We start from the raw sequence: 57,215 nt of genomic DNA, 5'->3' as shown, positions 1-57,215 counted from the left end.
GTAACCTTCTTTTACTTTCTTCATAAAAAGTGGTTGTAGCTTCCTTAACTGAAAGATTTTTTTCTGATTGTACCTTTCCGTTTCCCCCATTATTAATATTATTATCCCACTAACTTGCACTAATCTGGTCGTTATTGTTCCTCTTTTTTCTCTTTTACTCTCCTTACGTTCTTTTTTTCTCTTCCCATTCTCATTGTTTTGTGTGGCGCATATATATTTGGTGCTCTCTTGTACCAATATTTATGTGTTCAGATAAATAAATAAGTGAGGTACTCCTATTGTTACGCCAATGAAGTCGGACGACAAGACCCCTAGAATATGTCCAAATACAATTTCCTTCCATTTGGTCTAAGTCGTTCTCCAGCCATATTTCAGGAAGTTATGAATAAAGTAGTTAGTGATCTTGGTGTTGAAGTTTATCAAGATGATCCCCTTGTTCATGGCTCCGACAAGGTAGTTCATGACCAGAGACTTATCGCTTTATTGCGTCGTTCAATTGAGAAGAATATTACAGTGAATCCAAATAAGTGTTCATTTTGTGTATCTAGTTTTGAATGCTTTGGATACCCAGTTGATGGTAATGGCTTTAGACCAGATATGAAACGACCAGCCACACTGACAAATGCACCATATCCAAAAAATCTTACGGAACTACGTTCACTAATGGGTGCTCTTCAATAGTATTCCCGTTTCATTCCTAATTTTTCTTGTCGTGCAAAATGTTTATTTAATATTTTGACATCCAATTCATTCAAATGAGGTGAGAAACATGAGTCATACTTACGAAGTCTGCTAAAGTTTCTTCAAAGTGATGCTGTTCTTCGAACTTACTCCCCTAGTGTACATTCTGTGCTTATCACTGATGCATCACCTGCGGGTATTGGCGCAGTTTTGTATTTCACGCGAACTTACTGATGTTGAACAAGGTTATTCACAGACTCAGAAAGAAGCATTAGCTGTGTTATGGGTTGTTAAAAGACTCCATAAGTATTTGTTCGGAACGAAATTCACTATTGTTACTAATCATGAAGCTCTAAAGTTTATTGATCGTCTTGAAAAGTCATTTAGCACATTCCTCCGCTGCTATGAGTCAGCGATGTAGTATTGCTCTGAGTGCCTATGACTATACGATCCAGCACAGAAGTACCAAACAAATTCAGCAAGTTGACTACATTTCGTGACATTCATTACAGGATAGACCTGTTAATACTTTAGATGTTTGTTAGGGCACCTCTACCAGTGAGACGTCCAGATCTCATTAGAGGAATTCGTAGATGCTTCGGATGTATACTCAGTGCTATACCGAAAGGTTGGAATGGTGATCTGAAACATAGATTTCCTGTCTATGATTTCAAAGCGGGATGAGCTATCCACTACTCCTGGCGGTATTTTGTGTTTAAGTGTTCGTGTCGTTTTTCCTCCTTTGAAGATATTCATGGTGGTCATTTAGGTGTTGAGAAAATGAAGTACTTGGGAAGTCTCACATGTTGATGGCCAGAGATAAATGCAGATATATGTCGTACGGTAAACAATTGTGACAAGTGTCATCAGTCCAAAAATCAGCATTTGAATCGGACTTAATTGCCATTATCGTCTGAGGCCTGGCAGAAATTTCATGCAGAATATTGTGGTCCATTTCTTGGCAATTACTATGCACTCGTAGTCATTGATTCTTTTTCAAAGTGTCCTGAATTTTTTTCACAACTTCACCAAATTCCGACTTCACAATCCAAGCATTAAGAAAGGTGTTTAGTCGAGAAGGAGTTTCCATGGTGCCAGTGACTGATAATGGCTCTCATTTTGCTGCATATGCAGTCACTACCTGGTTGAATGGTATAGGGTGCAAACATCTGTTTACTGCTCCCAGACATCCTTGTTTTAATGGTCCGGCACAAAATTTTGTCAGGGCATTGAAAACTGCTATTGACTTCATTGCCGCCTCAACATTTAATGAGCTGGAGAGGAGAGTGGATAACTTTCTGCTGTAATATAGAAATGCCAGACATTCTGTGACGAAAGAGACTCCATAAAAGCTATTAAAAGGAAGAATTCTTCGATCGAATATGAGATGTTTGGAGTCTGCAGAAGTTACATATTATCGTGGAAATGATCTTAAACCATCCACAGGGATTGTGCTGAAGAATTTAGGGAAATCTATGGTGCGAATTCTAGATATCAATGACTTGAGTACACACAATCGACATGTTGATCAAATACGATTTCAGGAACCAGGTGAGTCTCTTCCGATTTCGGCTGTTAATTCTGATACTAATGAGTACATTCTAGATAATACAGAGTCTTTATTCAATACACTGTCCGAAAGACACAAGATGAACTTGAGGAGAAGACGTAAAATTGATTACAGACATCCAGACTCTAATTAAGGCTGTGGCGGATGTGGTGTTTGAATAAACTAGTAATTCCTTTGTACTTGTTGAATGCTTGATTCCGAATTCCGAATACAGTGCATTCATTCATGCTTATCTAGTACTTTTTGGTCCACTTGCGTTATTTCTGGGATTCCCAGTTCATAGTATAATTCAAATACCCCTAATTATCATACACATGTCATCAACTCCATTTTTTAGCATGCTTGCCGGAATACCATCCAGTCCATCAGTGTGGGAGTGTTTCAGCGTACTAATTGACTTAGAGATACTTTGTACATTGAAGTCCATACTAGTTATTCCACGTGGAGGTACTGGGATTGATTCTGAATCATTTAGTGATTTTTCGTTAGTTAATGAGAAACAAAGGTGTTCACTAAAAAGTTCCTTAACAAGTTTAGGATAAATATGTTCCCTCTCGATTTAGAACGTTTAAGTTTATTTTGAAGGAGTGTCCTGAGTGCAGAGGAGTTGTTGTCAAGTCCGACAGAACGTTTTTCCTATGCGACCGCTTTTTGTGTACTTATTGCCTCTGTTCGGACAAGTATTTCTGTAATCGTTACTAAAGAGGAAAAGTCATTAAAGTTGTGGAATCAAGTACAATGTCTTTGAAGACGTCTTCTTGTATTGATCGGTATATACAGATCTTTAGAGAACTTAGGTCTCCAGTAGTTTATTGGTGCAATTTTGTTGATGATACTTCTGGTATAGTGATAAAATATATTGGTTAGTGTATCGGAATTGTTTGCAGTTGAGAAAGTTCCCCAATCAGTGCTTCTTAGGTAATTGTGGAAGTTATTCTAATCAACCTTGCGATAGTTTCTACCAAGTGTTACGGTTCTACGTCTACCGGTTGTAATTTTTGTATTAAGGCTACATATGACAGTGTTATGATCACTACCTGGAAACGTTTTTCCAATATACACAGTATCGAGGGTGAGACCACTGGTAGAGAATAACTCCAAGAAATTTGATGTCTGACAGGGCTATTGACATACTGAGTCCACTGTTCAAGCTCTAGACATTGAATAAATTATTCATAACGTTTCGGGGCCTTGACTGGAGACCAAGAAATTTCAGAAATGTTGAAGTTCAGAAAGCTAAACATTCAGACAGAGTACTGGTAGCAGGTGAATTCAATACCCAGGTGGGTAGCTTAAACAAAACAGAAAGACATTTAGGTGGGTATTTCGGTATTCCGGCACAGCGAACAGACATTGATGACCGTCTGCTGCAACTGTGCTTAAACGATCATTAATCTTTGACAAGCACTAATTTAAGATAATAAGGGGAGACGTCGTCTAACGTGGAGAACCCCTGTAACATACCAATGATGGACTCAAATAGATCGTATTGCCATCAGTTATCGTTGGGGAGGCTCGATAGAAAACTGTTACTCGTTCTCGAATACAGGTTTGTTCTAATACGAGCACGCATTTGCTTGAGCCTCACTGGATGCAGAAAAGCCACACTAAAAAGAACAATTAGAACTGAATTGAGTAGCGAGAAAACCATAAGTAGGTTCCAGGAACAACTGAGGTCACACTTAGGTAGTTCTGAAAACGAGGCTGACCCAGATGTTGCTAGGAAAGATAAACAAGCAGTTGTGGAAACAGCAGTGACATCTATTAATGATGTAAACCACAGGGTTACAAAGAACTAAGGTTTATTGCACTGATGGATTCTCGTAAACTCACCCCATAAGGCTCTGAACACGATAAAGAGCCAAAACAAATCAGACCTAGGTAAACCTAAAGTCTAAGGAACGACGTGAGCAGTGGTGGACAATGAAAGAAAAAGATATAGAAAAGGCAGTGACTGTAAGTAACACCAGCGAGTGAAGTAGTCGAACGCGTTGACAACTTCACTTATCTTGGAAGCTTGATCAGCCATAATGGGCTATTGTCTGACGAAATCTCAGCACGGACTCAAGAAGCTCGTTTGCTTTTTGCCAACTTACGTCGCCTATGGCAAAGACGAGATAACCGTCTATCAATTAAGGAACGAGTATATTGCTCAGCAGTTCGTTCTGTTTTACTTTACGACTGCGAAATGTGGCCACTAAGAGTAGAAGATATTCGTAAGCTACTCATATTTGGCCACAGATGTCTTAGAAATATTGCTCGCATCTGCTGGGATCACCAGGTTAGTAATAGTGAGGTTAGACGTGGATTATTAGGGAATGATATTAATGCAGTAGATGAGGTTGTGAACCTTCATCGACTGCGACGGTTGGGTCACGTGTTACGTATGCCCGAATACCGATTACCACGAAGTGCAATGCTCACCGGTGTTCAGTATGGTTGGAAGAAAGTTAGGGGCTGCCAAACTAAAACGTGGCATCAGTGCTTGAAGTCACTAACTTCTAGTCTGAGCCATGTTGGTAGATGCAGACTACTTGGTTGGTGTCCGCGTGACTATCGTAACCAATGGTTGGAGACTCTTGGTGACATGGCTCAGAATCGATCACAGTGGCGTCGGTGTATACACTCACTGTCTTCCCTGAAACTATGAGATTAAAATCGCTTTATATCCTTCTTTCTACGAAATAATTCTTTCTTCCTGTACTATATCCTTATTGCAATCTTTCTCTTATATATTACCACCTCTGAATTAACTACTTTTATGAATCCGGTGTCTATCTTGTTGTGTTAATGAGGTATGGCAACTTGGACCGATGCATGTATGTGCCTGGTCCTACGTCGTAACTGTCTGACTGACTGACTAGGCATTTTGAAGTCACCACAAATAAGCTTGCCTGTGAATGGAAGGGATGATGTTAGTGTGAATGCCTTCGATAATGCTGCTGTTTCACCTATAGTTGCGTTAGGTTGACATTGAACACAGTCGAACAGCAAGGTAACGGAATTCAATGGCTTTAGGACAGTCCATACCGAATCATTCAGTTTGTTTAGTTCAGGCATATCACATAATAGTAAGTTTAGGCTAGAGAGCGTAAATAAGGCACCCTCCACATCGTCTTTTCAATCTTACTCACAGTCCATAACTTGTAACTGCCTGATAAGCCTGTTAAATGGTACTTATAGAAATACTGTTTTCCAACAGGTTGAGAAACACAGAGGGTTGTGTGAGCTACGACATATATTCAAAAAAAAGCTTAAATGAGCCTAACATCACAAAAAGGGGGAGGGGGAGTTACTGACCATCAAACATTGATGATGAGGGCGATGACTTCAATCCACCCATGTTTGTGGGGCAGAACATTTCGTATATATCAGGCCCTTTATGATTGAGAACGAGTCTGTGGAGATTGGCCTGACAAGCTTATTTTGTAAATAGTTTTCAATGTTATTTTTATTTATTTTGTCAACCTTCCACTGTATGTATATTTAACACTAAATGACTGTAACTGTTGTTTTAGTAAATGAACACACTTTCCGTTGTGGTACTGACATAGCGTGACATATTCTTGCTGGCTAGCAAATACACTACTACTCACACACTCCTCGTTCTATCTTCGTTTGTGATTGAGTTAACTGAAGTCTAAATCAAATACTATCATTATTTATAGACTGTAATTGGAGTATATATCATTCTACGTTGGATTATATCACTGGAGAGTTCATCAACCTGCTCAGAATCACCAAGCATTTATAATTGTGGATTTACAATACCGGACCCAATCAGAACACGCAACATTTGTTCAATTTAAGTAACGTCCCAAATTTTTATTGTATCTGTAACAATTAACTGTATATATTAATATGACCATTGATCTTTAGGAACTTTGTTTATACTTTTCGCGTTCATATCTGTCTGGTCCACCACAAGTCAATCAATCCGTGATATAGATTGTCTTCCTACGCTCACTACTCAGGCTCATACTTCCAATTTTATGCTGGACTAGCTATTCTACTAAGACGACCTGTAACATGCTAACTCGGACTTTTACACTAGGATTGTGTGGTTGGCATTTGATGGACGAAAAAAAATGAAAAAAGAAGATAATTAGACAGTAAAAGATATATTCACTTGATATTGTTTCACTTGAATCTTCCCATTGAAGTAAAACAATACCAAATGAATTAAACTCCACTCCACTGCACAAGCAAGTGACCATCAGGACTCAGTAGCTAAGTGGATAACGCGATGGCGTTTGAAGCGAAAGGTAGTGAGTTCGAGTCCTAGAGTGAACATCAACTCTGCGATTCAGATAAATCCAGCCAACGAGTCCCAAACAGGACGAAACGCGCGTCCTAGATACCACTGCTAGCTACTATCCATCTTTAGTAAAAGATATAGTTATTGATATTATTAACACTTCACCCTCTATATGCACACTATCTTCTAACAAACAACTTTCCTTGTACCAACATCGAGTTCCCTTCATGTGAGCTTACTCCAACTCGTTAAACATCACAACTCATCGCTCTTTATTACTACATTCTCTTATCTGGAGCCTCTGATTTAATTTCACTCTAACAAGAGATCATATGAATTTAATCTAATTTATTATACCTCTGTCTGTTCCACTGCAAAATGTTGATGAAAGCTTGGCGTTCATATCCAAGTGCCTTGCTGTATTCTGTTTCTGTTTTTTCTTCAGAATCTTGCTCTGACGGCATAGCTATGGAACTTCCGACATCTTGAACAGACTTGACATATGCGTCTCCTCAAGGCCACAGTTTACGGCAAGCGCTCTGCGAGTATACATTATAACAACTGTGAACTTAATAAGTTGGGGAGCCTGCTGTGTGCTGATAAATGCTGTAATTTTTAGATCATACCTGCAAAAATGGCGTGTACCTGCTCATGTAGAAATATATTATTATCACTTCTATATAGGAAATAGTTATCAAGAGATATATTAGGTTGAGAACATTACTGTTAGTTCATGCTCCAGATATCATTATAAGTGATGGTTGATATATGGATACAAACAGGGCTAAATCCGTCTTTTCATTGCAGATTAAACCAATGGTCTACTAAGTTAAAATGGGTGAAAGTATCTCGAATAAAGTTGTCGTTACCCTCGCGGATGTGATATGTGTTTAAAGTGAGGAATTGAATTTTCTTCATTAGGTCGGTATTTTGGTAGCTAGAGTTAGTGGGTGATGTATGAAATAAGCTAGGGAAGTTGATTGAGGAGTTAACCCAGGAGGAAAGGGTGGGAGTACTCTCTGCTGGAAACTGTACAGAAGAAGCAAGTTCTGCATGTCGCTTGAAATGGGTTGGGCTATATGCTTCATTAGAGGTGTCACTGTGGGTCGTATTCCAAAAAACCCTTGTACAAACTCACTGTGAAGTGTACTGTTACTTGAAAGATAGTCTTGATGGTTAAGCTCGTAGCATCTGTTATAGCTGTTTACTTTAGTGTGAGCGTGAGGAGGGTCTGCTGCACGTAACCGGAAGCGGTTACAACTGTCATCATACATAGAAGCCGTTTTAATGTGGTGGGTTGGTTCTAAAGGTTGTGGAAAGTTTTCTTTCTGAGAGTAATTACAGTTGTGATCCTGGAGAATGTAGATAGGGTGTAGGGCAAGAAACCTATTATTATTAGTATTCTCAAACTACCTCAGCAATGTATATACCATGGAAACACCCTTCTCGTCAGTCCATACAGATCCCCCTACATATATGTAGTGGCATTGGGCTCTAATCTAACAACCATCAAAGCTGATTACGAGACATTTGGGGAAATAGATGTTCAACATTTAACGCGGAGAAAAACCGAACGATGGAGAAGGCGGGAACAATGAACTGAATTAATTTGAGTTGATCGAATGGCGTTGCTCGGCCTTGCAGGCGTGGTTCCTGTTGAATGTTACCTTATATCCTTTATTCATATTAAATATATTATTCTATCTCCAGCCTTAGTTTGTTCTTCATCATACATTGATGGTTATTACGATGCGATTAGTTGATGTAGATAATGACGTGACTTCCACGTAAGACCTTGTAGATTAGGCAGTTGCAACATCACAAATGTTCAATTTGAGGATTAAGTCCATTATTAGAGCGGTACTAATATCATAGTAGACCATAATTCTACACACACACTGGACAGCGTGACCATTAAACGATTCGATGTCTTTTGTCTGCTAAATAAGCTTTACACAGGCAAATCCACAGGACCCAATGAACAGCATCCTAGATCACTGTATGAATTAGCTAACTTTGTTGCATATCCATTAAGTATATGCTTTCAACCTAACCGTGACCCAGTGCTGTTTACCAAAAGACTGTAAGATCGCTATAGTAAGTCCTGTCTAAAAAACAGGTACGAAACATAAACCCGAGAATTACCGACCCGTTAGCTTAACTACTGTGGTTGTGAAAATTTTTGAAAAGATTATTCGGAAGGAGCTGTTTAAGTATCTCGATGAAAAGCGGATCCTTTCAGAAAAGCAGCATGGTTTTGGAATAGATTATTTCTGCCTCCCTAACTTGGTGGTGGCTCGTGAAAGCTGATGCGCTCTTAAAGACCAAACGTTACCTGTAGACTTAACTTACATTTACTTCAGCAAAGTGTTTGACAATGTTCCGCACAACCGGCTGTTATATAAGTTAAGAAATGTCGGGGTTGGAGGCAATCCATTGATGTGAATAAAAGACTTCAACAAAGAGTACGAGTGAATTTCAAGTTGTTTAGCTGGGAAACTGTGATTATTGGAGTGCCCCAGGGTGCAATTTCGGGGCCAGTGTTATTCCTCTTATATGTAAATGACTTTCTTCGTCTACTGTTATCATCGGTCTTGCTATATGCTGATGACATCAAGATATGGAGAGCGATAAAAAGTAAAGGTGATAGCTTGGAGCTCCAAAATAACCTGGAGAAATGATCTGAACGGTCTCAAACTTGACAGTTGCCGATAATTACTTCCAAGTGTATTGTGACACATATTGGTCATCAAAGTACAGATACATACATGATGAATAATACTGAGCTACTTGTTGTCCTGAAACACAATGACTTATGAGTCATCGTTAGCTAAGACTTAAAGAATATTGCATACAGCCCTGTAGTAGCCACCAAAGGTTTTAGAACCTTATGGTCAATGTGTAGTGCCTTTAGCCATGTCGGTGCTAAAACATTTCTGACTTTGTGCATAGTAGTCGTGTGTCCTAAACTTGAGTACTGCATACAAGCGGCTAGCCTTGGCCAAAAAAAGACAGTGAGTTTTTGGAAAAAGCCCAGAGAACAGCAACTAAGCTGATTCCTGGAATAACGAAGCTCCGGTTTGATGCTCAACCAGCCAAGCTAAACCTATCCGCGTTGTCATATCGAAGAATCGGAAGTAAATTGGTTACGGTTTTCAAATTTTAAGGATTCCCTTTCTAAAAATTAAAACAGCACATGTAAGCAAATAATTGTTTTCAGTTAGATCGTCATCAGGCTTTACTTTAATATACATGAATATCTATACGAAAATGTCAAACCATTCAAGTCATTTTCAGTCAATAATCACAATGAAATAGAATACGTCACCGCACATAATAAGTAAAAGTACAAGTTAATCGTAGGAAGACAGGTATACTGATAGTGTTAAGAACAATAAAATACGATAATAAAAGTCTTATCAAACGTGGGTAAATAGACCTAAAACAATCGCCACAATACATTAAAACCATTACGTAATAAGAACTGCGTAAATAATTAGATCGTGAAGAATACGAAAGGAAAGAGGCGGAAAATTACAAACAAGTACCGGATGTGAAAACAGTGCTAATGATAACAAAAATAAAAACGTCATTTGTTAAGTTATATTCGGCCTTAAAAGAAATAGGGGGTCACGGATTTCTTCTGTACACATATATTGGTGCTAAATGTACGAATTCCAATGACTTCAACTTTCTGGAGTCGAAAAGCGATGTTCACTGAAACGAAGGATACGTTACTTGGGTTGACCTCCTCAATGTGCATTTACAAATTCAGCTGCTCCTGTGGAGATAACTATATCGTGCGTACTACCAGGCAACGTACCCAACGAATGAGTGGGCATCTACCAACATGGTTTATGAAGGGTCAGACAAAAGTAACGCGCAACTCTATCTTGGCATATTTAATTGGTAGCGGTCATAATGTAGATAAACCGGAATCATTTCAAGTGATCTATCGTATACCTTCATCATTCGTCGACGGAGTTAGTTCCCGTCTCCTACAATATGTTGTAATTTATAGATCATGCCTGCGAAAATAGCGTGTACCTGCCATTGCAGAAATATATTATATTATTACTACTATCAACATTTTAACAGCATTCATGAATTTGTCAGAAGAGAGGACGAACAATGGCGGTCGCAACGTGTATATGGTGGTTCATAAGGGGCCATTGGTAGAAGCGATCAAATCTTTACGCATAACAAACATGGTAAAGTGAATAACATAGGCACCTGTGAAGTTTAAACTCCCTTAATGAATGTCAACGATATTAACATCGCAACGTATGAGGAAACATGAGCCGTATTAAAAAGTCTCCAAAACTAATCCCTAAGTACACTGATTAGAAAGCTGAATTAAATCTAAGAGATATGTTCGTTAGCCAAAATGGACTATAGTAATTGTTATTCTTGTATAATATGAATAAATCCTATACGCAACACCTACAAATAATTTTATTATTATCGTACGCGTCACGGATATTGCTGAGTCGTCTTCCGAGAACTACAACAGAGCCTACAGAGGCCCTAAAGGAGTCGAAGGGTCCCAGCCAATCAAAACTTCATAGAGCTTTCTAAAAAGTCAACGTGGCGTGCTACTATTGGTCAGTAGCATAACATGTCTCCTAGCGGATTGACCGGAATATAATGTTGATTTAACAAATGCTAATATCTAAAAATACCTGTGTTTTTTTCTGTACAAGAACGAACCTTTGGAGTGAAATGCTTCTCGCATATTTTGTGCCTTTTCTCTCGTGTTCAGGTTGGTGTGTAGTTCTGGCTTGGGGATTACGAGAATAGCTTAGAAATCGAATATAGCGTTCAAGTAGCAAGAATTATCAGATATAACCAACAATGTTTACAGTAACGTTCGTCCATTCATGTGTAAGTTACCATTAAAATAACTTGCATTCACTTTCCAGACTCGACACATTATACTTTTCCGCCTGTTTACCACACAGATCAACGAACAACTTTCTTTATTCTTTATTTCTACGTTCCTTGTCATTAATTCACATTTCCCGCTTCTAATCTTCTTTTCCTTATTACCATGCTATGTACAAATATCACTGCCTTCTTACCACAGTTACCGAGTCACTAATATTAACGTTGGGTATGCCATGTTAATTCCATTTATTGCTATCATCACTTGATTTCATTATCCTAACATCTTATTTAGTATTGTGAATACTACAATATTCTCGTATACTGTGTTGTTCAGTGAAGCAACATTTTTTACTCTAAACCGATACACAGCAAACCTTTGCCACTGTCATCAGTATCCATCTTTACCTGACTCTTCGTTTCAGATATCACTGATATTTCATGCACGCACAATTACAACATACATCATAAAATATATTGTTTATATTATTATTTCCACAAGTAGCCTTTGGGTTAAGTATGTCATGTAACAACGTTTAATATGACTCACTTCCAACTTTAATTTCTTAGACCCCTCTGCTCTTTTACTGCTTCTCAATTATTTTGGAACACTGATATAATCACTGACATCCATTTTTAAGAAGAATCTTTGTTGTAGCATCGTGTTGTATTATGACGAAATTCTATGAGCGTCGTGCTTGATTATTTGAGCGTGCTCCTACCACCTGGATATTACAGCAAGTTACCTCTTGCGTTCGTTTCCCATATCAAATGTCCATTCATCGCATAAAACGTTCATGACCTATCGCTTAACAAAGTATATCGCGGTGGTTGGCAATATGTATTAAAAAATAAACGTTAATCAGATGTCGATTTCTGGATACAAATTGTTAGCTGCCGATAACTCGTTGACACGGTTGATTATCTTCAAATTATACTAAGTCTAAACGTGTATCATAATATTGGTGTAATCTTAATTCAAGAAAAATTGTTAGATAATTTGAACAATGACTTTAATATTACTACATGGTTTCAACATTCATCGTCAGGATCGATCAAAAAGATAAAAGTGAGGTGATGTTGTAGTTGCATTCGTAAGTATAAGCTGATTTCCATCTAGTTTTTAATGTTATCGGCCGTTCAACTTTAAGATGACGTACATAACATTTGAACAAATACAATCATATTTTTGTTACCAACATTTACGTGAATCCAGACTGTAGTTCACCTGCATTACCTGGTTTGTTGGTGGATTATGATGGTTAGAATTATTCAAATAATTATGCTAACTAAAAATTCCTAGAACTGTGCGATTAAAGCCAGACAGACCTAAATAAACACTATTGTGCTCCAGCCTTTAGGCTCATTAACACCTCGGTTCTTGCCTTCATTCGTCAACGAGAAACAACTTGATCAAGTTTATGACATCGCGACGCAAGGTTATTTTCATGATATGAGAGACAAAATACAAAAGCAATAACGAGGAAAACTAGATTATATGTATACAGATTTATTGTTATATATATTTACTTCTGTTCTATATGCGTAGTATTTTGATTTTGACGAAATGCTGGAATTATTTAAACTGCATTCACAGGGATTACTTCAAATATAATTTTCACATATAATGACTTCTCTATACTCGGCGCCCAATTTTGTCAAACTATTCGTTGTAATATTGACGAATATTCGCATAAAGAAGAGTTTTATCTCTATTTTATTTGGAAATGATGACAGTAAATAATTGAGATTTGTGGCTTATTAAGCGATGATTCACTGTTAATGGTTTCATAACTGATCCGTCTAAACGTTAAACCCTTAAATTTAGCCTAATACATGAACAGAACTTAAACACCCCTTTGGAATCCCACAAAGTTTGGACTATTGGAGAATCTGTAATGAAAAGTGCTGAAAGTCGTTTTTTTAATGTAATTTTTTCCTTTTGTTTCACTTTACCTTCTCATATTTTATTGATGTCGGAGAATTTTTTCCATTCGATTTATTATGTAGAGAGACCACATGTTTTTGGAACTACCCAAAATTTATTTTAATGATTTGTCACTTCCTGCATATTACCCATTATTCCTTACCGTTCTTTATTACCCCTTCTAAGAATTTTGTGAATAAAGTTTGCTGTCTTTTACCTCCGAGGTTTTTCTTTCGTCCGTTATTGGAGCACAATCGATCTATCAATGGATCTACTTGTAACTTACGACCCTAAAAAACAACAGAACCAATTCAGACACTAATATTTATTCGCAAATCACATGTAAGCAAGTAATCGTTATGATACTATTCATAACAATTACAAAACAAACTTCAAGTTTTAAGTTTCTGGAGCAATAACTTGCAAATACCAAACCAAAGATACAAACAAACAAGTGCACCCAAAACGCAGTGAACTCATTATTATTCGGTGAAACAGTTTTTAATCGGTTGGATACTTTCAGTTTTCATGTAACGATGTTGTGGAGTGTTAAAGACAATCAATACGGTGTGGCGATTCTTTTGATTTCACTTCGTATACGGTTGTGTATAGTACCTTAAAATATCGCAAACTCCTGGCATGTGTTATTTTATCAGATGCAAGTCATCCACTACGTTCACCTTTTTCGCCCTGTATATCTTCTGATAGAACGAGATACCAATATACCAGAATTCATTCAGGCATGTAGAGGTATAAAAGTTCTGAATTACCGTATCTAGGATATATATGATGTGACGAACAGGCCTTAAGTGCTAACCAAGTCATTAACTTGTGTTTGCAAACATATCATCAACCAAAATTCATACAAATTTCTATCTTATCTAGAAATCCTTGATACGTGCGGAGAAATTATTTACTTTGTTCGTATAAATACATATACTCAGTTATAGATTTTTTGATTTGTAAGAGAGACTCGTTGGGACGCTTTTTGCTGAGAATTCATTAGTGTGCTTAATATATAATATTGAATGAAGCCATTATTAATAAATTTTGTTTACTGTTCGTTTATCTGTTGTCTTTCATCTTGAATGGCTGAGAACCTTTGACATGTATCTGGCTTTCAAATTCCTATATGGCATGTAGCTAGCTCGTGGTGTTTCCGTGGATTTTTGTGTAGTATCGTGATATTTCACGAAATCGTTAGAAATAAGCAATGGAGTTATTGATCGCAAACATATTTTATTTTCATCGCACAAAAGCTTGTTTAAGTATTTTTTATGGTATATTACTGCATTAAGTGGTAGCATGACAGTACTTTCAGAGTGGTGATTTGCTGATGAATATTAAGATTTATTTATTTATGACAGAAGGCTTACGGCCTGTGCTGGTATTTTTCTGCTAATTTTATGATTGTCTTGTCTTCTCTTGAATGTGTCCATTGAAAGGGATGGTAGCACTTTTTCGGGTGAAGAATTCCAAGAGTAGATGACTCGGTGTAAAAACACCTATGTCACGTGTATTTTGTTCGTACTTTTCTTTTGTACTCTTCTGGTATATCCCTTTAATTGTTTTGGTGTGATGAGAATAAAAAGAAGATATATCATGTCCAAAATCACTAACGAGAATTCTGTACATTGGAATCAGATCTGTGGTAGAACAGAGTAAAGATATTCGCCTTCTCAAGATGCTCTTGGTGAGATAAACATGGAAGTTGTGGAATTGCACGAATAGCTGTCCTATGTACTTTTGTAAGGATATCTGAGTCACCTTTTAGGCAGGATTATGTGGTCTGAACACAGTCGTCGGGTAGGAATTTCACTGTTATAAACATGTTATAATCTAACTAGATGAACTTTTGCTTTTATGGAGTTCTAAACACATTAGCTGAGACTTCGACTCAGTTGGCCGTGGTATTATGATCATGACTCACTGTCACCGCAAGATCCTTTTGAGACCGGTTTTCAGCAATACCTCTTTTCATATGCTGTACCTGATTACTTATATATCCCTAAAGTTCGTTTAGACACACTTGGCTGCACTGATAATCATCAGCCATTTTTAGACCAGCTGGCCAGAATGCCTGAGTCTTCCTAGAGTACATATGCATTTGCGTCTTCTGGTACTTCTCACTGGACCTTTACATAATGAGCGTATAATTGCATCGAGGACCGAACTATACTTGGAAGTTCACTAACATACAGTATAAGAATGAATAACCTAAGTACTGGTTTTCAGGAGAGACATTCGGGATTTATTCTCAGTTTCTTTCTACGACCCACCAAACCTCGATCTTTTCTAGGATAGTACCGGATTGTTTTAAATTTCCCAGTTACAGAAGCCGTTTACTTTTAGTGTCTTATCGAATGATTTACCGAAACCTACGTGGACAACGTCTACTGATTTTTTTATCGTCTAGAGCCTCTGTCCATAGCTCTCTTGTTATAAAACGAGGTTTGTCGTGCGAGATGATCTCTTTCTGAAACAATGCTGTTAGCTGTTTAGTAGTTTTTTGGTTTCCACGAATGTCATTGTGGCTTCTTTGATTATTCCTCCTAGTATTTTAACGGAGACGAGGCTGACAGGTAGGTAGTTTAATGGAAGTTGTCTCGACCCTGCTTCAAGTATTTGAGTGACAATTTCATCCTTCCAGTCCTTAAGTAGCTCACTTTGACAAAGTGACATATTGTATATCGTAGTCAGTGGTCAGTGGTGTATTAATATTGGCTTACGATTGATAAAGAGTTCGAACATTTTAGAGCTGAAAGTATCATTGTAGGTAATATTATTTTATGTAGTCAGGCTGTTCGAGGCTATTTTATGCTTTTCCGTAATGAGCAGATAAAAAAGACTAGCAGATTATACAGTTTTTAGCGTAGGAAATTGTTTTTTGTTCGTGACCGTATTTTCTATTCCAAGAACTGATGTCGAACCAGTTAACTACACAGTTCTTTGTTTCAACCTGCAGTCAAAATTAAAAACTCCATATCGGCTTGTATATGTAGACCATTCTCTAAAAGTTTGATTGGAGGAAAAATACCTTCGTGATTAGTCCGTAAGTTTTGATGGATTTTACAAACTTCGAGGTAAAGAAGTTGTCAGATATCATTCGTTCTTATATTTGGATGTCCGCGAAATCTTACTTAGCTCAAATTTTGAAGCCTGTGCTGACTATTGTTTATACCTTACATAAAACTGAAAGCAAATTAAGCATATGTGCTCACCGATTCTACAGAACAATTAACAGAATGTCAGGATTACAGGCAGCAGGTTTTGTGATAAACACGATAGCGATTTAATCCTAATTGAAACGAATATGGAGACACAAACTATTCTTCAAAAATTTTTGTTTCAATGTACAATCTGATATTTAACACATCATTTTTACCACTACGGCAATGATGGTAAATATGACATTTGTTGTTACAAGTGTTAACAAGGTAGTACTACATCGATAACGTCAGTAAACTGTGATTGAGTGTTCACATTAATAGCCTTCTAAGAATCGTTAACTTAGTTCCGCGTGGAACGCTGATGCCAGCTACGTGTTAATAGACACCTTGAAGAAGATTACGCTTTGTGATGAGTTTTTGTTATATTGTTATCTTCATACTGGATGACTCAAAATAGGTGAACTAATTAAGAACTAGAGTACCTAAGTCCTTTAATATATATGTAAGTGCTTGAATTAAACTTGCATGTACGACAGTAATAAACAACGAGTTTAGATTATCAATGTGCGAACATAAATGGACTGCTGACATATTAGTATTCGAATAACACCACAACTAAACATCTCTTTTGATTTTATTAAATTGATACTGGGATTCAGAATCATCTGAAGTTATACTACGAACGAAATAACGAACTTAACCATAGTAATGTACTTGACCGTTGTCTTGCCCAATAAGATATTACGTACGAAAATGAGAATGTACTCGTGCTCACTTATTATCTCTGTATCAAATACCATTGGTTCTTTGACAGCAGTGCTTTAAAATTTATTCCTATGCATATCGTTTGATTACATGGTAGGTTAGTTCTTATTCTATATAAAGGAATTCTTTGGAACCATGTTATAAATTACCACCTTCGATCGCCTCATATAATAAGACAAATGTGTCAATTGCCGTTGCTTGAAAAACATTTCACAATACTCTGGGTATTGTGAAACGAATGCCCACCTTTTTATGTGACAGATTACGGTGAATAGACTGATTTTCTTGAGAATGCCTATCAACACTCTAGATAAAATTATGTGTTTCCTTGTTTAATGAAGGCGTTAACAATTCATTATTAGGTTATTCTTGGCATTAAAAGTCTAAATGGTAGGCAGAAGAGCATTACGCATTACGGAGTAGATGTACTACATATAAGTCCTCGGAGCAATAAGCTATTCAAATAATGTTAACATTGAGTAGCATGGATGTGACTAATTTCTATGTGTAGCTTCAGCACGCACTGCAAGCTAGTTTCATGTAGTATCACATAAACCTATCTCAGACATCCATACCCGTTAGAAATACCGGTCTACCTACCCGTCTTTTTAACAATATGAAAATATTTTGGGATTACTGGATATATTACTAGGACATTCGAATGCAGAAGGTACATTCGACTGCACATCACTGTGTAATATGTTCTACGTATTCGTATAACCAAGGTAGACACATGTTTTGTAAATAACATGAATTTTCTGTGCAACTGTGTTGTCCTGGAGTCGTCAACTGCACGTCACCATTACCAGGATATGTGAACCTGAAATTAGGTTGATCTTAGAATATATGTGCTGACTGTATGTGCTAAAATTAAGTTTCTTCCATATCGGTCGGCTAACCGGAGGAACAGAAGTATTTTAGTGGTCCACTGATCTGACTCCCATATGATCGGAAGGTGATGTCAACGAAATATTCATGGTGGCTACCCTCGTATATGATTATCGACCTAATTTGCGCTAGAGAACACTGTAATGCAATAATTTAAATAGGAAACTGGATTTTGGACGTGTTTACTTTATATACACGTTTGTCCCCACAAAAAATGGGAGAAGTCAAGCGGCGAAGCAGACCTGAGGAGGAGAACATACCATTTCGTCATATTATTGATTAAAAGCATCGCTACATGGCAAAACAAACGGTGCACAGTGTAAAAAGGAAGGAGGTCCTGGATTAAGTAAGAAGCGAGAGACAAAAAAATACAAATGCACATTTGCGCATAAGAGTAGGAATACAATCACATAAAGGTAACACATATATGTGTTTCTAAGGTCACGAATTTTCATGAAATGAGTAATTATCACAGAGGCAAAATGATCTAAAGCCACATGTTGAGTGATTCATTAAGGTCTGTTCAAAAACTAGAATGAAACATGTAAGTGTATATTACCACTGGAAACTACGGTATAATGATAGTGAAGAGGAATTCTGACTAGTGTTGCAACTGCTCTTCTGACTTTATTACGGATTTTTTGGTAGTGAGGAGATTTGATCAACCTTATTACTATTTAACCATGATAACAGTTAGGAATAATACCAATACACATGGTGTTGTCAAAATGTTTTTGGATATGTGACGATAGTGATATTGTAATGAATTTCGTATGAACATGTTATATTCATTATTCGAACACGAGGAAAATCGTTTGAGATTCACTGTTCTGGAGTGCAACATATCATTTAGTCATCTTCGCATTTATGAGTTCGTGAGGCATACAAGCTCATTACATGTAGTGAGTTTGGCATAAGTTAATGATAGAGTTGCTTGAAAGTGGGTTATTATAAGCTGTTGAAATCGATGGAGCTCATACACTAAAAATATGGGCGGCGTGACTTCGTACAGTGTTTTCAGCCCAATAAATCTTCTGAAAATGTTAAACGGTGAATGTTACCCATCTGACTATCAGGAAAAACGTAAGTTTAACCAAAGGAGAAACAACGATCAACCCATTTTCATGACAACAGTAAATACTTTGTCAATGTCGGGGTAAGTATGGCATTGATGTAACGACGAAAAGTGTAGCATATGTAACAGTCAAGGAACCAAAATTTACATGTTCAGTCCAAATTAGATTCTTCTGCATGGCTTACTAAGCGTTTTTGAGTAACTAATCTTAAATCACATCAAAACATAATCTCTATGCCCTATTTGAACAGTTCTAACTTAGGAAGGATAACGGATCATATCAAATAGCACAGCCTGTGCTATACATTCAGCGGTTTTTCTAGCACAAGATAACATGATTGGAATCAACAGGAGTGTTATCACAAAATGCTATTAAATGTCTATCTGCAAGGATTCCAGTTACCTTTCCAAGTACAGCCAAAGGTCAACAGTAATCAGCTGAACAAAGTTATAACCTTGAGTTTATTTAAACATAGCCTTACTGACAACAAGTAACGGTGAAATTAAGTAACAAGGGCAAATCTTTAACCGAAGTGAATCATTGAATGCAAACACAAGGAAAACTGATGAACACAAAATGTGGCTAGAAGAAGCCTGGGTAAAATTTAAAACACAAGGCGGATAAAAGAACAGATAAATAACGATACTGTTCATTTAATCATTATAAAGGGATTTTCTGGCGTGTTCTTTTTTCACGTGACCCACTAAAATCCCTCCGGATGCTTAAAGACAACTCTGTATTCATTTAGTCATGGCTCTACACGCTAGCTAGCACATGTCAGTGAGATACACATAAGTTACAACAGTACTCCTGTTCAATTGTAACTCTAGCTCAGTTATTAGTCTGTCTCCGAAATAAAAAAATTTCGCACATCTCTTCTAATAACTTCTTCCTTCATCCCCATCACTATTCCTACAAGACATCCTCATTGTCCTTTGCAACAAAAGCGTCTATTTTCGTTATAGTAGGTACAACATTAGTTTGAGAGAAACGGTTTACAATCCTTTGATTATTCTTACGGTATTGATTGAGGATAAGCCAATGAAAACAGGTGTTTCTGTTTCAGATGCCTATCACAGTTGATGGTTTATAATTAGCACATTTTAATGTTTCAGAAATGTCAGCAATTTGATATAGTTTGTAGAATATAAGTGAGTTTGAGTTACTTGACATGTCAGTTCACTTACCATGAAGTTTAACAGTGGACTATGGAGTCTCTATTATTAGCACTCGTATGGCTAACAATTACGATTTGCTCTAGTTATAACAATGGGGTGTAATAGTAGTCTCTGAATGATGCACAGACGTTCTACGATCCCCTTATCAGCTATGGTTTTGACTGTATCGAACGTCCGCTTAAACTACTAATGTAATTGATGAATTCATATACCCCAAAAAATACAACAATAACAAATAAGATGGGTTGAGCAAAAAATGATCGTGGCAGTTGAAATGAATGTCAAATTCCAATGGTATAAAAATAATAAATCACAAACGTATTTGTAAGCTAGGTTAACATACTGTAGGGCCAGTGAAATTCCACTGAGCTCTAGCTAAATCATCCTGCAGTTGGGTCACTGATTATCGAACAAATCATCGATCCTCGTCAAGGTCAAGGACAACCAACGTGCATCAGTTAATCGTATGCCATGGACTGACTCGTGCGGCGGTCGTCTTACTTTCGCTTGTATCTACCTTAACTAATATATTTCTTTAGTAACGTCCACTGTGTTGTGCAGTCTTCAAAGCATCTATAGTACGTTGATATGGCATTGGGGTAGTCCACGTAAGGTGCTGACCACGAGGTGTGACTTTGTCGTTAGCCGGTTCGTCACACCATTCCAGTCTAACTCGATTAGGCCTCCAGTTATTTTGACATAGACCATCTACGTTGGTAATCTACAATACATTCAAATTTTGATGCTCTTGAGGATTAGATGGAAAGGTTCGAAATCTGGACTATGACCAAGGAAGATTTTGACGATGTTAATATTGTGACTCATTTCCTTACATTCATCAGTAAAGAAGCGTGCAGCTCAATAAAATCTCTGGGATTTCTGGAAGTGCTTACTTCAATTCCTCATGTAACTCAAGTAGTTACTTCTAGACCATGTAAAATATACAAATTTCGAATGCAATAAAAGCGGAAGAATTCATAAAACGATTCATCATGGCATCAAAAATTCCACTACATTACTATATCATCCCAATCCAATGCGCATTCATGGTTATGCAGACAATTCATTGTGAAGTTGCGATGCGGATCACGAAGATGGGCACAAGTTTGGTCAATATTTGTCCTATGGCAAGTTTCACTAGTTTAGTTCATGTGTATCTCGTAATTTTAAATGCTTTGAATGTGGTAAGATTGAACACATTCAGTCAGTTTGTAATACTACTGTTTGTTACTCTGCAAGTAATGCTCAACTTTGAAATTCTGATCCTATTAGGCTGAATGTTCCAAGTACACCATATCTGATCAGATTCATAATATTATTTTAACCACATATGCGTTGTTCTCATGATTCATGTATTTCCAGTGAAATTGATTACAAATATGTAGGAGATATGTCTACTGCACCAAATCCTGATCTCTGATATTATTGTATCATATAAGGTTTGTCTTAATGATTTATATATTTCTGGTGAAATTTCTTACAAGTCTGAGGAAAATATGTTGAACGAATCAAATCATGATAATCCAAATAGTCTTAATCATCGCGACACGGTTTATTGTAAATAACTCTTGAATTTGCGTGATGTCGTTAAATTTGTTTTTTCATTAATTTCATATAAATCTAGATAACTATTCACTCCATGCTTACATTACCTTACAGCCTATTTTTCTTCAAACTGATTAGTCACTATGTTTGCTGTTGGTAAAAATTTTAGAATCTTATTTCTGTGCAGCACTTGAATGCTATGAATGGTTGTTAATGTGTTATAATGGCTAACTGTAACTATAACTAATACGTTATTGATATCGATTAAGCCAGTAAGCTGAGTGAGAATACTAATCCATATTGAAATAAAATGATTCACTTGAGCATTAATCAAAGAAATAATAAGGCGATGTATTAACACAGAAAAAAATCCATAAAGTAATGGTGAATATATTAGAATTAACAACTGGCTGCGTTCCCTCAGTTCGTCTTATAAATAATAAATTCAGATCTAGGTTGGTGCTAGTCCACATATCCCAGCCAGTAGAATAATGTACCTAGTCCAATATTGTAGGCTTGCCATGATGTAATTATCTAACCTACATGACCTTACGTTTGAGCCACGCAAATCTGTTCAGTGACTCGTCACATCCTGACATTCTGAAATGTTTTTAATAGCCTTTGAGGAATGCACATAGGCTGAGGATAGAATAAAGTATTTGATATCAAGACCGAAAGCTTACATATAGTGGCCACACCTCCATGTTCTAGTAATCTTGTCTTAATTAAATGTCACCGAGTTTACCGTTTCTAATCTTCTCCAAGTGTTCAAAGGTTAGTGCAACATATTCATTTACCGTATGTTCGACGTCAATGACCGTTCAGTTATGAACCGATGCTACTAAAATTCACTTGAAACTAGATACACTTCGAATACGTTTAAGGCATTATAACCCGTAAGGAAAACTTCGCGACGCTCCTAGATTCACGCGTCAAATTGTACATTTGAGAAAAAGATATTCTATGTGTGATTCAATAATACTTGAAGAACGGAACAAACAAGCCATCTTGATGGTCATAGTCGAACTAATAACTTCAGAAATATTCAGAGAAACAGCAATGTTAATCTAGAAAAGACATATTCTACATGAGCAACAAAATTTAACGAAATAATTAGAGAGATTTGATCGCTTAGTTTGTAAATTGGGCCAGAAGCGCTGCATCGAGTCTTCTCTTTAAGAGCTTTTAGGGGATTGGCGGAACCGCCTCATTCGGCAGCTAATTCTATGAATGGACTATTCCTAGAGAAATGACTTGCTAATAGTCCAATTTGCTATGTTTTGAGCCTAACTTCTAAGTTTTGACTCAAGGATTTGTGTTGTAACTGAGCTAAGTACTTATCGCTGGGCTATGGCAAAGGCATCGACTGCTAACCAAATCATTCGAAATTCATACTGCTGAATGTCAGACAGTTCATAATTTCCCATCAAGGATAAGGACGAACAACGCTAACTAATCGGTTGAACGTCATGAACAGGTGCATGTGGTAGCGGTGGAGCTCTGTTTTATTGTACATAATTTTAATAATATATTTTCGCGATAACGCTGTTTGTGCTAATGCAATCATCAAAGTAGCCTTAGAACCCCCATGCAACAAAAGGTTAATTGGATATTAAGTGAGATGCTTGACTTAGGTGTAATTTGGAAAGTAAAGTCACTCCCGTCCAACTGAAGTAAGTCCCCAGCAGTCGACATAGATCACCTACCCCGGTGATTGACATTTTAGAGAATGAACAATAGTGCTCAGTACGCTAATAGTCATTGAGTGGCCCATTTGTTTCACTAACAGAAATTTTGTATCTTAAGGAGCTCTCCATACTATTTGTATTTAGGCCTCCGAAGTGTTCTCATTTTTTCACCCTTTGGGACGCTCCAGAGTATTTCAGTCGTTTTGGAGTTAACAAGGAAACATTATCTTTTCATAATCAAGATCATGCCCAATAAAACTTCCGGAAATTAAGTAGAAATCTCCACCGGTAAGTTAAGTAAGAATGAGCTTAAAAGTTATCAGTTCAAGGTTTCCTCTAAAAGCTTGTTTACACATAGCTTGGAACAAGATCATACCCAACCCAATAACAAATAGAGTAATATCTACAGCCAGGTATTCACACAATAAGACGGAACATAAGTCTTGTATTAGTAACGGAATAATCAAGAAGTAGTTAATTAACAAAGAATCTGAATCCAGCAATATAGGATCGCAGTATGGAACATTGAAAGATTAAAACAAAAATGAAGAACAATTTAGAGTAAACAATAAATGTAATAGCAATTTTTCGGAAAGGTGACTGGGTCACGAGGGCCTATATATAATTGCCTATATCTCAAATCCCTATCAAATGTATTCAATAGGGAATCGATCAGCCGCTCGGCGCAATTTCCAACTGATAACTGCACGTATGTTCGTTGTTTTGTTCAGTGTTGTCTCACTTGATACTTAACGATGCCTCCATTACGCAAAATGATAGCGAAAATACAAGTTGAATTCAAAGGCAAAAAAGTATCAGCTGAAAAGACAGATTTCTCACTGTTGCCTCTTCATTCTCGTGTATGTATATGTGCCGGCGAGACTATAATTTCTGGACGAACCAATCAGATATAAGGTAACAGGTCACGAATTTGGGCGCGGAATTCAACCATACCTTTGAGTTAATAGAATTTTAGAATTATAGCTGATGTCAGTTCGTGATGAAAACCCTAAATCTAATTTTTAACTATTCTGATTGCTTTATAACCCTTATTTAGTCCTAATTAGTGGTTGTTCACTCTCAAGGTCACTTCAGCGTCGCTCCGCGAGCTCACAATTTTGGGCAAAATTTGACCCATTTTGGGGAAATTTCGGGGAAGCCGCTGTAGTAAACTGTGGGAAAATGGCACAAAAAACCCAAAAATTTCCTCAAACTTTGGGGATTTTCCCCGAAGTTGGGAGCTTGGGTCAAAGACCGTCCATAAATTATAGTCTCACCTATGTGCCCAATTTCAAGTTTGGAGAAACTTTCGGAGGATGCGACCAAAACCCTCGAAGTTTGGCTTGCCTTTGGCTTTTACCGAAAACTGCAGAATATTCTGCGGGAAATTCACTAAACGGTCGGGTTTCCCTCAAATATTTTGCCAGTTTGTAGAAAACTACGAATTTTTAAGGGATTTTGGGGAAAGCCATAAAAGTCCCCTATAATCATGAAGCTGATCTTAAGTTCATTTGCATCAGAAGGTTCTATGCAAAGATTTAGGCAGCTTTTTGTTAGTGAGTGTGTATATATGTACTTCAACCTAATTGCACTCAAGTTGACATAAATCCCCATACTCATATAACATATTAGTTAGTCCAGCTTATACACTTGTTTTCATTCACCGTTTAGATGCCTAATCCACCTGTTTGCTACTACTATCAAGCTGGTTGTTGTAGAAACGGGAACGAATGCACCTTTACACACCCGAAGATACGTTGTCGTACTTTTGCCTCTGATGGTTGGTGTCCTTATGGATACAACTGTCGTTTTTGGCATGATCCGTCTGTGAAACTAGGCGTTGTCAACATAATCAAAAAGCCGTGCCAATTCTATGCAAATAATCAATGTAAATATGGTGATAAGTGCAATTTCTCCCATGATATTAATGCTCAAAACAATAGTGGGATTACATTGGAAGAATATCGAGCCACAAAAACGGTGACAGGCGTGCACATTAATATCGAAGCTCAGGAGTCTACAACTACCGAAATGTCACACGGCAAACAGGATGGTATTTCCGACGCATCACTTACGTCAGTTGTAAAATCTAATCTAATCACAACTTCGTCATCTACATGCCTTAACAAAAATAATCGTAGCTGTGTAAGACCGCCCTTCCAGAAATATGCTTCTGTAAACGCGATTGATTTTCAAGGAGCTTCAAAGGCTGAAATTTGTGATCTTAATCATTCTGAGCTGAAACGCCTAAAGAAACAATTTCCTCCAGACAAATTACGTGAAGTAGAATCAAATGAGAACTATCATATGTTTTGTGTCAGATTCTCCTCCACAGATCCCGACTGGGTTAGTCATTTTGTTGGTAAATGTAAATCAAACTTTACTGGTCACAGCAATAAATACTTTAGTTATTTCAGATTTGGGATTATCTTGACATTTCGACTCGCTTGGTCAAGAATGTCCCGAAATCTCGTGCTTACGACTACACGGTTATCCGTACAGTTGGGCCAAGAAATCTTGTCTTTTGTCTCAAAAGGTTTAGATAAATGGATACATGTAATAATACACGCCGAGCATCTTATATACTTGTAGGGGTACTGGGGTGTCTGCCTATTTCGGAAATTACTACATGGCTTAAACTTGCGAATCTTTGACTTGTCCCACCATCGAAAGTCAATTTTAGGACTGTGTTTTAAAATATACTCCATGATAGTCACAAATAAAAGCGTAACTACAAGACTAAGTAAATTACTGTTGTAGACAAGTATAACTTAGAATATTGTTTCTAGTACTAATAAGAGTAATTTTTAAGAAGCGAAATACTGTCCAATATAAAGATAAGAGCTCCTCTCTTTTTATTTAAACCAAAGCATACTTCAATCCGATAAAATCGGAAATCTTACAATCTCTATCTTGAAAGTTAACATATTCTATCTCTTATTTCGCATTAATTACTCAAGGTAATATCACAGTTGTTTTATACATTTCCTGAGTACTGCTGTATACAATATGTGCGATCTATGCGTCTTCCTGACTACCTCATTTTTACTTTCAGAATATATTGTTACTGTCGCCTCACTATTTACTAAGTATATCTTATAAAATTTGTTTTTTACTTTGAGATTTTATCTGTTAGAGTTTTCAAAGAAACTTCTCAGTATGCTAACTTTATCGAATGAATAGTATAAAACGACTCTGTATTTCTAAGATCAGAGTGATAAGTATGCTATAAAAATACTAAGTAGTTGGCACGTGAAATTCTTTCACATTTGTAGTTAGAAAAATGTTGGGCTATCTTTATTATAGAACACCTCTAGCATCTGATATATTTTACGGCGAATGGGGTTTATAACGGAATTTTATGTGAGGTAAATGATCCCTCCCCCAACTAGTTATGCGAATGAAACGACTATAGTTAGTTCCGGACAAATCTATCCGTTATTAAATTTAGTAATACAGTTTAAATCAAGTATTGTAAATTGTAGGAAGTGGCACTTAAAAAATGTGCACGGAGAACTATCTTTTCTGAAAGTCGATATGACAGCACTCAAAAATTTGTCAATATCATTGCTTTTTTGTCTTTGGCTGATCAAATGAATTATCTATGAAAGAGTTCAGCCGGTGCACATGATCTAAACTTTCACTTTAACCGATGCAAAAAATGGTCAATAATTTATTGTATTGGATGTAGAATATTTTATGACTTTGTAAATGTAGTTTGCTTTCTGTTTAAATTTGCCTCGTGGTCAACTGACGGTTATTCACAAAACCCAGTTTCTGACATAAGCCTCTGAATAAATAGATCTCAAGAGACTGCACAGTTGGTTGGGAAAAAAACTTCGTTTTTGCTGAATAAGATAACACTTATGTACATATACGTACATGAAGATGATCGTAACTAAAAACCCTTTGAAACATTTTCGAATTCGGCCTGTAAGATTAAGACCTGACTGTCAGCGTCAGTTTACATCCGTCATATAATCTACATACTTTGAAACTGTTTGCAGCCTGTTGATTGCAATCACTACAGTTTAGAATTACGAACCTCCATGTAGTATGCTTGTTTGAATCTGTATTAGAAAATGTTGCACTTTAGATTGATAAATAAATTCACCTGAATGTATACTAATGTGGTTGTGTACGTACGTTTTCATAGTCAAAGCACCGGCTACAGGCAACCACCGATTCTTTATTCCTAATCTAGATGGTTAATAATTTGAATCATTTGCCACTTACGAATTTACCTACTCGGCTTCAAGTTACTTATTTTAAAGGCTAGTGATACTATCTGGCTATTCAAACAAAAACCGTTTAAGTAGGGTTCAAACTTGTGGTCTTGTCTCCGGAAACCAAACAGTTCGATGAAGCCACTACTTTGTAATTCTACGTTCTATAGTTCGAGTTCCTTTTGTTGTGACTTCCTCTTGAGGGTCGTCCACGTAAAATGTGACCTGACATAATAGCTTACCATGACATCTGATATAATACTGTTTCTACTCGTCTTCTAGGTCTACGATGTTCGTGAGATAGTGTTGAATATTCTCATCCCACAAATGTATCCCAAGGAACAACTTCAAATTTCAGTGGTAATGCAAGAACATTTACCAGTGATCTTAGTTGAGTAAGTACTTATCTCTCTTTTTCAGTAATTTGCATCATTTCTAGTGACCGTATGCATTTAAATCCATCCATATATTGTTTTTACGCAGCCATTTGAATAAAGCAATCGGTTCTTGGGTTAGATGTAAGCACCAATGTATGGAACGAATGAATCGTCTAGAGCTATACTTGCGTCCTCTCCTTTTGTGGCTTGATCGTAACTTGGAAGAATTATTCACTGAAGGATTACGTAAAGTAAGTTGATTTTTATGTTAATTACGGAACAGATGTTACTTTGCGTAGTTGTTTCCGATTTTCTTTCCTTATTCAAGCGCGCATACTTTTCTAATTGGAGATAAGTTATGTTGAAAATCTGACGCTCATGATCTACTCAACTCATTGTTGTATGTTATTACTTGTTAACATCACCTTGATAATAGTGTTATCAAAAAATCACGGGTTTTGTCCTGTTAATTTCTAACAGTTCGTTTGTTATTTTGTTTGAAAATTAAACGTTAGACTAACTTTTAAATTGTTTATAAAAACGTTTGATTATCTATTAAGTTAAACGAAAGAATCTGCAGGGCGTTAACTTAGTAGCACACAAAACCAAACCAATAACTTCAAATGCCTTAGCCGACATACTGGCAGCATGAAATCAAACTGCGTATATTAATTCACGAAACGTGTGATCAGTATCCACAACTCACGATAACCAAGTATGTGAATTAGGTCAAATGATAAGATGTATAGCAAATTTATATTCGTGATCAAAGAAGTAGTAACAAACAGATAATCAGTCAGTCAGTTACAACATAGGACCAGGCGCATATGTACATCGGTCCAAGTTTCCATACCACATTAGCACAAAAAGATGAACACCGGATTCATAAAAGTAGTTAATTCAGAGGTGGTAATATATAAGAGAAAGATTGCAATAAGGATATAGTACAGGAAGAAAGAATTATTTCGTAGAAAGAAGGATATAAAGCGATTTTAATCTCATTTTAAGGGAAGACAGGGAGTGTATACACCTACGCCATTGTGATCGATTCTGAGCCATGTCACCAAGAGTCTCCAACCATTGGTTACGATAGTCACGCGGACCCCAACTATGTAGTCTGCATCTACCAACATGGCTCAGACCAGAAGTTAGTGACTTCAAGCACTGATGCCACGTTTTAGTTTGGCCACCCCTAACTTTCTTCCAACCATCCCGAACACCAGTTAGCATTGCACTTCGTGGTAATCGGTATTCGGGCATACGTAACACGTGGCCCAACCGTCGCAGTCGATGAAGATTCACAACCTCATCTACTGCATTAATATCATTCCCTAATAATCCACGTCTAACCTCACTATTACTAACCTGGTGATCCCAGCAGATGCGAGCAATATTTCTAAGACATCTGTGGTCAAATACTAGTAGCTTACGAATATCTTCTACTCTTAGTGGCCACGTTCCGCAGTCGTAAAGTAAAACGGAACGAACTGCTGAGCAATATACTCGTTCCTTAATTGATAGACGGTTATCTCGTCTTTGCCCGACCGTTGTTGCTACCTTGACATGGTGGTCGGGCTTGCCTATCGTGATGAAGCAACCGAGCTATACTGTCCTACCATGTCAGACAGGTCGGTTAAATAGCGGTAAGACTAAAAGCAGCAACTCAAGGTCTGAGGGCGAAGTCGTACTGCTGACTGTAGAGGGGTGTGACAGCAGTAAGGTGTTTCCTTCAGACAACCAGCATCTGCAGCGATGCTGCCTTCCCACAAAGAGGGGTGGGGTTAGAAAAGGTCGACCCTAAAAATGTCACACCTCACCTTACCTCACGGATTTCCGTCTCCGGCGGTAAGGCCCTTTGAAGAACGGAGCTAACACATTAAAAACCTTCCACGAGAAGGCCGTGCGCGACCGGCCTCAAGCAGTTGTCCCTTGGGCTCTGCGGTCACGCTCCCAGGTCGTTAAGACCAACACTAATCGAATTTCCTTTTGAAGTTCCCCAAGAAATATCCTTCCACGGTGTGGGCAGCCGGGAAGTGATATCAGACCTCATACCCGTAACAGCACACGAGACCAAGCTGGTCACATTCAAATCCTTCCTACACCTCCTAATACCTCTCGTATCTCCATGACTAACCCTCCTCACGTCTCTTTATCATCTCGCACCGCTAGGGCAAACGATTGAAGTACGTGGAACGCTATTCCTGGTCTCCTGAAACCACGCTCTAAACTACACGTAGGAGCTTTTAACGTTCGAACACTGTGTCAAATAGGACAGCAGGCTTCCTTAGCTAGGACTTTAGAATCCCGCGCCATCGATGTGTGCTGCGTCTCCGAAACGCGCATACAGGGTCCGAGTAGCGTCATTCATTTGACCTCACCATGCCAAAATAAAGAACCGATTCGATTCACAATTCGTGTATCTGGAAGCCGTGATTCTGCTTCCCGTGGCCTCGCCGGTGTAGGTATAACATTGAGTCCTAGGGCAGAACTAGCTCCCTTAGAGTGGATCCCAGTAGACAGTCGTTTGTGCGCTGTCCGACTGAACGGAACAGTAAGGATCCGAAAAGATAGGGACATTCGTCGTTGCCTATTCGTCGTCTCTGCCTATTCTCCCACTGACTGCAGCTCAGATGATGTAAAAGATGAGTTTTACAGAAAGCTTTCGGACCTTCTCCGAAAAGCTAAGCGCTCGGATGTAGTAATAGTGGCCGGTGACTTTACTGCTCAAGTAGGTAAACTAAGCGATAGGGAAAGACACCTAGGTGGATCTTATGGTGTCGTGGCTCAAAGAACAGATAATGGCGACCGTCTGTTGCAGCTATGCTCAGATAACCGCCTGTTCCTTGCAAATACTAACTTTAAGCATAAGGAAAAACATCTTTTAACATGGAGACCTAATTCGTCCCAACGTTGGACCCAAATAGATCACATCGCTATCAGCCACCGATGGAGGGGCTCGTTAGAAGACTGTCGCTCATTCTGGAGCACATGCTTAGATTCAGATCATGTTCTGGTACGAGCGCGTATTTGCCTGCATCTTACTGGACGTAGGAAAGACTCTGCAAGGAAACCTCTTAGGGGCCTACTTAATGATAGTCAAGCTAAGAATATATTTCAGGAACAACTAGGAAAACAGTTAGGCAGCCATGTATGTGATGCCCACCCCGAGGCAGTATGGAACGATATCCGAAAAGCTGTGGAAACAGCAGTGATATCTGCTAGTAAGGTAAACCACAAGGTTAGAGAAAAACACTGGATCTCAGCAGCATCTATCGCACTGATAGGTGCTCGGAAACTCATTCCACCTGGCTCTGAACATAATGAGGAACGGAGTCAGCTTAAGCGCCAGCTGACAAGAAGTCTACGCAATGATCGTGAACAGTGGTGGGTAGCGAAAGCAAGAGAGATGGAAAAGGCAGCGACGATAGGTAATAGCAGAAAATTATTCAGACTTGTTAAGGAAACCTACTGTTAGCGAAACACTCTCAGAGAAAGATGGATATATTATACATTCTCAATCCAGGAGATTGGATCGATGGGCAGAACACTTTAGGGATCAGTTCAACTGGCCTTCAGCCACACTTCGGTTTCCCACGATCTCTAGTCAACCTGAATGGCAAGTTAATGTAGGTCCTCCGACTTTTTACGAAGTTGAAAAAGCCATAGGAAATCTGGAGCGAGGGAGAGCAGCAGGTCTTGACAGGTTTACCCGTGAGGTTTTTAAGGATGGTGGTTCAGTATTAGCAGTGAGATTAGGTAGAATTTGGGAACTGGACGTAATCCCATCTGACTGGTCTCAATCACTGATTGTGCCCGTCTATAAGAAAGGACAAAAGTCCTCGTGTGACAATCACAGAGGAATCAGTTTGACTAATCTAGTGTCTAAAATATTAGCCTCAATAATACTTCGACGCCTAATCAAAGCCCGTGAAGAGCAGATTAGAGAAAACCAGGCCGGTTTTCGACCTGGACGTGGTTGTATAGACCACATATTCACGCTACGTCAGGTCCTAGAAAATAGACGCACATTCAGACGCCCCACAATGGTAGTATTTCTCGACCTTAAGGCAGCATTCGACTCTGTCGATCGTAAGGTTCTATGGCAGTGTTTGTCACTGAAAGGAGTACCAAAGAAGTACATTAACCTTGTAAAGGCTCTCTACTCGAACACAACTGGTAGAGTGAGAGCTTATGGCGAACTGTCATCAGAATTGATTACCTCAAGTGGTGTTCGTCAGGGCTGTCCACTCTCCCCATTCTTGTTCAACTTTGTGGTCGACGTACTTTTAGAGATAACACTTTCCTCATCTAAATTTCCAGGGGTTGAACTTTTATCGGTAGGTTCACTTGTTGACTTAGCATATGCAGATGACATAGTTTTATTTGGTGAAGACGCTGGCAAAATGCAGTCTTCTGACCACTCTAAGCAACAATGCAAGCATGTTCGGGATGCGATTCTCCTGCTCGAAATGCAAAATGTTGCTTCAGGATTGGGTGGCATTGACACCCGAACTAATGATAGGGAGTGAAGTAATTGAGCGTGTCGATCGCTTCACTTATCTTGGAAGTCTCATCAGCCCTTGTGGTCTGGTGTGTGACGAAATCTCAGCACGGATACAGAAGTCTCGACTAGCTTTTGCCAACTTGCGTCATTTATGGCGTAGGCGAGATATCCGTCTATCAACCAAAGGACGTGTTTACTGCGCAGCAGTTCGTCCCGTCCTACTTTATGGCAGTGAAACGTGGCCAGTAAGAGTAGAGGATATCCGTAGGCTACTAGTATTTGATCATAGGTGTCTTCGAAATATTGCTCGTATATCATGGGACCATCTAGTAAGTAACACAGTTGTTAGGACACGGGCACTAGGTAAGGATGGCAAATCGATTGTTGAAGTGGTGAAACTTCATCAGTTGAGATGGCTGGGGCATGTGTTACGTATGCCCAACGACCGACTGCCACGACGTGCGATGTTCAATGGTATAGGAGTAGGTTGGAAGAAAGCTAGGGGCGGCCAAACCAAAACATGGCACAAGTCCATGAAGTCACTGACAAGTGGACTGAGTCATGTTGGTAGGTGTAGACTACGTGGTTGGGGACCGCGAGATGATAGCAACCGATGGTTAGAGACCTTGAATGACATGGCTCAACATCGTTTGCAATGGCGCAGGTGCATCCACTCTCTGTGTTCTCCCGAATTCTAATCTTCTGAATTCTTCATGTCTCTTTCTTTCTTCTCTTTCCAAATTTATTTCACTGGATTATACTCTTTAAATAACATCTTCAAACCCTAATTTTTCTGATTACAGCTTATAATTTTACTACATCTAGCACTACGGGATTTGAATCGACCACTGCATCTTTGTGCTAATGTGGTGTGGCAACTCGAACTGATGTATGTACGTACGAAGTTCTACGTTGTTACTGACTGACTGACTGACTCACTGGATTATACTCCTTGAATAACATCTTCAAACCCTAATTTTTCTGATTACAGCTTATAATTTACTACATCTAACACTACGGGATTTGAATCGACAACTGCATCTCTGTGCTAATGTGGTGTGGCAACTCGAACTGATGTACGTACGTACGAAGTTCTACGTTGTTACTGACTGACTGACTGACTCACTGGATTATACTCCTTGAATAACATCTTCAAACCCTAATTTTTCTGATTACAGCTTATAATTTACTACATCTAACACTACGGGATTTGAATCGACCACTGCATCTTTGTGCTAATGTGGTGTGGCAACTCGAACTGGTGTACGTACGTACGAAGTTCTACGTTGTTACTGACTGACTGACTTGCTTCGTAATGCAGTTTGATGATTTGCTCAATGTGTGTCCTATCCACTTCCAGTGTCTTTTCCTAATTTCCTGTCCTGGTAACCGGTTTGTTTTCTCCTATAGTATACTGTTGCTGATGGTATCCGGTCAACAGATACTGAGTATCTTGCGTAGATAATTGTTTATAAGTACTTGTACTTATTTGGTGATAATTCCAGTAGTTTTCCAAGTCTCAGCTCCGTACAATAGAACTGTCTCGATACTCGTATTGAAAATTCTGACTTTGATGTTGGTTGACAGTTGTTTTGAGTTCCATATGTTCTTCAACTGTAGGAATGCGATCCTTGCTTTCCCAATCCTCACCTTTACGTCTGCATCAGATCAGGGACGTGAAAGATTCCAATTCTTCCAGAGTTTCTCCATCAAGTGTGATTGGATAGGTGTTCTCCGTGTTGTATTTGAGAATCTTGCTTTTTCCCTTGTGTATGTTGAAGTATACTGATTTAGAAACTGTTACTACACTAGTTGGCTTGACCCGCCTTTGTTGATGTGTTTGGGATAGAAGGACCATGTCATCTGCGAATTCCAGATCATCTAGTTGCATTCAACCTGTTCATTTTATTCCGTGCTTCCTGTCAAATGTCGAGGTCTTCATAATCCGGTCAACCACCAGATGAAAGAGAAAGAGGGGAGCAGGCAGTTTTGTCTGACTGCAGTTTTCACTTGAAATGCGTCTGTCAGCTGTCCTCCATACACCACTTTGCAGTGTCGTCTGTCGTACGAGTTCCGTATGACGTTGAAGATATCAGGTACTCCATAGTGTTGAAGAAGGTTCCATAATGTTCTCGTATCCACTCTGTCAAATGCTTTCTCATAATCAAGGAAGTTGATGTATAGTGACGAGTTCCATTCAACTGGGTTTGTCTGTGCACGACCAATCCTTACGGAATCTAGCCTGTTGATCTCGAAGCTGGATGTCTACTGAATCTTTCATCCAGTTCAACAACTGTTGAAATTTTTTCCTGTTACCGATGGTAGTGTGATGCCTCTGTAGCCCAGTTCTCACATTTGCTCAGATCTCCTTTCTTTGGCATCTTGATGAGATATCCTTCTTTCCAATCAGTCGGCACTTGTTCTTCCTCCCAAATCTTCCTGAATGGGGTGTGAAGCATGTTTGCAGTTACCTCTATGTCCGGTTTTAGTGCTTCAGCTGTTATGTTGTCATGTCCTGTTACTTTCCCACTCTTGATTTGTCTAATAGACATCCTGATTCCTTCGATCGTTGGTGGAGTGACATCTATAAGAAGGTCTGTGTGTGCTGCTTTGATGTCCAGCAGATCCAATGGAGCTGGTCTTTTCAAGAGTTCGTCAGTGTTCTACCTAACTGTTCCTCTGTTCCTGAATTTCATTGATTAGCTTGCCTTCTTTGTCCTTGACCGGTCTCTCTGGTTTACTATATTTCCCTGTAGTTTCTTCGTTGTTATATACTCGTTTCATATTTCCTTTTCTTGCAGTTTTTTCCTCTATCGTTGCTCAGTTTTCCACGTATTTCTGCTTGTTGGCTTTAAAGTTCTTCACTTGCTTGTTTGCTTCAGCATATTCAGCTTGTGCCTTAACTTTCTCTGCACTTCTTCGGCTATTGTTAATTTCTGTCTTCTTGTTCTTCCTTTCTTGAATCTTGTCCATGGTTCCCATAGAGACCCATTCCCTATGACGATGCTTGTTGCGACCCAGAACCTCCTGACACGTTGAAGCTAGTGCTCCTTTGATCCCTTTCCTGTTGTCCTCCATCATAGTTTCTTTTCCTTTAAGTAGATCTTGTAAGGCTTGCAACCTGTTGGTGACAGCTGTCTTGAATTCGTTGAGTTTGTTATTAAACCTTTGTAATGCTGCTTGTCCGATTGTCTAGTGCTTCTCTAGCTTCAGTTTCATTTTGGCAACCACCTGGTGTTGATCTGAATCTATGTCATCTCTTCTCTTGTTCCTCACGTCTTCCATTGACCTTCTGAATTTTTTACTGATGTAAATATTGTCTATCTGGTTTCCCGTGGTGTGATTTGGTGAAATTCATGTAGCTTTGTGTAGGTGTTTGTGTGGGAATATAGTGCCGCCTGTGACCAGTTTATTGAAGACACATAGCTTCGCAAATCTTTCACAATTTTTGTTTCTCTCTCCCAGTACATGTCGTCCCATGATATCTTCACATCCAGCGTTGTCTGTTCCGACTTTGACACTTAGATCTCCCATTACGATGGTGAGATCCTTTCTTGGGCACATCTCTATGATTGATTGCAGACTCCCACAGAACTGATCCTTATTGTCATCGTTGCTATCATTATTGGGTGCATAACAACGGATAACACTCATTGTAATTCCCTCCTTTTGTTTTGAAGGATGCTTTGATGATCGTTGGTCATTTTATAAGTACATTTCGTGCTTCTTTGGACAGTATCAGAGGAACTCCCTGAGTGTGTGGAGTATTTTCCTCTTCTTGACTAGAGTGCCGCAGCGTTTCTCCCAAATTTATCCTTCGCTGTTCAGCTTGGGTCCCATGGGTTTCTCTGATTCCGAGCACCACCAAGTTCTATCTCCTCATTTTCGTTGCTATTTGACTGGTCGTTCCAGTCTCCAACATTGCCCGGACGTTCCATGTACCTATAAAAATTGTTGCTCTGGTTGTAAGAGGGACATCAACCCCGTGACTTTCGAAGAATCTCAGCTTTCATCATGAAGCGTCAGAAATCTTTCAACTCACAGGACAGGGATTTAATGGTTTAAGTTATTTAGTGTGGTTAGCGTTTTTTCAACAAGGTTCTTTTCTATGGGATTTAGTTGCCGACCACACCTTTACCCAGTCTTGAGACCGGCAGTAAGCCTGTAGCGGACGAGAACACAGGTGAGGACAATCGAATTTATTTTTTAACACAAAATTACAGGACTTAGTAAAATCCGAGAACCATACAGTAAATACTTAGTGTCAATCAATTGTCTCAGACGTCACTGTTCCCTCGTTTCCACAGCAATCATTCTCTGTTCTCGTTCTCTTTTCTTCGATCTTCTTAACCTGCTGCCAGATATTTCACTTTCGATTCATGATACATACTACTTATATCTATCGACATCATTAGCACACACACCAGCCCTAGAAGAGCTACAGGCGGAGTTTGGTTTATATTTAGCAATAAATAAAAAACGAAAATTGTTTTTACTGTCGTTCCACCATTTAATCCTAATTGCTTTATCAATGTAATAAAGAAACGTCATTAAAGTGTTACTCCGTGTTTTTTTACGTATTGGCAAATTTAAATTGCTAATAATGATATCATTTTTCAAATGCTCAAATTTTTTTCAAATCAGTAAGTCAGTGACCATACGTTAACCACCAACTGACAGATTAGTAGTCTGGAAGCTTGCAAGTGCGATTCTACCCACACGTTGTGGTGATGCATAAAATGGACGTATTTATTTTACTGCATACAAATTATTCTAGTTATATACAGAGGTGTTTCATGAAAGTGTCGCTTGTTGCATTTAAATCCAACTAATTTAACCGGTGTAATAGGTTTAGCTGTTCTTGTTTCATACAGTCCCATGAGCTATTTTGTTATGCTTTGTGTCTATGTTCTACAGTTATGCTCATATGTAGATTCTGTAGTGTTAGTGGTGTACAAACATCGTTCGCAGAATCTTATTTTGTAACAAAATATTACTTTGTCATAAATAGCTTGCAGTATAATGTATTATACTAGGTAGGTATCATTACCAGGGTTCAACTTGATAATTTCGAATAAATTGGTCGCAGATAGTATTCTTGTTTTGTTCCTTTGTACTATTTAAACTTGATTAATATTGATTTTGTTATTTATTTTCTGAAGAAATGGCTTACAGTAAGTCACGAAACATCAGAAAATTTAATTTTTCTACTCATCGTGATATTACAAATATATTTATTTATTTATATCATACTAGGTATTTATTTCCTTAAAATTTCATATAAATGTGCAGATTCTTTTATTTTTTATTGAATAATCATAACTGATTTAACTATTTCTTTTTATTTTCTCAAGTATAAAGCGTTTATAGAAAATGGAAATTTGGATCCAGACTTATCTTCATTGTTAACTAAAAATAATGCTGATGTTATTTCTCACTGCCAGTCAAGTAATAAGAATAATGGCAGGAATTCACTATCGAGTTATAATAATGCAACCGGTTCGACTCCTGTTGTGCTTGACAGGGAAATTTTAGAAGATCTTAAATCGTTCAGCCTTAATTCATATTCTGATAGTAATCTATCAGTTGTTGAAAGTGATAAGACCCTATTTGAAAGTGAAATAGCTAGCAGAAGTAGAGCTTATAATAACTTTCTAACCCATTCAGATGAAGAAATTGTACCTAAAATATGTAACCTAACAAAAGAGAATGATTTTCCAACTGACTCACTATTAGATCATGATAGTATGATTGGTTTAATTCCTTCTGTTATACCGAAAGACGAATCAGAACAGACACACAATGGTGATCAAAATTCACATAATGGGGACCAGTTGTCAATTGGGAGTGATAATAGTGTTAGTTCACAAACCAGTGAATCGGTGTTAGAATATAGCAGCACTGATGAGAATGAGAATGATCCTGGTAGTGAGTGTGAAGTTGTTGGCGATCCGCAAGTATCATGTGGAAATCTCCTTAGTTCTTCTTCACTAACAACTCCCAGTACCCAGAAATTATTAATGAGTGGTCTTAGGCTATTGGGTAAAGCAGGAACATATATACAACGTCGACTTTCTGTTTCTCTTCATTGTACGCGTTGTCGCTTATCTTTCCAGTGGCTTTTCACTTTTCATGGGGCTCGAGCTATGAATAATTTTAATGATCCAAATACAGCGTGTAGACTTTTGCGTTCACTCCCACCATACACAACTCATTGTGCACGTTGTCATCAAAAATTGACTTTACTTTTCCAGTCTAGTCTAGCACATGCATTCGACAACAATATTGGAACTCTACATTTAGATGGTTGTATTGCTGACGATGTTCCACCGAAACAGTCTGATGGTATTATTTTATGTACTGGATGCTTCAATTCAGTGCGAGTCACCGTGAGTTTTTTTGTGCTGATTTTTTATTCGCCATTATGTTTATCATATGAATAGCTTGTAAATTTCGACACAACAAAGTGGCATGTACTATAGAATAATTCTCAACATAACTCTCTTTGGAACACTGAAAGGAAGTCATTTTCTTGAACTCATTAGATTGGTTCAGAGGATATTTTAACATTAAATATATGTTGCAAGGTTTTTATTTTGACAGAAATAATCTGATTGTAATATTCAAATAAGTAGAAAATCAAACTTCTAGTGTTCCGCGACTTAGTGTAACTTATTTCGTCAGAAAACAAATAACTTTTTGCAAACTGAGGTATGTTTAGTTAGTTCAAGGAACAAAGCATTAAAAATTTAATACATACATGTTGGACCACAACATAACATGTTATTCAGACCAAAGGTAAGGCGTATTTTTATGTATTTATGCGTTTGCAAGTAAGTGTGAAAGTGAACACATGTAGTGTGAACTACTTTTTAGCTTGCATGCACTACCCCTTAAGCGGTCGAATTCATAAAACCATGCACACTAATAGTAATCAACCCACTTACCAGTGATTAATTTCGAGAAGTCGTTTCTGGAGTCTTAGTGAGAAGCAGCGACTAGAGGAGTCCAATCGTGTAGGGAGCGAGGCAGATATCCACCAATCCAATTTGACGTTGGCTACGCAATATCGTAAATTGACTTAACTTAGGGAAACATACCACTGGATATCAACACAGTGGTATGAAGGCTAAGTGCTCGTCCCGTTACCTAAAGATCCTAGTGGGATCATAGTTGTGTACTATTGAAGAGTCCTGTTCTAGAGCCTCAAAACTCCCTCGTTTGGCCAAGGGCGGGGAGAACCCATTCTTCCTCTTGAAATGCTTTCATATGGCCACGTATATATAAGCACTGTCAGGGAAGTCCTACTCATCGCCTTCTCGAGGCGAGGGTGTTGTTAACAAAATTCAAAAGAAGAAAAGTAAATTTCCGTCTCTTAAAGCTGATTGATGGGTACGGAGGTTCCATCTAAGGCAGTTTGAAAACCTTGATTCCAAACCAGTGATACATATGAGCTATAAGATCCTGAGGGAACAGGTGTCGTATGAACCCATTGTTGATCACTGGCTACGATGGAACTTCGTCTGCTAACACTGCGCTACTCTCTTGTAGACTAGACCTCTTAATCAAAGGTAGTCCCCTAAAAGGACCGCCTGTTTCGGTTTTTTTGCTCGGTCGGTATCTCAGGCTACACACAATTAATAATAGTTGCGACTGAAAAAAATCGTGCTAGCTTCAGTCTTCATTCTCTTAACATATGCTCCCAACTGTTTGGTAACTTTCGTTTTATCTAACATTTTTTCGCTTATTTATTCCCTTTTATTTCCATTTTGTGCATATCTTTATTTTTCAACTCATACATCAGCTGGCCAATGACGGAAATCCTATCCTATCTAAACGATCTGAAGCCAGCAGCTGGTCGAAAGTTGATCGCTACTACCAAATACAAATTTTAAACTAGCCTTTCTGAAGCCATGTATGCCATTCAAACTGCTCTTCTATTTATTTGTTTGAACACATAAATACTGGTACAAGAGGGCACCAAATATATATACGCTTACTTAATAAGTCCTGAAGAGATGATAGGCATAAGGTTTATTTCAGCCTCGGCTTTTCGTAAGTCTGCGTCTCTTAATGTTGCCTCACTTTTAATTCATTTGAACTCATAAACATTGGTACAAAGGGCTACCGAGTACATACACACAAGTCACTTGATTTATGTGTGAGCTATGCTATTGCCCGGGTGCCCAAACCGAAGCAGGTGGTTTCCTTGGAGGGCCACACCCGGAGCCTTCAACCTAAAGGTCTGATCCACAAGACAGTGAAGCAAAGTCAGGAAATGCAGTCTCACGGTAACTGGTGACCAACGATTGGTTCATATACCATTTGTTCCTTCAGGATCCTGGAGCCCATGTGCACCACTGGTTTGGAATCAGGGTTTTCCAACTCCCCTAGGTGGATTATCTGTGTCCACCAGCCCGGTTAAGGCGCCGGACACTCTCTTTTCGTCCTCTCAATTTCGTAAACAACACCCCCGTCACGAGAAGGCAGTGAGTAGAACTTCCGTGGCAGTGGTTGTATGCACGTGGCCATGTGAGAGCATTTAAAGAAGGGAGCAGACTCTCCCCACCCTCGGCCGTACCAGAGCATTTGGGGGTCTCACTGCCTTGCATATTTTTCTACTTTTAGGTCGTAAGCTCAGGGAGTAGTTTCATAAGAGAACTGCCTACTCTTACCTCACTTTCCGGACCAACCTCGTGCGTATAATATTAAGCCATTATTAGCCCAGTAGAGTTTACCGGTAAATCATACACCTTCCCTTGTATTTGAAGAAGCCACTTCTAATTAGTTCAATATTTTCATTATCGATTCGGTGGTTGTCCACTGATATATTTCGTTATTGTTGATTTGATATATGTTTTTAAGCTCTACATGAGTATGAAGTGCTCTTGTGTAACATAGATCTTCGTTGGAACGTGTTAAGTTTGTCTTCTTATTCAGTAAATAGTTAGTGTCAGTTAATGGTGCACTGTCTCATTTTTCCCCCAAAATAACCCTCTTATATACTTAAACTGTTTTTTGTTCATCTAACAGGGACTTGATTTTGACTGTCCTCTTACACGACGTTGCTTCAATTGTCACTCTTTGACTGGATTAGAGTTTAGCAAATTTCAGTTGGAATTATTAAAACAACCTTCAAATTGTAAGTACCGCTTAATATATTATATAGCAAGGTAAAAAATATTCGAAAATTATATTTTGTGTTATTGATTAGTGTTTATACGCTATTTAATTTTGTTTTTAAACAGTTTTTTGGGTTTTTAATACTTCCTCTTATTCCCTTTTCAGATAATCCTAGAACAAATTCGCTTAAATAAAACATGCGTTCCGCGATCTCGTAATAAAAAGGGACAGGAATGGGGGATAAGTTATAGATAATATTTTGGTAGTTAAAGTTGAAAACTGTAAATGAATGGTGATTAAGATTTCATTTGTTTGCTGTAGAGTTTAGAGATCCTGGCTTCTCATAATGCCAATAGTTTTCATAAAAGAGAAAAGCAGTCGTTTCATCAGTTTCATGTGTTGTGATATTTGCTGAAAATTTCGAAAGTTATCAAGGTATTTAATCAACTGATACTTCGTCCATATCAGACTTATTTGTAAAGTCATCCAAGATGAGATAATATTTCGTTACGTTTTATAAAATTTGATAGATACACTGATCTTTTATCGAAGTTATAAACTCGTAAGACATAATATGTATCATCAATTAGAGAAAGTCCTTCATTTGACTGTTCACTTGTGCATAAAGTATCATGAAAGCTAGACCTATTGTCATAAGGATCAGTCTGAAATTGATAGTTACCGTAGTTTATTGAGATCAAAGCCTTTGAAAATCATTCACGTCCATGCTAATGAAACCTATCGAATTTCAGTACCGTCTATTTTGTATCTTACAACTTGTTTTTCACTCACTATATAAAGTAAAAAGTGAAAAGACTGTATACTACCTGGACTGTAATGACCGAAACCGTCTCATGATTGCGGTGTTAAAACTATAGGGAATTCGGGAACTATTGAGAAAAACAACACTGGCCGCTTACTTTGTTATTTAGGGTCCATAGACACTGTGATAAAATCTTAACTTACTAAGTATCATGTAATTTGGTCCTGAAAATTGTTGGCTTTACGAAAACTCGCAGTATTGAATGAAGTCGTTATTACTATTTCGTTGTGAAAAAGCTAGTGGGGTCCGGACAAAGACATGACATTTGTTCATAAAAACATTTCAGGCGGATACAACAAATTACAAAGTCGAATAAAATCAGCTACATCAGAGTTATTGTTTCATGAAATCTACGGATATCCAGTGAGTATATCACTCAAACTGATGTATGATTTAAACCCTAATTTATTTTCATGTGTAAGTAATTTAACCTGACTGGTACTTTAAAAAGTCATCTGGCGTTAACATAACCTTTAGCAAGCTGAAATATTCCACTTATTCTGATCAGTAAATAATAATCAAAGACAAGATAAATCATACAAATTATTTCTTCACTAATTGAGTTCACGCATAATGTAATACCCTACCTTATTATCGCTTTTGATAAGTGTTTTTGGAAAGGATTCTGTTGTTTTGCCACTTAACACATAAAAAAAATCACTGATAAAATAATGATAATGACAAGAATAATTTACCAATTTAGTGATAAATTTATTGCTGTCTCTCTGGATACATAAATCAGGTTTTGATTTTTTATTGCTGTTATTTTGACAAACCGAAGAGACGCTGCATTTTTTTGTGTTGATTATTTTGAATACGTCACTTACATTCACTTCATGTCTACTGTCGAGATGTTTGGCAATTACACTTGTGAAGACTTTATTCTTTTTCAGTGTTAGGTTCAGAAAAATCACTAACATAATTAACCACGGGATAAGTGTCGCATTGAAGGTTTCTTACCAGCCAGCAAGGCTGACGACGCTATTTGAAAGGAACTGCTCTCTCAAACAAACAAAAATTAACAGGTCTTCTTTTCTCAGTACCTCCAACTGCATTTATCAATTTACATGTACGTGCCAAAGCACATACATTAGTATAACAGAGAAGAGAGTGCATGTTGGCATTTTCGAACACATTACAAAGAACTTGAGACCGAGACACAATGGCTCTATAGAGTGCAATAGCTTATGAAATGTCAAGTAAATGCCGTTATTTGTTATTGTTTATTCCTAACACCGTACTACTGTTTATTCCCATAAATTATTGTTAGCCAAGAGTGTGAAAATAGATGGCACAAACGAAGATTTGTCTTCTCAAATTTCCCGAAGAATGCGACGTACAATGAATTCAGCTCAAAATACACTCATCCAGGATGGATCACCTTTACCAGCTTATGGCAGCTGTAAGCACTATCGCAAAAGCTATCGATGGCTGAGGTAAGTCTAACATGCATCCCGTCAATGTTTGCTAGTGTTAAGCGTTTTCAACAACCTAGATTTCTATGCAAACTTCGGGCTAAAAAAATTTCAATCGTCGACCTTTCTCCATTCTCAATTTGTTTTCAGATGGTACACTGTTGAACAAACAATGTAGGCATCAATCACCTTGAATTACTTGTAATTAAACATTTAGGAATCAGCTTGAAAAGTTAATTTGGTGAAAAACCTTTCGATCTCTCATACATCCAAAGTGTATCCGATGTGGCATTCATAGGATTGTGGTGGTCGGTATTCGATATAATCCTTAAACTTCGTATACAGCTCGTCTTGATAACCGTTCTATGTAACGTCCCAACGGTATATTAATCAGAAGACAAATACGAAGTGTTGATTACGTTTATTACGAGACCACACACATATATCCAAATGTACAGATGCGTTAAACAAGCATAGAAGAGTTGTGCTGAAAGGCAAGCTAGCGAGCGAGAGCTATAGCAAAGCAATTTTGACACGTATGGAAGATGGCTGGGAAGCCAACTCCAATTCAAGCCGGGCATTACTCAATATTTATAGGCAGACAAAATAAACTACAGACATGTGATGAGTCATGGGACATGAAGTGTACACACACATACGCTCATATGAAAACAGTCAAGGCTAATAAGCGAATAATTAACAAGGTCAAAACATGACTCAGGTAGAATGAATAGAATGGAATGTCCGGAAACTAGAATAAGATATATTATGGGCTAAAACTAATGTCTAACACTACAGGATAACAATTAGCATCCGTATGCCTGAAATCAGAAACCTAAGCAGTATTGAAAAGAAGTTTAGTTAGCTAGACTTGATAACCAGCTTAACATTTGAAAAGTAGTACGCTATATATAGAGGACATGGCAGCTTACGTTTGAAACGAATGCTAGCAACAGGAAAATTTACACAACGTTCACAAGCTTTATTATTTTGTCTTGAGAGAATAAAAGTGTATACAGTCGGCAAAAAACATGGCCTTATTGACAACAGTATTCACTTGATTTTGTTTTACTTCTAAAAGGTTTCCTTGTTGTGGACGTCTGGAACCATGTGATGTCTGTCATGATAATTCTGCTGTTGATGGACACGAAATGGAACTGGCTACTCGTATGATTTGTGGGTTTTGTTCTAAAGAACAACCATTTTCTACTAACAAACCATGTGTAAGATGTGACAAGATGCTATCAGGAACTCGATCTTCACATTGGGAAGGTGGGAAAGGATGTCGTAATCAAGTAACTATGTCTCGAAAAGATTCAAGGAAATATTCTCATGTCAACAAGGTTATATCCAAGAAGAAAACCAAGCGAAGTAAATGATCAGTACATTTAAAACCGTTTACAGCTCTTTACAAGATTCAGTATAAACATGTATTACTTCAAAATTCGCAACATATAACAGCAAAGTAGTTCTAAAAATGGAAATTATTCTTTCTAATCTATGGTTCTACAATTAGTCGAAACTATTGTTCAAATACATCTCAAGAAATTATAGAATACGGATTTAAGATTTGCCTTACATATAACTATTCTCTCGAAACACTAATATAAACTCATTTCTGTGGAACCTGATGGTAATTTTTTTAAAAGAATATTTTTCGTCCACGTGTTTCAAATAGCAATTATTACCCACAGTAAGTTAACATTTCCGTGATATTCCAGTACATTTCTTTGTACATTAAACTTCAGAAAACAGAATCTAGTTTATGAGTTTGAAATATCACTTCCCTATGAACATTTATTTTATATTCATATTTTAGAAAAGATTATTGAATTGTCAAACAGGTTCATTTTCCTGAATATTTTTTATTGTTTCAAACAACCAACTAACCATATTGTTTTATTTCTAGTTTCTTTATGTCTAAAAACATGAGTTTTCTTTACAAACTTCTTCCAATTCAATATCATGATAATCCTGGTGACAAAGATTTTATTTAATAGAGTATTCTGGTATTTACATAATTATTATGATAAAGCTCTTTTTTTATCTCCGAAAATTTAATTTATATAAACAAGTTGTCTTTATAGGAATTCAATGATCCGATTATTTGATTTCTATAAATTTAGTATTATCTAGTAATATTTGAAACAATGCATCCAAATAAAAACTAAAAATATGTCAAGAATCTCCGCTTAACCAGTATATTCAAATGTAAAATACAAATGTACAATAATTTAAACATAAAGTCAATAAAAATGATTAATTTCTGCTTTAAGATTGTATATTAAAAGTAACCTAGGTAGTTTGATAGTAAGTTTTGATAAATTTCTACAAATTATTTAAAAGTTGTCTTTTTACTTAAAAAATATTTTTCGACTATGTTGTGGCAATTTTAAAAGAATGAATATAACATGATGCGTCATTTAATAGCTAAAAAAAAGTTTGCACATGTTTGCCAATCTGTTTCTATAGCATATATGAAATGTACAAGATATGGAGATGTGTAGAATGTCATTTATACGTTGCTTTTCAAAATCAATGGACTGTTTCCGCAAACGAGTGTGTATAAATTACGGAAAGCCGACGCATGATTGCTGGAAAAAGAGTAATAGAAGGAGGTTCATTATTTTAATAATGATACTATTTGACTTTTCTTACTTTGATTAAATTCATAGTAAAAAAAGGAGGTTAGTGATGATTTAAGACGACTACAAATTACAAAATCTTTATTAACCATTTGTACACAAATATGCTTTGTGAAAAACACAAAGCACTCTTGGATATAAAATTAATTTAACAGTGTACACATGCGACAGTAAACCATTGCTTTCATTAGTGTTGTAATTTTTTTACAATCCTGTTATGTTCGTTAAACTTGAATGCTACTATTGATTCGTCTTACTCGGAACGAAACGAAGAATCAAGGATTCAGAGACTCGATAGGCTATACTGGTCCGTTGTCCCCGACTCAGCTAACTCGACCCAGAAGTCTTGGTAAGATGTAGAAAGTGTATTCTACAGACAACCAGAAGATACCAGGTCCATCAAGCGTATTTATACAAAATATATATAATCGATATTGCCATGGAAGTTTTTAAACATTTAATCGATTAGTTCGTCAGTCGACTATGTGCGTGGGTGGTAAGAAATGCCCAAGCATACATCTGCATACAAGCTCCACAAAGATAAAATTACAAAATATGAGTTTTGGGGATCTAACGTCCCCAACAAATCCCTAAAAAGTAACAGTCGTGCATATTTAAACAACGGGGATATATGTCGATAATATTTTACGTTAGAAAGATTTGTCAATAGACAAATGTGATATAAATTACTTAACAGCATATTAACTCAAGTTACAAGGACTTATTCAGATGCGATGCTCCGGGATGAAACGAAAATAATAATGACATTTCGGCAGTACTCAGGTGGATGTTATTTGCGAATTAATTATTAAAAGAAATTAATGCAAACTGCTTCGGAAAAAAGTGCAATTGTTAGCAATATAAGCGTATCTCAGATCCTTATTTTTATTTCAAATAATAATCTATTTTGAAGACACAGTACAGCGAAAACTTGAGAAGTTGATTTCATCTCTTGTTAAAATACACTGTGTTAATTTATATGATTTGGGAAGGAACGAACAAACAATTATTTAATGAATTTTGAAGCATGCTTTTGTACAGTTACCTAAATGAACATGAATTTCTTCATAAGAAATGAATTAATGTAATTTTTTATTTACACGCATTGAGAACTTTAGATGAATATTTGTGATTTAGTTAAATAAAACTTGAAATTTTTCTATATGATGTCATCCTTTTAAAGCATTTTTGGCTGATGCATGGGAAAGCATTAAAACAAATGAGTGTTACATTAACACGTTGGTGTACGATGTCATGAATATACTTATAATTTCAGGAATACTGTCTACATTTGTTAATATAATTCGACAAGACATAGATAGATTAGGTATACGGAAAGCATGGCTTCGTTAGTGAAACATACATGCATAAAGTTGACTAATTTCAATGGCGAAAAGGTGTTATTTGACGATCCAGGTAATGCATAAAATATCTGGTTTATAAATGCTGTTTTTGCCAAAAGGGGATATTTAAAATCATATTTGTATCACAAAATCAATTCGCTTAATTAACAGCAAGAAAGACTGATAGATTAACCTTCTAGTGGTATCTCTTCAAATTCCAGTATTATTATTCATAAAAATAGAAAAGCAAAAAACCGATAACACTATTTGCTATGAAATGTTTAAGTAGTAACCAAGTTAAAAATGTAACTAACATGAAAACACATTTCCTCATCAAATGATCACAGACTTACATCGTTTTTGTGAATAGATGATCCACAAGCAAATTAGGTAGATTTGCTTTAAAAGTGTTTAAAAGTTCGAGTTCTGTTTGGACAGATTCAAGCTCACTCCAAAGGTTTGTAAATAATAATGCTTGTTTCGCGCTGCCGTTGAATACACACATTTGAGGCCATGCCGTTAACGCTAATAAACGGGAAAATGCTCCCGGAGTGCTAGGACAGTTGCCTTCGGTTTATAAAAGTGATGAAAAACATTAGATATATCTGAGAAGACGAACGTTTACTTGAATCAGCAAAACCATAAGAATTGTTACTAGTCCTAGAAACTGGGACTCTGTTCTTTTATTAAAGTTGAGCAAATAAGGCTACTGAACTTTCCTTGTCTGGTCATGCTCTGATAAGTTTCTTGAGTACTATTAGTGTTTTAATCACATAGTTCACATTCATCCACTTTGTATAGCTCTCAGCATTCAGAGTATCATCGTTAATCCGGGGTAAGTGGGTCTTTGGTTTTCGAAAAATTTTATTTGGACGCTTACTATTTTACATTATATGTCATGATAATTGACGGAATATCAGCAATTAGAATACGTATCTGTCTATATTGGACTTATGAGACTACAATTTGGACGTTAGAAAATATAACGTAATGTATTATAAGTGGATTTACTGTATCCGTTTTATATTAAAATATTGCGATCAACTGATCTTATTTACTGCTCAGTATTAAAACAGGATGGAACAGTTCATTGTTAAATCGTCAGTTGCTGCGGAAATTAGTATAGTATTTCGGTTCCGCACTAGCACATATATTAATGGAAAGTAAGTTTCAATTACAGTATATGAATAGACTATGTTTAGGCTATAAAAAGAGGTCAAGTAGTAGCAGCGTTTGTACTTGTGAGATCGCAGCTGGCTACAAATTTATAAGGTTAAATATGATTTCCCTATAGATCCTATATTTCTCCTAAATAGGAGCTATAAAAGCTTAGGGTTGCCAAATGTGTTTTCACAATTCCTGCTCTACAACTGTATTATCGATTACATGTATAAATTACACAGTCATTACAAACCTGATAATACAAGTTTCTAGGGAACGCCTGCCAACTTTTTCTTACTTTAAATAGAATCATAGGTATATGAAACGCAATTCGGATGTGAAAGCAGTGATTTTCTTACCTATAGTCAGAAACGCTTCATATGGACTTGGAGGAGCAACTAGTTTAACTGGGTGTTTTGAAGCAAACCAGGCACTTATGGGATCATTATGAGTGAGAAGATCATTAAGGACATTCGTTGTTGACAAGTCGCTTGAATCAGGGTTCACCTTTGTCATCAGTAATTCCAACAGTTTTAAAATGAGGCTGAATCTTGAAAAAACGTACTGAATCCAATTAATTTCATCTTGACTGACTTTCTGTACATCTACATACAAATTAGTAATCAAAAGATAACTAGATATTAGAATTCGTGCGAAAATCAATAAGCATTCGTTGACAGAGTAATAACAAGGTTTGCAGAATAAGATGGGTTCATTCTGCTTCACAGTTTCTCATCAACTGCATACAGCCTAGAACTACAATTACTGATATGAATATAATTATTAACAAATGTTTAGCATTCTTTAGTTTGTAAAGTTCAGACAAGTGTTCAAAACATAACCAAGATTGTAATAATAACAACAGGGATACAGAGTGTGTGAATAAGCATAGTTAAGGCCGTCGTGTGTTTATATGTTGGGAAGTATAATAGTTAAGGGGTTATGTAAGGGTAATAAAACTAGTAATTGATTGGGTGATCGCTGAACATGATAAAATAAACAAATGTGGGAACAGCCATCAGATTATGTAAGAGATGAATATTAGAAGACGAAAAAATAATAAGGTGGGATACATGATTGAAAAAAATGAAGCTGACGAAAGCTACTAGACAAATATCCAATCACCATGGCAGGGAAAGGCTAATCAAGCTTTCCTTCTGTATACATAGGTCAGGTCGGGGACATTTGATAGCGATCGCCTCTGCAAAACGGAATAAAATATGTTTCCCATCTGTTGATTATTTTGAAAGTGTCTTTTACATTCACGTCGTTCCCACTATCGTGATGTCTGGCAACTGCATTTGTAAAGAGTAATTCCTTTCAGTCATAGGTCCCTAGGAATACGTTCAGAAAAACTTGTAGAGAGCCTTCCCTCTGTCCTTCGTAAGTACATGTAGACCATGGGACCACTACTAGGGCCTGTCTTGGCCGATATATTCATGGCTAGACTAGAACAAACGAGACTGAAACAGTGAATCCATAAACAGCATACTACACGAGATATGTCAGCGATACGTTCATTATTTGTGATAACATGGACCACCGTTCTCGGTTACTTAGTCACTCCAAAAATAACACAACGAAAGAGATAACCAATTCAGTTTTTTAGATCTTAGTGTAAAACGGAAAAATGATAGACATCTTGAGAAAAGCATATATAGGAAGTAAACATGGATAGGACAGTATTGGGACAGCTTTTATCATATCAGTAACAAAAAGTGTTTGGTCAGAACGAGTTTCTATCGATATATCTCGGTGGATAACCATTTTTGATGAGGGTCTGTCGAAGATAAAATAGTCCCCCATCTATTGTGTCATTGGAACAAATTCGCCTGATTCTTGAGGATAAAGAATGAATTAGGTTCCTTTTCTACTTACTGGAACCCAACTGTGGAAGTTCGTGTATTGTCCATTCCAAGTGGGTTTTCTATGTATCGATCTCTGTAATAAACCGTCCGGTATTCTTCTTAAATGGTACCTAGACCACATGACAAAGCACTGACAGCAGAGAAAAAACTCTAACTATGAATATGGAATTTAAGGGAGATACGGCTGCTGAAATCCTAAATAAACGGATTTTGAAACCATTGAATAAAACATTCCACGCAGCCAAGCTTCGAATCATCTTCTCTAGCCGACCTACCATTCTGGGTTGTGTTAAGGACAAACTTTCGCTTTGGGCCACTTCAATGTGTATCTGTAAATTTACTTGCTCATGTGGGGCATGTTACATAGGCCGAACAAAGCGATCATTATCCAAACGCATCTCGGAACATTATCCGGCCTGGCTCTTGAAAGGGGAACGAAAAACAAACACGAGTTCGATACAGGAGCACTTAATCAACTGTGGGCATATCGCTCCAAAAGACTCTTCCTTTAAGATAGTTTACAGAGTCAAAGGAACTGGATCGAAGGGGGTTCGAATCAAAATTTTATGCACCGCAGAGGCATCGGCAATCCACAAACTAAAGCCTGAACTTTGCGTGCAGAAACGATTTGTCCAACCTCTCATCCTTCCCTGGCCCTAATTCCCTCAACGGGTATGTTTCTAGGTGTTTTTGTTTTGTTTCCTGCACTTTTATTATTATCTATATTTTTAAATTACTATTTTGCACTTTAAACTCTAATCATTTATTATTATTACCTTTTACAAGTTTTCTTGATTGTCATTCAGTTTATTATTATGATCTTTGTTGTTTTGTCGTTTTTCTTCATATCTGTCAATTGGACTATTATCTGACCCATAAATTTTGTTCTTCCTTACCCCTTGATTAGTACGTTAACCTCATTTGTTATTTATTGTCGAATCCATTTTTTGTGATGCAATCCTTTCTATCCTTCTATAGACATACACTTTCCATATAACTATATATATGAATGTAAAGCTTAAGTAAATGATTTCGTCGAAAAGAAAATTTTCTTCGCCGAATTCTCTTTTTCTTATTTAATGACACTATGGGTTATTTTAATTATCCAAAAAATGGGTACCCGAGGTAGTTTATTACATTAAGACCTGAAAAACTGGATTGGTTATCTCTTGACATTTTTCTCTTGAAGTGGGAAAATTTATATGATATCACTACATTAAAAAAAACTCATATACGGTTATCAGACTAATGATTATAATAAAACATGTGTTTCATATTGTTGGTTGATGAATCATGCGTTTTGAACTTTAATTTATAAGTTTCTTACAAAAAGAATGTCACTGAAATATATTTTTGCTGTGGCAAGCAGATTCTATACGTCCCCATTGAGGTGTGGAATAAAGTACCTAAATACACTCTTGTGTGTATTTGGCAATTGTTTGGTGGTAAGGACAGCTAATCTCTTTTGCTGTAATGGTTATTCAACTTTAGTGAAATGTGTTTACTCGTTTCATATCGCTACAATACATAATTTTTTACTCCTTACTAAAGCTCCGCGTGTCGCATAATTGCTGTATTATTTTGACAACCAGTTTATTTTTTAAACATTCATTTGAACAATTTGGTATTATTAACTGGAGTGACCAGGGTATAGCAATTTCAGGTCGCTTTTTGTCTAAGAGAAATAAAGAAACCTAACTTTTATTATTGTTAGTTTTACGCAGAATTCCTGTGGTATTAGCCGATATTTTTATCGACGATGTGAGTGTAACCATCCACTTTCGAATGATATTGAAATTAATGGTGACCCTGGAAAACTGAGTGTAAATCCATCAGTCCGTGAAGTGATTTCGAACGAGCAGAGTCACTGACTGCTGAATTTTATATTCGCAAAGGTTTGCAAATACTATATATATATATATATATATATATATATATATATATATATATATATATATATATATATATATATATATATATATATACAATGTAACTCTTTTTGGAAAGGTTAACTGGAACACAACTAGTGAGGGATCTAGCTTACATTAAATCAACTGGGACAGAGAAGTAAATTCAAAAACATTCATCTAACGGTTTACATCTTGTTAAAATTAATTTAACTCACGTAAAAGTCGCTTTACATTAGATGAAGAAAATTGTAAAGGGTGACGGGCAGAAGCGTTGTGTATCTAATCACGAGCATTAAGATGAACTTCGTTGAAATTGATGCAAATAAGTCGGCTTACAATTTCATGTAGTAGTACAATGAAACGTATGGAGTATATGAAAGGGACAGAATATATAACAGTAAAAAAATCATCCGGTTCTCCGGAAAAAGTAAAAACGGTAAACCAGAGAAAATGATCCTTTTGAAGTTCATTTGCATTATTACCCTTACGTCTTTTTGAACCGGTGACTACAACCATTTTGAGTTTTCTGACACGACTTAGCAACTTTATGAAATGCTGTTATATAACTATTCTAGCCAAATTGCAGATAATATTACGTTTTCGGGGTCGGTGTGCATAAGATGATTATTTTATCAACAACCACAGTTGCATCAACCTCAGTGAGCTTGCAAGTTCTGATTCACTTGTGTTAAACCTGTAAAGCTTAGTTGTACGCGTATTGGCCAAACGAACATTACTCAGTTGTACCGTAAGGAAAAGAACAGTTTATCGAACTGATCACGAAAAGTTTTATAAAGTATACGAAATTAAAATTAAGTAGTTTTACATCTTTTACGAAAGTGATACAACCACATCTTCAAAATTTAATAAAATAAAATTTTAACAGCTGAAATTAATCTATTTAGTTGTGATAAATAATACTCACCAATGCAACTCACAAGACTAGTGAATTTTTCGAACGAAGCGATGGCAAGGTCACACTTTTGAATAGCAAAGCACATACTAGAAAACAGTTTGGATTCCATGGGGATCTGAGGAAAATATTAAAAAGCAAGGTGTAGAACATTGACGCTCCGAAAATTCATTAATACAACACTGTCGAAATCATAAATATAAATTAAAATTGCAATAACTGTGGCCAATTACATAATTTACGTTGGGTTTTCACGTAGAAGCTAAAAAATATAACTGCACATTTATTGCCGGTAAACCATTACACTTTATTATGACGAAAATGATATAAACTTTAAGTGATAAACCCAAGAATTTAAGAATTAAAGTTCTCTCAAAACTTTCAGTTTGTATTGTAAAAAAGTAGTGCAGGTGTCCTTAAGCCTACTATATGTTAAAAAATTGGAGTATCCTTAGACCAATCGGAACATTTTTTGCCAGAACTTACAATCTAAATTGTTATTCCAGCGACTAAGAATAAAATAACAACTCACCAAATATATTTCGATTCATTCTGATTTAAGGGCTATTAATACTACTCATTTGTCCAAATTAAAGTGAAGTGGGATACGGACATGAGAACTTACGGTAGGAAGATAAGTTCTAAATCACTAAACCATCACTACACACTAAATGTTGTTAGCTTCTATGTTATGGCACATATCAATCCATAATCAGTAAAAAATATACAGCTGCACAGGGTATATAAGTTCATTTGAGAAATCCATGTTTTTCCACCACTCAAAGCTTACACTGTTACCAATTTTCTTTTAAAATTATTTTTCCAATACGTATATCCATCAAATAGGTGGAAAAGACACTGTCTCATTTAATTAGGTAGACAATTTTCTAAAACCGGATTAGATATGCCTAAGGGTGATCAACCTGTTTTTTTTCAAAATCAGGTACATCTTGTGTATATTAATTACCAGATTGTTGAGATTAAACCACGAGTGTGAGTAAATAAAACAGACCTTGAACATCAAAGCCCAATGTTAATTAAACTTTCTATCAAGCCGGGTTCGGCACAGAAATCGGTTTAAATTGCGACCAAATGCTTGGGTAGCTAAAGCATGAGACACCTATCTACATACCTTTGAGAAACAAACTACTCGGCAGACAACTGATTTGAGAAAATTAGCTGAAAAATAATTGATCAAATAACGTGTAGATCTAACTTAAATATACGAGCACTTATAGAGGTAGATTTCATGAGAATCATAATACCAGCAGACACAGTACATTTACGCGTAAATTTGTTAGAACACTGACCTGACAGCACAGTAACTTGGATAGTCAATTAAAAGTTGTCAGCTAGATAATCATATGATTAATTTAAGTTTATGCTGTAGTGATGACAGTGATAATCAGTAAGTTTATAAACTAAAAATCTATTCTGGGAGGTATTAAACGCAATTACACTACATAAATGTGATGCACTAATATTGCGCATGCACAACGTTAGATATTCTGAAAGTTATTAAAACTCGAAATGTTAAAGCTTTGCTGAAATAGTTGCAAACATTTTTGCTTTACAAAGATTACTTCTATACTCTTTAAAGTATTCAAATCCCTCAAGGCAAGTGGGAACCTGAAAAGAGGAATCATAAGGAGTTAAATTAGAATAACCATCATGTCACGAGGAGCACCCTGGACATTTCCCACAATTCTACTTAATTTAATGTTATGTAGGTTATAAAAAATGATAGGCATGTCCAACTGGGATACTCACGTTTTTAAAAAACTGAACTATAATACTTCTATCTTCCGATCTTAATAACTGCCTGGTACGTGAGATCGAGAGCCACAAGCACGAAACACTTTTATTATATTTTTCGATTAAAGCAGCCTGCTGATGGGTTTGATATTGGTAGCAGTCACATGTAGAAGCTGGATGGCATAATAAATTTCTGTTACAGTTAGGTTTATATAAGAACCCACATATCTTCGAAAAAATTCACTTCTGTGTGATTTTCCTGTTTAGTACTGGTTTCATTGATCTTTTTTATGGTTCTGTCACTCATATTTTTGTTGTCCATCGTTGGTGGAAATGATGCTACTGGCTGTCCTAATGTAAATAACTTTTTACTAAATGCTGAAGGTGAGACTACGTATCACGTGATTACCGGTTTGGTATGTGCAAATCCGTTCTATAGGGAGCTTTATAGTGGGCAGGAATATATTTCCGCTGCTTTGTTATAGGTCCGCTGCTATCAGGTCTCGACTTCTTTATACAAGTGTTTCCATGACACATTTTCAGGACACTCTTGCTAGGCCTATCTACGGAGATAGGCTCCTTTTTTGTCTTCTGTGGAGAAAGAGTTAAGTGTGCTTTTTGAAGAGCTTCTTCTACTTCCCTTATAAGCGCGCTATCAGAATCGACATCATAGGTATTGACAGTTTCTTTGTTATCAACTTGAACCGCAATTTTAGCACATGTGCATTTATTTCCCCTGAAGTTAAATAAAAAAGATTAAGTAAGATACTTATTCGAAAAACGCCTAGAAAGATTGTATACGGTGTTAAAAGATTGTTCGAAACAGTTAAGTTTCCATTCAAGGAGAGAAGCAATATCCATACAGCTGGACCAACTGTTTGAAAGTAAGAATAATAGGGTGTTTTAGACTCCACGTATATAACCTTGGTGTAGGGAGAAAACCATATTCGTTAACAACTACAAGCAAATGGTTATGATTATGACAACGTAGGATGACCTTGAAGAGTCAAATCTTCCTCTGTTATACTAACGCAAATGAAATTGGTGATTTTAAACTTGACTTTTGTCAAGTAAAACAACGCCATATTTATTCCCCGAGACCTGTATATAGGTAGTACTTTTGCGTTTTTTGCCACAGAAGAATTTGATTTTCGTCATATTTCCTCTAGAAATGGAGACGGAGGACAAATTTTTCAGTAGAATTAATCAAATGGTTCAAATGGTTGTGGACTGAATAAAAGAAGCTTTCGCTTAACAGGCTTCCGTATCTAGTAGTAGGGGATCACCAAATCCTCCAGGCAGGAACCTAGGCATGTTAACAATAAAAGAGGTAAAGGAACTAGTAAATCATAATGTGATACTACCCTTAGTCCTTAAGAATAGATCAAGTTGCCCATTGAAGGACTCCTGAGAAGTCGCTTGGACTAGCTCGGCCGGCAGCGAATTCCAGTATTTGACAACTCTTAAGGAGTAGAAGTTGTGTCTACAGTCCGTTCTGCTATATTGTGTCTCCAGTTTTTGG

General features: G+C 37.0%; 2 protein-coding genes across 6 annotated transcripts; one reads left to right on the top strand and one right to left on the bottom strand.

Moving 5' to 3' along the window:
- The first annotated feature begins 24,218 nt into the window (after nt 1–24,218).
- MS3_00006648 (uncharacterized protein) lies at nt 24,219–46,142 on the top strand. Of its 2 annotated transcripts, XM_051214850.1 has the most exons (8): nt 24,219–24,545; nt 25,302–25,976; nt 28,139–28,251; nt 28,340–28,484; nt 38,092–39,126; nt 41,771–41,879; nt 43,954–44,119; nt 45,180–46,142. In XM_051214850.1, exons 2-8 carry the CDS (start codon nt 25,302–25,304, stop codon nt 45,475–45,477), a joined length of 2,541 nt encoding a protein of 846 aa, XP_051073616.1. In that variant the 5' UTR covers nt 24,219–24,545; the 3' UTR covers nt 45,478–46,142. The 2 variants fall into 2 exon arrangements, with proteins under 2 accessions (XP_051073616.1, XP_051073617.1); XM_051214849.1 differs by lacking the exons at nt 38,092–39,126; nt 41,771–41,879; nt 43,954–44,119; nt 45,180–46,142 and adding an exon at nt 28,517–29,935 and having other exon boundaries at nt 24,219–25,976.
- A 141-nt stretch (nt 46,143–46,283) lies between these two features.
- MS3_00006636 (uncharacterized protein) lies at nt 46,284–56,736 on the bottom strand. 4 transcript variants are annotated; one of them, XM_051214814.1, is made up of 8 exons: nt 56,463–56,736; nt 56,103–56,429; nt 55,918–56,071; nt 55,709–55,886; nt 53,951–54,056; nt 49,607–49,852; nt 48,440–48,653; nt 46,284–46,692 (listed from the first exon to the last, which is right to left on the bottom strand). In XM_051214814.1, exons 3-8 carry the CDS (start codon nt 56,013–56,015, stop codon nt 46,614–46,616), a joined length of 921 nt encoding a protein of 306 aa, XP_051073613.1. In that variant the 5' UTR covers nt 56,016–56,071; nt 56,103–56,429; nt 56,463–56,736; the 3' UTR covers nt 46,284–46,613. The 4 variants fall into 4 exon arrangements, with proteins under 4 accessions (XP_051073613.1, XP_051073614.1, XP_051073612.1 ...); XM_051214811.1 differs by having other exon boundaries at nt 55,918–56,064; nt 56,463–56,718; XM_051214813.1 differs by having other exon boundaries at nt 55,709–56,071.
- Between the last annotated feature and the right edge of the window lie 479 nt (nt 56,737–57,215).

This window comes from Schistosoma haematobium, chromosome 1, assembly GCF_000699445.3.
Source record: "Schistosoma haematobium chromosome 1, whole genome shotgun sequence".
Classification (NCBI taxonomy): domain Eukaryota; kingdom Metazoa; phylum Platyhelminthes; class Trematoda; order Strigeidida; family Schistosomatidae; genus Schistosoma; species Schistosoma haematobium.
The sequence above is the reverse complement of the archived record's forward strand: the minus strand, read 5'-3'. Positions and strand labels throughout refer to the sequence as shown.

Excerpts from the sequence above, each read along its gene's own strand:
- MS3_00006648 (XM_051214850.1), top strand. The coding sequence starts at position 25,302 with ATGCCTAATCCACCTGTTTGCTACTACTATCAAGCTGGTTGTTGTAGA. Across the intron at positions 41,880-43,953 it reads ATTAAAACAACCTTCAAATT|CCAAGAGTGTGAAAATAGAT; the intron begins GTAAGTACCGCT and ends AATTATTGTTAG. Across the intron at positions 44,120-45,179 it reads AAAAGCTATCGATGGCTGAG|GTTTCCTTGTTGTGGACGTC; the intron begins GTAAGTCTAACA and ends TACTTCTAAAAG.
- MS3_00006636 (XM_051214811.1), bottom strand. The coding sequence starts at position 56,554 with ATGGATATTGCTTCTCTCCTTGAATGGAAACTTAACTGTTTCGAACAA. Across the intron at positions 56,065-56,102 it reads GATTTGCACATACCAAACCG|TAAAAAGTTATTTACATTAG; the intron begins GTAATCACGTGA and ends TTCAGCATTTAG. Across the intron at positions 55,887-55,917 it reads GTGAATTTTTTCGAAGATAT|AAATTTATTATGCCATCCAG; the intron begins GTGGGTTCTTAT and ends TAACTGTAACAG.